We start from the raw sequence: 62,060 nt of genomic DNA, 5'->3' as shown, positions 1-62,060 counted from the left end.
TAGGCATATGTCTTAACGTAAACAGTTGAGAAAGAAAAGGCATGTTTCGTTCTTGAAAGCAAACTAATAATAAATCTAATGCTGTCAAAGAAAAATACAAGTGCTCACTGCTCCTGACTAAATAACCTTTGTAACATCAAAAATGATTAATCTATATTTAATTTATACAGTGAAGACTATGCAGTTATTTTACATTTGATTATTACATTTATGTAGCGTACCTAAAAATTTCGTTTAGGCCGAGCTGAAAAACCTGAAAAGCACTGTTTATTGAATTTGTGTCTTTGTTCTATTGTATTTATTTTCTGCTGTTGCTTGTAATTTGGTTATCTGTAGAAAAGATTTTTAGCACTGAGCCCATAGCAGCCAGAATTGTTTTTCCAATTGTTTATTTTCTTTATTATTTAAAAAAAAAAAAAGTGTAGGACTATTTTTTTTGTTGTGAATGTCCCAATTGAGGTACAGGATGTGAAAATTTCAGATAAATGTTCATGTTATATATTTTGGTTGCATTTGTGAGTTAATAAAAATGTAGATGGTTGTTTAAAATAGGTATACAGTATATTATCATAATATTGATATATCGATCGATATACTCCTATATCGAATCGTATCGTAGAATTTTTTGAGGTATCGGCAAATATCGTATCGCTGGGTATGAGAATTGATACCGTATCGTATCGTGACAAACCATCTGATTTACACCCCTAGTCATTTGCAGTCCTTAATGGTAGTGGGCGGCACTAAAGTGTTCCTTTGGCGCTATTCGTTTGTCAAAATTCCCTGAACGGTGGAAATTTCTTTGCAGGGTGATATAGTATTTCAGCAACCAGCAATTGGTGCTTTCTTTCCTTGATGTATCAGAAGTGAAATGATGTCAAAGATGATGCTTATGACTGACCTCACCTTCAGCTGGTTTGGCACAGAACTTGGTTTGTTAGGAAACCCTGCATGTGACTTTCTCTCCCCCATCACCCTTATATGCTGTATTTATTTTCCATTGGAAAAGTCTGAGTCCTGCTGTCACGGTTAACATAACCTTGGTTCTACAAATGACAAGCAGATTAAACTCTAATATTTGTTTGAAACCTCATTAACCATGGCAATGCAGACATCAGTTCAAATTAACCCCACTTAATTTGATTGCACATTTAAAGCATCATTATTTTAGTACCATTGACATACTATTATAGGTTTTGAATGTTTTATATATATGTTTTGTATTTATTATTATTTTGTTGTTTTTTATTCTATTATAATGTCTGTATAGTTTTATACGCTTTAGTTCAGTATTTTGTTTTTGTTTTAGCTAGCTAAAATAAGTTTATTTTTTATACTGTATTTAATTTCTGTTAACCTTTATTTTATTTCAAGTAACTACTTTAATAAGGCTTTTATGGGGGCTTTTTAGACTGGAAAAAAGGGGAAACCATTGCAAACATCAAAATGTCTTCTTTTTTGCTTCACAGATGAAAGATAAATTCCTGTGAACTGTTCTTTAATATTTGAAATATACAGTATTGGCTGGGAATTTTACGCTGTTCCCTCAGGAAGAACTTGCTTCAGAGAGTCAAGCTTGAACTGACTGACTGACCTCTGTTTGTCCATTGTTAAGCAGTTGCGTGGCTGATCTCACTGTAGGAGCAATATAGATGTGTCTGTGTTGAGTCAGCAGCAGCATGCCAGAGCACAGCATGCACAGTCTTAGAGGTCCACGAATGTTTTAATGTAGAGATATGTTTTCAGTTACTCACAGCCAAGCTTTCGTGCAGTTACATAATTTGCTAAGTCACACTTTTAGACACCAGGCTGATTTATGATATTGAGCTGTGGCATTCTCTCATAGGTTACCAGGACTGGTCTTTCCTGTCTGATTATTTCCAAAATCGTTCTCTTTACTTTTTAGAAGAAAGCTTGAGCCAGATTCGTTGTTTGCTTTTAATGTAGCCTTTTTTATCTTTAAATATGCTAGTTCAGCTATGTAATTCTATATAAAATCTGAATTGTCGATGCCATTTCTTAAAGTAGTTCACCTTAAAAAGACTATACTGTCATCATTTACTCTCCGTCATGTTGTTCCGAACTTTCTTTCTTTCTGTAAAATGCAAAAGATCATAAACAAAATAACAGGCTATTTTTTTCTCCATTGCACATACAGACCCCATGATGTGATCAATATTAGAGCTTTGAGTCATCTGTATGCTAGTATACCCCTAAAAATGCACTTTTAAAATACGCATCATCACCCTCTACATCTTGTCTCCTAACAGGTGGAGTTTCATTATGCAGCAGTACTGAGGATGCTGATTGTCTTAGCTTTGCTCATGATGGCTGCGACCGGTGAAGCTGAGGTCTGCACAGGCTCTGACAACTGCTCCAACTCCAATGGCTCCAAGGACTTTTGCTATTCGGCCCGGATCCGCAGCACCGTGCTCCAGGGCCTGCCCTTCGGAGGAGTGCCCACCGTACTCGCCCTTGACTTCATGTGCTTCTTGGTGTGCATCACAAGCTTACAATTTTCAGTTGTTGTTCATTTGCCATGAGTTTGTCATTCAAAGTCAACATGCAATCAGTCTTTATCATCTTTACTTTCTTAATACCTGTTCCTGGTCTAGTGCATGATTCAGGCTTCTTGTTGAATGTTAACCCATTGTAAAATAGTTAAGTCAAGTCATTGTTTAGGTTACTCTTGTAGGTAATGGACTTTTTAATAGGACATCCAACACCATAAGGAAAACACAGTTTATTCTGGTATGGAACACCCACTTTTCACAATCCAAAAGTCCTTTTTTTAATTTTTTTTTTAATGCATCACATTACAGAAATAAAATGGGTTGTGAAAGCTGTTTCCATGTTGACTTTAAAATGAAAACAGACACTGAATGAGCGGCGCCTTCACAAAGAGGCTTCACAATGTCGCTTTCCAAAACCTTCATCTGGTTGAATGAGCTGCCAACCTCCACCCAACTGCAAAAACTATCACAACTGTCAAGAAGCAATTAAAGGCACACCTTTTCTGCCGGCACTTAACCACTCTACAACCCTAAACCAATGCACTTGCAAAAAAAAAAAATCATTTTCTTTCACTTCTCTACATTGCTCCACTGCTCTAGTTTGTTTCCCAATCTAGCAATCTTATAAATGTGGCATACTGAGAATATTGCTGGTTCTGTGACAAATTGCTTATGCTAATCTATTTGAAGTCACTTTGAATAAAAGCATCTCCTAAATGTATAATGTAAGTGTTAATAAACAAGTGGCTGAGGATGCGTAAAACTGTATCAAATTCAGTGGACGTCAGCAGAGCTTTCTGTGAAATTCTATAGGCTTTATGATCCACAATGCACATATTTCTGATTATTTTGGGTCTCAGAAAAAAACTAATCTGTGAAGTTCTTGTTTTCCAGCAGTTCTACATTTTAGCACTGTAGGAATGTGTTTCATAATTGTGCTTAATTTGCATGTGCTATTTGTCACATATCTGTGGTGTTGTGAACAGGGATTTGCATTTAAATGCATGTGTGGAATGAGATGTGAAATTGAATGTGTAATGTGTATGTTCTGTGTCTTCAGGTGCTGCTATGTGTGTTCTCTGTCTTGAGGAAGGTGGCGTTTGATTATGGCCGTCTTGCATTGGTCTCGGATGCTGACAGGTAAAAAATTAATAGCAGCTTTCTTTAATATACAATTTTAAACAAAAATTAATTTACCATTTCACACGTAGGCCTGTTCTGTCGTTATTCTCATTACTGCAATGTGCAATCATTCTAATTTGCATTACCATAATATTGAAAAATTTATTTAAAAAAAAAAAAAAATCAACAACTGCACCATTCCGGCGGTATTCCCAACGTTTCATACTGCGGCCTCAGCTGGCTGCATTATCACAGCATGCTCTTGGCCCCAATATAACCCCAAACAAACACTCATCTTTCCTGCACTGAGTAACATTTTGTGAAACCGTCAGGCTGTATATTTACAGCTGGACACTCAATCCATCAGTCACGATTTGGACAAGACCTCTGATTTGGCAAAATAAAAGAGAAAATGCATCCTGCAGCAGTGTGTTTCTTGCATTGAACGCTGCAAGCCAGCAGCATGACCTCAGCAGCTGCATAATGGGTTTAGCTAATGGATTGGTTGTACAGATCTGAAGCTTCTACCTTTCCAAAAGCTCAGCCAGTCTTATTTGATTCGTAATATGACCCTGCCTTTCAATCAGACTCACATCCTTCGATCTGGAAACTGGTTTGACCGGCATGTAAGTGCACAAGAGATTATGTTTAAGGGAGATCTGATTATATTCCGGGCATCTCAATCATAATTTTTTGTCCTGTCAGATCCAACAGTCACTACACAGATGTCAAAAGCTGTTTTTACTACGCAGATGTCAAAAGCTGCTCTCCATGTTTCAGGCTAGTTTAAAAAAAAAAAAAAAGCCATGATTTAGCTTGAGTCAGATCCACTCACTATATTTTAAGACCAAGTCTTGGGTGGCATCTAGCCATTTTTTAAGCATTATTTAAGGAGGTGTCAATCAGTTCAAATTAACCCCACTTAATTTGATTGCACATTTAAAGCATCATTATTTTAGTACCATTGACATACTATTATAGGTTTTGAATGTTTTATATATATGTTTTGTATTTATTATTATTTTGTTGTTTTTTATTCTATTATAATGTCTGTATAGTTTTATACGCTTTAGTTCAGTATTTTGTTTTTGTTTTAGCTAGCTAAAATAAGTTTATTTTTTATACTGTATTTAATTTCTGTTAACCTTTATTTTATTTCAAGTAACTACTTTAATAAGGCTTTTATGGGGGCTTTTTAGACTGGAAAAAAGGGGAAACCATTGCAAACATCAAAATGTCTTCTTTTTTGCTTCACAGATGAAAGATAAATTCCTGTGAACTGTTCTTTAATATTTGAAATATACAGTATTGGCTGGGAATTTTACGCTGTTCCCTCAGGAAGAACTTGCTTCAGAGAGTCAAGCTTGAACTGACTGACTGACCTCTGTTTGTCCATTGTTAAGCAGTTGCGTGGCTGATCTCACTGTAGGAGCAATATAGATGTGTCTGTGTTGAGTCAGCAGCAGCATGCCAGAGCACAGCATGCACAGTCTTAGAGGTCCACGAATGTTTTAATGTAGAGATATGTTTTCAGTTACTCACAGCCAAGCTTTCGTGCAGTTACATAATTTGCTAAGTCACACTTTTAGACACCAGGCTGATTTATGATATTGAGCTGTGGCATTCTCTCATAGGTTACCAGGACTGGTCTTTCCTGTCTGATTATTTCCAAAATCGTTCTCTTTACTTTTTAGAAGAAAGCTTGAGCCAGATTCGTTGTTTGCTTTTAATGTAGCCTTTTTTATCTTTAAATATGCTAGTTCAGCTATGTAATTCTATATAAAATCTGAATTGTCGATGCCATTTCTTAAAGTAGTTCACCTTAAAAAGACTATACTGTCATCATTTACTCTCCGTCATGTTGTTCCGAACTTTCTTTCTTTCTGTAAAATGCAAAAGATCATAAACAAAATAACAGACTCATGCAATGAAAGTGGGCTATTTTTTTCCCCATTGCACATACAGACCCCATGATGTGATCAATATTAGAGCTTTGAGTCATCTGTATGCTAGTATACCCCTAAAAATGCACTTTTAAAATACGCATCATCACCCTCTACATCTTGTCTCCTAACAGGTGGAGTTTCATTATGCAGCAGTACTGAGGATGCTGATTGTCTTAGCTTTGCTCATGATGGCTGCGACCGGTGAAGCTGAGGTCTGCACAGGCTCTGACAACTGCTCCAACTCCAATGGCTCCAAGGACTTTTGCTATTCGGCCCGGATCCGCAGCACCGTGCTCCAGGGCCTGCCCTTCGGAGGAGTGCCCACCGTACTCGCCCTTGACTTCATGTGCTTCTTGGTGTGCATCACAAGCTTACAATTTTCAGTTGTTGTTCATTTGCCATGAGTTTGTCATTCAAAGTCAACATGCAATCAGTCTTTATCATCTTTACTTTCTTAATACCTGTTCCTGGTCTAGTGCATGATTCAGGCTTCTTGTTGAATGTTAACCCATTGTAAAATAGTTAAGTCAAGTCATTGTTTAGGTTACTCTTGTAGGTAATGGACTTTTTAATAGGACATCCAACACCATAAGGAAAACACAGTTTATTCTGGTATGGAACACCCACTTTTCACAATCCAAAAGTCCTTTTTTTAATTTTTTTTTTAATGCATCACATTACAGAAATAAAATGGGTTGTGAAAGCTGTTTCCATGTTGACTTTAAAATGAAAACAGACACTGAATGAGCGGCGCCTTCACAAAGAGGCTTCACAATGTCGCTTTCCAAAACCTTCATCTGGTTGAATGAGCTGCCAACCTCCACCCAACTGCAAAAACTATCACAACTGTCAAGAAGCAATTAAAGGCACACCTTTTCTGCCGGCACTTAACCACTCTACAACCCTAAACCAATGCACTTGCAAAAAAAAAAAATCATTTTCTTTCACTTCTCTACATTGCTCCACTGCTCTAGTTTGTTTCCCAATCTAGCAATCTTATAAATGTGGCATACTGAGAATATTGCTGGTTCTGTGACAAATTGCTTATGCTAATCTATTTGAAGTCACTTTGAATAAAAGCATCTCCTAAATGTATAATGTAAGTGTTAATAAACAAGTGGCTGAGGATGCGTAAAACTGTATCAAATTCAGTGGACGTCAGCAGAGCTTTCTGTGAAATTCTATAGGCTTTATGATCCACAATGCACATATTTCTGATTATTTTGGGTCTCAGAAAAAAACTAATCTGTGAAGTTCTTGTTTTCCAGCAGTTCTACATTTTAGCACTGTAGGAATGTGTTTCATAATTGTGCTTAATTTGCATGTGCTATTTGTCACATATCTGTGGTGTTGTGAACAGGGATTTGCATTTAAATGCATGTGTGGAATGAGATGTGAAATTGAATGTGTAATGTGTATGTTCTGTGTCTTCAGGTGCTGCTATGTGTGTTCTCTGTCTTGAGGAAGGTGGCGTTTGATTATGGCCGTCTTGCATTGGTCTCGGATGCTGACAGGTAAAAAATTAATAGCAGCTTTCTTTAATATACAATTTTAAACAAAAATTAATTTACCATTTCACACGTAGGCCTGTTCTGTCGTTATTCTCATTACTGCAATGTGCAATCATTCTAATTTGCATTACCATAATATTGAAAAATTTATTTAAAAAAAAAAAAAAATCAACAACTGCACCATTCCGGCGGTATTCCCAACGTTTCATACTGCGGCCTCAGCTGGCTGCATTATCACAGCATGCTCTTGGCCCCAATATAACCCCAAACAAACACTCATCTTTCCTGCACTGAGTAACATTTTGTGAAACCGTCAGGCTGTATATTTACAGCTGGACACTCAATCCATCAGTCACGATTTGGACAAGACCTCTGATTTGGCAAAATAAAAGAGAAAATGCATCCTGCAGCAGTGTGTTTCTTGCATTGAACGCTGCAAGCCAGCAGCATGACCTCAGCAGCTGCATAATGGGTTTAGCTAATGGATTGGTTGTACAGATCTGAAGCTTCTACCTTTCCAAAAGCTCAGCCAGTCTTATTTGATTCGTAATATGACCCTGCCTTTCAATCAGACTCACATCCTTCGATCTGGAAACTGGTTTGACCGGCATGTAAGTGCACAAGAGATTATGTTTAAGGGAGATCTGATTATATTCCGGGCATCTCAATCATAATTTTTTGTCCTGTCAGATCCAACAGTCACTACACAGATGTCAAAAGCTGTTTTTACTACGCAGATGTCAAAAGCTGCTCTCCATGTTTCAGGCTAGTTTTTAAAAAAAAAAAAAGCCATGATTTAGCTTGAGTCAGATCCACTCACTATATTTTAAGACCAAGTCTTGGGTGGCATCTAGCCATTTTTTAAGCATTATTTAAGGAGGTCTCAACCCTTAAATAAATGTGATGAGTTTTATGTGTACCCATCCAACATTCATTGATCTGTTTTGAACATTTAGTTCCATAAACACTTCCCTGAATTACAACACGTACATTATGACTGCCCAGTTCTCTATTCAAATGTCATAAAAGTTTAAAAGTGAAACCCTGAAAAATCCAATCATGAAGCCAAGTGCCTGTTACAACTTGGCAGTGCATTACTTTTTTAATGAATAATTCAACAGTTAATTACTGCACTTCTACCATTGTTATCACAAGTTTGTCCCAAGTCATTTTACATGTTTTCATCCCTAAAACGTGTAGAACCGTTTCCTTATGTCATAGATTAATCTTGCTTACAAACAGGTCAAGCTGACATTACTAGTTTGAAAGTGTGAAGTTTGTGGTGAAGTAATGTGGAACTGTAAAGCTGTCAACAAACCTGAAGATACGTGCCATTAACTATAGAAAAATGCAGTCCAATCAGAAAGTTTTTATTTTATTTGATAAAACAAGACAACTGTGTCACATGATATCTAACACCAAGAATGCAAAATTCATCAAAGGTTTGATTTGATTACATGTAATAACTTGCTTAAGCCAAGGAAAATGAAGAATTACTAGTGTCATTGCATCTCAGCTGAGTAATATTATGCTCTTCCTCCAAATGAATGATCTCATATTTTGACAGATTTCTGTCAAGCATGAACTTTAGTAATTTCTTTTTCCTCAGCCGTAGGCGGAATCAGCACTATCAACGTCTGGACGAGCAGGAATAGTATGTGTTGTTTTTAAACTTCAGCTCCTCTCTTTCAAGGACGACTTGTGTCTGCTTTTTGAATTTACCCTTTGGCATTTCTTCTGCTGTGTGCCCTATCGGGAGAATTTGGGGTGAATTTGTTCACTATGTACTGTTTCTAACTCTTTTTACTTTTTTCTATTGTCCTTTTTTTTTATTACTTCCTTCCCAGAGTCCATTGGTTGAGGGTTTCTCAAGATACTCATCACATTTACCTGAACTAATCAATATAATTGTGTTTCTTATGGATTGGTGTCTTTTTAAAGGTGAATTTGTGTAATTTCTGCACCAAACAAAATTGTACAAATGTTTCCAAACAGATTTCCTAAAGTCTCCTAGCACATTTTCTCATCCCCGTCTTCCATTGTGATGATAAACAGATAGTCCTGTCCCAAACTCACAGTACAAGTTGACCGCTCAAACAAACAAGAGCAATGTTTTGTAAACTACACATGGTTTTCTTATATTTTCTTTGCATGTTAAACTGGAATTGGGTTATTGTAACATTGCAAAAACTACACACTTCACCATTAAATAATATGTTTTCGTTCCTTAAAGCGTGCACTTTCTGGCTAGGGTCCTAGCACCCTATATGTCCCACAGGGAAGAGGCTTACAGGGAGAGGTAAAACATCCTGTGGTGGCATAGAAAACCCCTGTGTAACTGGAAGACCTAGTTTTGATGGATACCTTTGATTTGTCCAGTTGTTTGATTGTTTTTGTCAATTGGCAAATGGATAGGCTTGATACTTATTCCAAGTGCCCTGTAGAAGTGGTCCTGTAGACTCCAATTGTTTGTGAATATCGTAGCCAGAGAATGACACATTCTGGCCCCAAAAATCTATTTTAATATTTAAGGCATACTTGCATATGCATGTATGTCAAACTAAATGGCATTTGTCAATTTTTTATTTTTTTTTAAACAGCACACCCACACTTTTAAGCTAAATGCAGTTGATATTTTGTTACCTAATGTACTGAAGTTCATATGAAGTGTGGCTTTTGGAGGCCACTGTATCATCAAGTAGAGTTATTGTAGTTTTATCTCTGCCCAGTTCTTGATGAGTCTTTCTCTGTTTAACACACTGGTTTCTAATCAACTCTAAATGTATGCTCCTCTCTCTGCATGTTCTTCTCCTTTCTAGGTTTACTGCAGTCTCTTTGTGAACCGTTTGTGTGTATTGCCTCTCAAATGCTAATGCTAACTCTGTGTTTGAGTTGTTTGCACAGTCACTTATTGCTGCATGCCTGACATGTGGTTAGCCCTGATATGGCCTGATGTAGCTGGAGTAATTTGAGCTTGGAGGGCCTAGCAGTGCCCATCACTTATTACTAAGCTGGCATCAAATTGACCCTGTGAAGATGCTAAGATAAAGTTATTGTTAAGTATTAAAAGATTAGTTCATCCAGAATTAAACTTTTGTCATTTACTCAGCCTTGTGTTGTTTCTTCTGTAGAACACACAAGATATATATCATGATTTTTTTTTTCTTTCTTCCATGCATGGTAGTAAATGTGGACTGAGACTTACAAAAAAAAACTGGTGTGTTATTTGCTGGAAGTATTTGTTCTCAAATCTTACTCATTTGTATTAATTCATTTAAAAAAAAAAAACACCACTGGTGCATAACACCAGGTGTCTCTCCTTACTGACGTGACAAGACAAGTATTTTTATTTGTGAAGATTTTAACAAAAGAGATCTGTAGCCGAGGGGATACATTTTTTTTTTAGTGAATGATCGTATTGCTTTTTGGGATGAACTAGTCCTTTAACATGATCATACAGATCAATCTACAATCCTTATTCTAATTACTGCTGAATGAAGCGGCATGCCATTAAGTGACTGTACACTTCTGAGTTCACTTGAGGGCATGTGTTTGATAATGTGTGTGTTTGTGTTCAGTGTGGCCTCCGCCATGCAGACGCCTGCTGACTCCCGATACGAGCGTCTCACCTCTGTGTCCAGCTCAGTCGACTTTGAGCAAAGGGACAATGTAAGTAGCTTGCAAGGTCATTAATGTGGATGCCTATGACTATGTTCAGAATGGAATACACTGTATACAGTCTACTTTGTTAAAATATGTATGTAAAACAGCATTCAGTACGCTGCAATGGGCATCAAACTTTAGTTTGCTACATAGAAACTTCTAAATACATCTGAGTTGTACATTCAGAGAATAATCAACATATAGGATTAAACTCTAGATTTAGATATTCTATGCGCATTACTAAATAGTAAAATGATACTGTGTAAATGCCCATTCACACCAAGAACTATAACTACAGTATAAAGATAACTATATTAGTGTCCACACCAACACACAATAACATTCTGTTTATCATAAGTGCATGCTGCAGTTATGTCATCTGCCACTTTGAATCTTCAAGCAATTTAAAGCCGAGTGGATTCTGGTTCACTGTAAATATTTTTATCGTTCATCAGTTACTGTAGAAAAATTAGTTCTGAAAGTGATTCTAACAATATCCAGTATCCTAATCAGGGATATTATTTATAAAACCAAAGCATAAAATAAGTTATTTATTTCAGTTAACGGCTCATTTATTTCAGCTAGTTGCCAAGGCATAATTTCTCATTTTTTAGTTTTACTTAAAGTACTAAAATAACTAAAACTAAAATAAAAATGTATAAAACCTATATAGACATTAAAAAAATAAATAAAATGACAATAACACACTTACAAAATTCAAAATATTAATAAAAACTATATTATATCAATGATACTAAAATAACACTGGCTTATTATAATAGTTATATAATGGTGTGGACTTTCCTATTCTCATAGAATTAGAATGGTTATTAAAACTTTATAGTTATAGATATTGTTACAATTATCGTCCTTGTGTACATACCTTAAGGCTATATCTGCAATGCTCTTTATGTGAAAGTAAAAGCAGCACACAAGTCGAGAGGTGCAAGCCCTGGCATGAGTCATTTGAAAGGGAGATCATTCTCTAAATAGAAGATGAACTTGAGCGCATTACATCATCTGGGTTTCTGTCCATATAGAAAATCTGCATATTGTTCACAGTATACATACGTACTACAAAAGTATTAAAGGTGCTATAAAAGTTTGCCATTCTGAACATACCCTTTGTCTTCCTTTCTCATGTATTCACTCTTTCACGCTCATGTTCACACAGTCTGAAAAGCGCACGCTTTTGTCATCTACTATAGCTCTGTCCCCCTTAATGCACACACACCTGTGCATTTCATAATAGCACACACGCCTTTTGACAGCCGTTTGTTTGCCTCTCCCTTCCCTGCTGTGATCTGGAATAACTGCACTTATGTAAACTGGTGTCACGTGCACCCACGCTGCCTCTAACAACTCCTTAAACTGCATTAGAGACTGTTAATGTCTCTGAAGGTGATGATACACAGGGCAACTTCTTGAGCAATATTGCCGTCAGCGGGCAACCAGGTGAGACACAGTGCCCACAACCGATCTAAAGTATCCAGATAGAAATGTGTTGCCCATTCTCAATGGGAAAGTGCCCAAGCAACATTGCCCCATATATCATCACCTTCAATGTTGAGGTGACTGACAGACAACAGTTAGAGTGCATTGAATATGATGTTCTTTTCTTTGTCTCCGTTATAGGGCTTCTGTGCCTGGCTAACCGCCATCTTCAGGATAAAGTGAGTCCTTTCTGCATTTACTTTATGAACATACTGTAACTACTGAAATGAAGACTTCCTAATTATTATCTGATCACAAAACCCCAGTATATTAACTCATAACCACATTTACATGTCAGCAGTTCCCAGGGTCCATTACAAATTAGAAGTAGAGGGCCGTAAGATAGATACTACCATTCCTAAACACCAGAAGAAAACTATTTCAGTTATATAAGAAGATTAAAGCTAAAAGTTTAGTATTATATTATATTATACTATATTCACTGTTATGCACTGTAATCAGATTATCATCAAATATTTCATTTATAGTGTTTATATTGTGAATTGAATATTGTGCTTGTTTAATGGAATATTAATAGATTATTTTATTATTATTTATTAATATTTTTAGTTTTGTTTGCAAAACTGAACAGACTAGAATAGAACATTTAAAAATTGTTCTGATATTTCTTTCTTTTTTTGAAGTGATGATAATAATAGTAAATGTAAATCCGAAGCAAATACATTATAGTTGGGTTTAAAGGTATATTGCTTGTTTTAAGGCAGTGGTTCCCAAACTTTTTGCAGCGTGCACCCCTTTCTAGTGTTTGACACATGTCAAGCACCCCCACCACCGTACTCCAGTTAAACACCACATTTTTTACTGCAATACAAGTATTCACTGTATACAGGGCTTGACATTAACTATTTTGCTCACCAGCCACTGTGGCTAGTGGTTTTCCAAAATTACTAGCCATTCAGAATTTTCACTGAATTTATTTCCAGGTTTTTTTTTGGCCTATAAAAAGGGAATTTCCTGATTAAATAAGGCATAAACTTATTAAATGCACGTGTCATCTTTCATATAAAATTCTTACATTTTATTAATAATTTCACTTAATATAATAAGACTCTATAGGGCTGTTACCAATCAAATTACATCAGTATTAACAAAACCAAATTTTCCACTGCTGGAGAAACAGAAGCAGCTGAAGTGGCATTTAGATGCATTTACACAGACAATTTAATGAAGCTGAAATGTAGCATGAATGCATTAACTGCAAAATTACAACAGCATAAATAATGCGGTGAGCTTGGTGTTTTACATCGTGTGTTGCTCAGAGCTGCGCGACAGTTCTGCTGCTAAGTTTGTTTGGAACTATTTTCGTTAAACAAATCGAGCAAAAACAGTCACATTGACATTATTGTACTAAAATGTATGCCCTAAGTCACTTAATATTAACTACTCGTTTGAAGTCTTGTTTAAAATCAAATGTTGAATTTACAATCGTACTGATTTTCGGGGAAAACTGCACTCTCTTAGTCATGTCATGTTAATTAATTAGGCTAGGCTTTATGTAACAAATATAAAAACTACATTTTTTACCACAGTATGTTTCTTCTGTGTGCAGTTGTTCATTTGTTTTGATTTCTCCATGAGATTGTCTCACGTGAGTCTCAACTGCCGCGACCTTGTTACTATTGATTATCCATTATGAATTGCCGTTTACACCAAGTGTAATAAAATCAGAATCATTCTCGCCAAAATTTTGGTGCTTCCCTAATTCGATGTTTTAATTAGATTAGATTAGTTGTCCGGTCGGGCAAGTAAAATTCTCTTTCATTTGCCACATCAAAAAATGCACACAGATCATCAAAAGCATTCTCTCGCGCACCCCTGCTGGTCGGTCTGCGCACCCCAGTTTGGGAACCGCTGGTCTAAACGGTTGACTATATTGTGTTTTCTGGTCCACCTCACTGGTTGTGTGTGTGTATCTTACCAGGCTTCTTAACAAGCCTAACCAGCAAGATTTCCATGGTCCAAAATCGTCATAAGTAAGACAACATCTTCGTTTGACTCCTTGATGCATTCAGCATTACTAACCTGACTTTAGTCATGATCTACTTGAGCGACCCTGTGAGTGGCTGTAGGAGTGCTGACTCACTCTCTGTGGCTCTGGTGGGATGAGCTACAGGATGCTGAGTCTTGATTGAGCGTGTGCGTGCCAGAGCTTGGCATCTGTGAGCATGTTAGTTTTACCTGGAGCGGGGCCCCTCTGTCAAAACACAGAATTAAATGAAGCACATGACCACAAGCCTCAGTTTATCCTCAGGATAGCATACCACAGACAGCAGGGGAGAAGAGAAGGAATGAGAAAATGAGCATAGAGAGAGACAGATACCATCCTTAAATATATACAGATATGTAATTCATTTACTAAGGAGGTCAACAATGTAATACCTAGAGGAAGTATTCCGTTTGCAATCACAATCATTTCATCGACAGTTGACCCCTGGAAGTGCGTGATTTGAAATCTGCTCCATGTTTCAGGCTGGTTTAAAAAAAAAAAAAAAGCCATGATTTAGCTTGAGTCAGATCCACTCACTATATTTTAAGACCAAGTCTTGGGTGGCATCTAGCCATTTTTTAAGCATTATTTAAGGAGGTGTCAACCCTTAAATAAATGTGATGAGTTTTATGTGTACCCATCCAACATTCATTGATCTGTTTTGAACATTTAGTTCCATAAACACTTCCCTGAATTACAACACGTACATTATGACTGCCCAGTTCTCTATTCAAATGTCATAAAAGTTTAAAAGTGAAACCCTGAAAAATCCAATCATGAAGCCAAGTGCCTGTTACAACTTGGCAGTGCATTACTTTTTTAATGAATAATTCAACAGTTAATTACTGCACTTCTACCATTGTTATCACAAGTTTGTCCCAAGTCATTTTACATGTTTTCATCCCTAAAACGTGTAGAACCGAAAGCCATGATTTAGCTTGAGTCAGATCCACTCACTATATTTTAAGACCAAGTCTTGGGTGGCATCTAGCCATTTTTTAAGCATTATTTAAGGAGGTGTCAACCCTTAAATAAATGTGATGAGTTTTATGTGTACCCATCCAACATTCATTGATCTGTTTTGAACATTTAGTTCCATAAACACTTCCCTGAATTACAACACGTACATTATGACTGCCCAGTTCTCTATTCAAATGTCATAAAAGTTTAAAAGTGAAACCCTGAAAAATCCAATCATGAAGCCAAGTGCCTGTTACAACTTGGCAGTGCATTACTTTTTTAATGAATAATTCAACAGTTAATTACTGCACTTCTACCATTGTTATCACATGTACATGAGTTTGTCCCAAGTCATTTTACATGTTTTCATCCCTAAAACGTGTAGAACCATTTCCTTATGTCATAGATTAATCTTGCTTACAAACAGGTCAAGCTGACATTACTAGTTTGAAAGTGTGAAGTTTGTGGTGAAGTAATGTGGAACTGTAAAGCTGTCAACAAACCTGAAGATACGTGCCATTAACTATAGAAAAATGCAGTCCAATCAGAAAGTTTTTATTTTATTTGATAAAACAAGACAACTGTGTCACATGATATCTAACACCAAGAATGCAAAATTCATCAAAGGTTTGATTTGATTACATGTAATAACTTGCTTAAGCCAAGGAAAATGAAGAATTACTAGTGTCATTGCATCTCAGCTGAGTAATATTATGCTCTTCCTCCAAATGAATGATCTCATATTTTGACAGATTTCTGTCAAGCATGAACTTTAGTAATTTCTTTTTCCTCAGCCGTAGGCGGAATCAGCACTATCAACGTCTGGACGAGCAGGAATAGTATGTGTTGTTTTTAAACTTCAGCTCCTCTCTTTCAAGGACGACTTGTGTCTGCTTTTTGAATTTACCCTTTGGCATTTCTTCTGCTGTGTGCCCTATCGGGAGAATTTGGGGTGAATTTGTTCACTATGTACTGTTTCTAACTCTTTTTACTTTTTTCTATTGTCCTTTTTTTTTATTACTTCCTTCCCAGAGTCCATTGGTTGAGGGTTTCTCAAGATACTCATCACATTTACCTGAACTAATCAATATAATTGTGTTTCTTATGGATTGGTGTCTTTTTAAAGGTGAATTTGTGTAATTTCTGCACCAAACAAAATTGTACAAATGTTTCCAAACAGATTTCCTAAAGTCTCCTAGCACATTTTCTCATCCCCGTCTTCCATTGTGATGATAAACAGATAGTCCTGTCCCAAACTCACAGTACAAGTTGACCGCTCAAACAAACAAGAGCAATGTTTTGTAAACTACACATGGTTTTCTTATATTTTCTTTGCATGTTAAACTGGAATTGGGTGACAAGACAAGTATTTTTATTTGTGAAGATTTTAACAAAAGAGATCTGTAGCCGAGGGGATACATTTTTTTTTTTAGTGAATGATCGTATTGCTTTTTGGGATGAACTAGTCCTTTAACATGATCATACAGATCAATCTACAATCCTTATTCTAATTACTGCTGAATGAAGCGGCATGCCATTAAGTGACTGTACACTTCTGAGTTCACTTGAGGGCATGTGTTTGATAATGTGTGTGTTTGTGTTCAGTGTGGCCTCCGCCATGCAGACGCCTGCTGACTCCCGATACGAGCGTCTCACCTCTGTGTCCAGCTCAGTCGACTTTGAGCAAAGGGACAATGTAAGTAGCTTGCAAGGTCATTAATGTGGATGCCTATGACTATGTTCAGAATGGAATACACTGTATACAGTCTACTTTGTTAAAATATGTATGTAAAACAGCATTCAGTACGCTGCAATGGGCATCAAACTTTAGTTTGCTACATAGAAACTTCTAAATACATCTGAGTTGTACATTCAGAGAATAATCAACATATAGGATTAAACTCTAGATTTAGATATTCTATGCGCATTACTAAATAGTAAAATGATACTGTGTAAATGCCCATTCACACCAAGAACTATAACTACAGTATAAAGATAACTATATTAGTGTCCACACCAACACACAATAACATTCTGTTTATCATAAGTGCATGCTGCAGTTATGTCATCTGCCACTTTGAATCTTCAAGCAATTTAAAGCCGAGTGGATTCTGGTTCACTGTAAATATTTTTATCGTTCATCAGTTACTGTAGAAAAATTAGTTCTGAAAGTGATTCTAACAATATCCAGTATCCTAATCAGGGATATTATTTATAAAACCAAAGCATAAAATAAGTTATTTATTTCAGTTAACGGCTCATTTATTTCAGCTAGTTGCCAAGGCATAATTTCTCATTTTTTAGTTTTACTTAAAGTACTAAAATAACTAAAACTAAAATAAAAATGTATAAAACCTATATAAATTTTAAAAAAATAAATAAAATGACAATAACACACTTACAAAATTCAAAATATTAATAAAAACTATATTATATCAATGATACTAAAATAACACTGGCTTATTATAATAGTTATATAATGGTGTGGACTTTCCTATTCTCATAGAATTAGAATGGTTATTAAAACTTTATAGTTATAGATATTGTTACAATTATCGTCCTTGTGTACATACCTTAAGGCTATATCTGCAATGCTCTTTATGTGAAAGTAAAAGCAGCACACAAGTCGAGAGGTGCAAGCCCTGGCATGAGTCATTTGAAAGGGAGATCATTCTCTAAATAGAAGATGAACTTGAGCGCATTACATCATCTGGGTTTCTGTCCATATAGAAAATCTGCATATTGTTCACAGTATACATACGTACTACAAAAGTATTAAAGGTGCTATAAAAGTTTGCCATTCTGAACATACCCTTTGTCTTCCTTTCTCATGTATTCACTCTTTCACGCTCATGTTCACACAGTCTGAAAAGCGCACGCTTTTGTCATCTACTATAGCTCTGTCCCCCTTAATGCACACACACCTGTGCATTTCATAATAGCACACACGCCTTTTGACAGCCGTTTGTTTGCCTCTCCCTTCCCTGCTGTGATCTGGAATAACTGCACTTATGTAAACTGGTGTCACGTGCACCCACGCTGCCTCTAACAACTCCTTAAACTGCATTAGAGACTGTTAATGTCTCTGAAGGTGATGATACACAGGGCAACTTCTTGAGCAATATTGCCGTCAGCGGGCAACCAGGTGAGACACAGTGCCCACAACCGATCTAAAGTATCCAGATAGAAATGTGTTGCCCATTCTCAATGTTTTAAGCCCTCCAGAACACTGGCCCATTTTAAAGTTTTACCTCAGCTGTAAGTGCCTTACAGTAACCACAATTTGTATCGAACCAGGAACATTCATTTATTTTCAGATTTTAACCTAAACCCATATTCATCATCATTACTCAAATATTTATCTTTCCCGCTATGGACCTTAATCAGAGTAAACATCCCACTGCAACCCACTTTACTTGCATAATCTAGCATTTTTTTGAGTGAAACTGGATATTTAACATGGGAAAAGAAAAATGAAGAGTGGAACTTGGGAATTGATTGGGTTAAAAAAAATTGAAAAAGTGGTTGCAAAAAAAAGGTTGATGATGGTGAAGTTCCAGATGAAAGATTGCAAAATATATATATATTATAATGTGCACAGATGAATCGTCAAACAGTGTAAAACTGCTTGGTTATTTCAATATTTTTAACAATGTAAACAGACTGTACGTCTGTCTCTTCACAGACTCATACTTGGTGTCAAATGAAATATGTCTCTCCTGACTAAGGTCCATAGTTTAGTGCTGTGTAATATTGCTCTGTTAATGGGGATTAACAGAGCATCAATCAATATTATAGTTGAAAGGATAATAAATAAACTCTGATGTCTCCAAATTGTCTCCATTCACAGGTGAAACGCACTTTATTCATTAATGGGATCGCAAAATATGCAGAAGAGAGTCAAATAAAGCAGCATTTCGAGTAAGTTCTTACTGAAAATACGCATTTTATGTCAGTGTTAATTAGGATATGCCTTCCCATCAGCTGTAAGGGTGAAGTGTGTATTTATGCACCTGTATGACTCGCTTTCCTTTGTAGAACATTTCAAGAAAATATTTTGATAAATGTCTAATCCAAGTCAGTGGGGTCCAGTGTTGTCTGCTGAATTGTTCGTTGGATCTCATTTTGTGTTCTGCAAAAGTAAGTCATTCAGTTTTGGAATGACATGAGGGAGAGTAAATAATAACATTTTTGGGTGGACTATCCCTTTAAGATTCCCCAATCCACAGTGAATTCAAGCTTAGTCCTGAGACGTGGCCCACGTAAGACAATGACAAACTTTTTTGTTTTAATTGGTCTGAAGTGGTCATGTGGCTACAAGATGCTCAGCGTGTCCATCCACTCAGTTTAACTAATCTCACTTACTGCTAAAGAATGTGCGGGGACAATACATGTCTTCAACTACTTCTGAGTCAAGGATTTCTAGTATAAGGCTGTGGGGCCAAAGTGACAATTGAGAAAGAGAAATGAGGATGTGTAGATAGAGGACGTGAGGAAGAAAAGAGCAAACACAAATGAGAGCAGAATATCAGACTCGCAGACGTCTCAAAGCATATTGCAGTCTGTCCTACTGCAGCCAACTGGGAAAAGAGTCATCAGTCCTTTAGACTCCCACAGATCTATTACTTTAGGATGGATGGAAATTTGGACTTAATAGTGTACACATTATACTCCACTAATGTCTTCAGTGTTGTCTGTACATCATCTCACAGAGACTGCTGTGTCATTATTTAAAAAGCCTACCAATTTGTTGTATGCTAGTCTACTATTTTGATACCATTGATTTTAGATTTACTCACCCTTATGCAACGCATAAAAAGAAACAGTGGCTGGTCATTTTACATGTCGGTCAGTTTCTTCCGGTCTAAGTGAGCCATTCTTGGCCAGCGTAAAGTACAGTGTGCGCCAGACAATACTGAAGCCTGGCTCCTGCAAGTTTTGTCTCTCTTACACTTTTCATTTTTCATCTCTGTGTTCATATCCAGGAAAGCATATGAAAACTGTGTGGTTCTGGATGCTCGCATTTGTTACGACGTTGCCAAGCTTATGTCCCTGGAGTCTGAAAGGTACAAATTTTACAAGCTTAGTTTAGACAAGTTTCAGTCACCATTTTAAGTACTGTACACAAGGAACTTTCTATGAATAAGGTACAGATTTGTGTCCGATTCCTTTTTTTAAATAGTATTTTATATAGTTACATTTTCATGTTTTTACTGTACATTGCTACATTATGCCAATCACCCAAACCTAGATTTTAAGCTTCATTAAAAAAAAAATAGTAATAAAATGACTCATTTACTATTTATTTTGACCTCTTGAGGTCAAACTAAACAGTATTTTCTGTCTGAACAACATTCTGCTTTCAATGACCCTTTGATGAAAAAGAACAAAAATGGACTTAAATTGACCTTAAATTGTACCACCTTTATGGAAATTGCAACTAAAATGTATTGGAAGTAAACTTCACAGTCAGGCTCAATTCAATGTTCTTGACTTTGTCTTATTCAGGAAAAAGGCAGAACGCAGCAAAAAGTTCTACACAGACCTGATGGCCAAGGAGCACATCCCCACTATGATTAACCCCAAACCCTGCGGCCACCTCTGCTGCTGCATCATCGCGGGCTGCGAGCAGGTCAGGTCAAATGCAGTATAACCTCTCAAGTTTCAACCCAAAGTGTTTTGAATAGTAGTGGGTTTCTAGATCCCTCATTAGTAAATGACTGATCATGCATTTCACTTCACATTCAAATATAAATCAGAAATGCATGAACTGTCATCATGAATACACAACTTTTTCCCATCAGACACACAGTCAGTGTGTCACATCCTCTGTCTCGTGTTCTGCCTGTAGCTCCGCTTCATTATATTTACAGTCAGGATGATGTACGCTCTGCTGCTGTGAGACATGTTCAACATCAGCACGGGCTTATTCAGCAGCTCCCAAGCTCCTTATTAGATAAACAGATTTCCCATTTGTCACTAGTGATTTTTCTGTAGCACTTCATGTCCCCCTGCTGGCCGATGACTGGAATGCTGTAGTCAGTATGGCTGCTGGAAAAACAAGCTCTTAACTGGCAGGCTTACAAAGCATTAAATAGAGGGTTCGTTGATTAATTGTTGACTTGAAGCATTGAGAAGTAACAGAATTCAAAGGGACAGTCACCTGATGTTAACACTGTAAAGCCTGACATATGAAATAATAGACAAAGAAATCTCAAATAAAATAAAAAAAAAGTTTGCATATGTGTTTTTGTTGAGTTGATCTTATTTGATACATCAGGCAGAAAAAAATAGTTTTATTCAGAGGCCCAAACTGAGCAAAAATATGCAATTTGGTGCAGATGCTGATATTTATATGGCCAAAAAGTCAAATCAAATTAAGATTATATATAAATGAAGATTATATATATATAAATGAATGTCTTTAAAATCAAGTGCATTTTAACTCTTGTAATGCTAATCCATTCCTGCAGGAAGAGGCTGTGAACTACTACACTAAGCTGGAGGCCAAACTGAAGGAAGAATACAAAAAAGAACGAGAAAAAGTCAACACTAAACCTCTGGGAATGGCTTTTGTTACCTTCCAGAATGAAGCCATGACATCCCTGTAAGTCTAATAGACGTTTTGGTCTTTGTGTGTGAATAAAACGCTAACCAAAGAGTATCATTGTGGTACTAGCTGTTCTTAGAGGTAAAATTGCACATGAATATTGTGATCATTCAGTATCATGGTATTACCTTCTGATATGATCATATTACCATCACAATACTTTACCAGAAGGAAAAATCATATTAATATCTGATTTTTTACCCTTCCCAGCATCCTGAAAGATTTTAACGCATGTCAGTGTCACGGCTGTCACTGTCGACGAGAGCCAAAGTCCTCCCCCTTCAGCAGCCTTCTCAACACATACAACTGGACAGTCACATATGCTCCAGATCCACAGAATGTTTACTGGTAACATCCTCATCCTAAATCTCATGAATTCATTATGAGCGTAGTCTCACAGAGCTAGACTTTGGACATAAAGCGGGATCCACTTTGCGGTTTCATTCTGGCCAAGAAATACCCACTTAGACAGGAAAGACTGACCACAGTTAGTTGTTTTTACATGCATGTAAATCTGAAATCGATGATTCCAGAATAATAATTCATTCTGAGCTGGATCTATAATGCATATTATTGCTAAATGATATTGCAATTTCATATGCAATATGCATTAGATTGTGCAGGTTTGTGGGCTATTTTTGGAGACAGTGATCAAGTTGCATATTGTTTCAAAGTAGATTTACAGAACATCATGATGTTAATGTTTATAATAGCTTAATATCTTCATGCCTTATAGTTGCATTTAGCAGATTAGAGCGGTGCAATAGTATAGTTTACATTTTGCAATGATACAATCAACCTATATTGCTTGATTGCTATACTATGTTGCAATATAGTATATATCGGCCAACACAAGTATACTGTGTGTATGTGGATACATTTGTACATAATGGCATATTCAACTTTATATATAGAGCTGGACGATAATATAGTATAATAAAACAAAAAATCAGCAGGTGAGATTTGATATACATACAAGTATATATTCCTTTACGTGAGTGTACTATATGTATGCGAATAAAGTTGGATATATAATATATGTTCAACTTTACATATAGAGCTATATGATAATACAGTTTACATTTTTGCAACAATATAAACAATCATGCAGGTGAGATTTGCTATATAGTATAGATTGCTCTATGTGAGTATACTGTATGTTTGCAGGTAATGGTGGATGTACTATACTGTATATAAGAATCAAGTGGTTGAGATTTGCTATATAGTACATACCACATAACGTGAGTGTGCTGTATGTATCCAGTAGGGCTGGGCGATATAGCTAAAAAATGTATATCTTGGTATGTTTCCAAATTTTGACAGTCATTGATATATATCAATATTCTTCCATTTGCTCCATGAAAAAAACATGATCTTTGGAGAACAGCTATTGAAAAACATCTGATGTGTAACATTATATTAGTTCTATGCATTACATTAGGTCTTAATATATAGACCGTCTGTGTCATTAATGTTAATCAAACAATAAAAGAAAAGAAGGAATCACTCGCTGCTCTTGATTGAACTACTTGATTTGTAATGAATACATTACATTTCACATTACATATAGACTATGCAGTGATTTTTACATTTGATTTTGATTACTTGTTTTTCTTACCTGAATGATTTTGCTTAGATGTAAAATGAAGAAAGTAGTGTTAATTTAATTTGTTTCTTATATTTGTACTACTGTTTAAAGTAACAAAAATATATTATGATTAATATAGTTGTTATTATTATTATTAAGAAAAAAATTGGAGGAAAAGATGCATCAAGAATCGTTTTATAGTCGAATCATTACCCTCTAAATCATAATCGAATCGAATCATGAGGCAAGTGAAGATTCACACATCTTCTGTGATTGGTCAAAACACCCCACATGGTGCATTGTGGGATCATCGAAAAAAAGTTGAACATATATTTTGTCCATATCATTTTGAAGGTTTTTTTTTAATAGAGAATGGGAAAATTACAATAACTCATTATTGAACATTTGCTCATTGTGACTCATTTTGCCAGCACGGGTCACATATAGTAGTTGTATGATTCATTACATAAATCGTGACTCGTACCTTGTTTTTCACAGGGAGCATTTGTCCACTGGTGGCCTCAACTGGTGGCTCCGCTGCTTTATCATCAACTGCTTTCTCTTCATCTTGCTCTTCTTCCTCACCACCCCTGCCATCATCATCTCCACCATGGACAAGTTCAACGTCACCAAACCCGTGGAGTACCTGAACGTAAGGAGTCTGTTAAACTGGGTGTTAATAAGCATCAAATGCAGTGTGATTATTGGGTCATGATTCTGTCTCTCATCACCTCCCTTCCTTCCCCCGTGTCTATTCCTCCAGAACCCTATCATCACTCAGTTCTTCCCCACCCTGCTGTTGTGGTGCTTCTCGGCCCTTCTCCCCACCATCGTCTACTACTCCGCCTTCTTTGAGGCCCACTGGACACGGTACAATGCCAAATTCTGTATATCCATGAATTTTTTAATGACCTAGAGTTAGAGTTTCTAAGCTAAACCATTTTCTGGTTGACACAAGTAGACACAAACCTGGTGGTCCCAAGCTCAAAATATACATGACTTTTCTCTTTAGATCTGGAGAGAACAGAACCACCATGCACAAATGCTACACGTTCCTCATCTTTATGGTTCTGCTGCTGCCATCTCTAGGACTGAGCAGGTATTTTATAACACTCGGTTTACATAGAAAAGTTAGAAATACAGCTGTTATGCTAGACAAAATACAGTTATCCCATCCTAGCTTTTAAAATGCCTTCAAATAGCATTGACTGAAAATATTATTAAATTTGAGACATATTATATTCAGGTATTTCGTATTAGGTATCAACATTCATCAGCAATATTTCACAAAACTGTTACTTAGTTCTAATTTTACATTTTGCATCCTAACTATTTATATGATGTTTTATTAAGTAATATGTTCCTGAATAAACAACCTTTCAACAAAATGCTGAAAATTACCAACCATTAAGTTTTTGATATAATACGCAAATTTGTGCGATTTGTGTATTTTAACTTGAAATAATAGTAATTTGTATCATTGAAAAATCTTTTTCAATACAAATATTGCATTTTTGTGTATTTTCACATCAAAAAGATTCTTTCTGATTATAGGAAATGGAAAACATCTCAACTTTTTATCCTGGTTGTGTTTGCCGTGTTGCCTCATTTCTCATTTGTATTAAACATTTCACACAATCTTTTCCAAAATGCAGTTTGGATGTTTTCTTCCGCTGGCTCTTTGACAAGAAATTCCTCGACGAGGCAAAAGTCAGATTCGAGTAAGTCCATGAGAGGATTTGCAGCTCTAAAATCCTGTGTTACAGGGGTTGTTGTTTCGAAAACATTTGGTTTATGCATATTAAAGATTTATGGCTTGATTTCTTTTTTGTCTCTATTAGGTGTGTCTTCCTTCCAGATAATGGAGCTTTCTTTGTGAACTATGTCATTGCGTCTGCCTTCATTGGTAACGCCATGGACCTGTTACGCATTCCTTATTTCCTTATGTACATGATCCGGCTGTGTCTGGCACGTTCAGCTGCTGAGAGGCGCAACGTGAAGAAGGTCTGTAGAGTTTCAAGTACAACGGTCATTATACTCACCCTTACGCTATTATGCTCAATAACTCATATCCTTATGCATGGTTCCATTTTGTTACAGCATCAAGCTTATGAGTTCCAGTTTGGAGCTGCTTACGCCTGGATGATGAACGTCTTTACTGTGGTCATGACCTATAGCATCACCTGTCCAATTATTGTACCATTTGGTGAGAGACATTTCTCGCTGAAGAACTATAAAGAATTCTGGCATCATGGCGGCACGTTTAACACTATTTTAATTTTGCCTGCAGGACTGATGTACATGCTACTGAAGCACCTGGTGGACAGGTATAACATGTATTATGCCTACCTGCCCTCCAAACTGGATAAGAAAATCCACTCTGGAGCTGTCAACCAGGTGGTGGCAGCACCCATCCTCTGCCTTTTCTGGCTGCTCTTCTTCTCTACTGTCCGTACAGGTAAGACAATGCCAGATAGTGGGTCTGTTCTAAACCCTAGCAAGCTGCCTACCTACGCAGCATTTTTAGGCATCATGGGAATACTGTGTGGATGCAATGATAGTTCCAAACAATAGGCAGCAAGGTTGCTCACTTGCACTTGGAGAGTATTGTGGGCCAGTGGAAAACCAGGTTGAGAATCAGTGCTCTAGATGTAACTGTAGAAAGATTATTGTCATAACTCTAAAATGATTTTTCTTCCTCTTCTCTGTTCTAATGTGATTTTTGTTCTCTTCTCTCTTGATTTCCTTGTTACATTTTAAAGGTTTTGTTGCTCCGACATCAATGTTTACCTTTGTGGTTCTGATCATCACCATCATCATTTGCCTCTCCCATGTCGTCTTTGGTCATTTCAGATACCTCAGTGCGCACAATTACAAGGTCAGAAATAGCTCTGTCTGTTTGATTATTTGTTTTTTATAAATAAATCCAAGCACAGAACTTTCTCTAATCTGCAGTGTGATTTTCCTGAATTCTCTACAGATCGACATGGACGGTGTGGACAATGGACGACCACCAGATTCATCTCATCCTGTCAAGTCTGTGGTAAGTTTTAATAATCACATCAGTGTCTCGCGCATCATGAGCATGAAAGCTTTATTACACCCCTAATTTTTAGCATTAACAGTATTTATTTAGTAGTTATTCATCTGGCATCAACAAAATTCGATATTGTCACATCTGATTTTTTCCCACTTTACATCTTCTCTCTTTGTATTCTATATCAGCAGACGTATGTCGCCCAAGTGCTACAGGACCCAAACACAGACGAGACGGGAAGTGGCGAGGACGAGGGGCAGGGGTCATCGCAGGATGAGGAGGGGGGGAACGAGGGTGATTTCCAATCAGGAGAGGACAGCCTTATTGAAAACGAGGTGCACCAGTGACCCAGGCAGGGTCACGCCATGTGCTGAACATGGCAGGACTTTAACATGATCAAACGGAGATCCACTACACCTCACTTCACTTACTGAGCGCGTGAATCCATCACAGCTGACAGCTAAAACACTCATTTATCATTGAGGCTTGGAGACAGGATGGCCAATTGTCAAGAATTTGGAATGGCTTGTGATTGTACTCCACCTATTTGAAACGGCGTTTCACAATACTTCTTTACATTGGTTACCCTGTTTGTACGGCATAGTGTTGTCAAAAGTACCGACCGCGATACCAGTCAATACTGAAATTTTAAAAACGACCATTTCCCGCTAACATTTGAGCGCTATTGAGCAGATTCTTAAACACCGCTAATTTGCCATTGTGTTCAAGTGCTCAACAGATAAGACTGTGATTGGCTACAATGGTCATCGCTTCACGCTCTTCACCGAGCTCTTACACAGATACACACGGGAGCGTTTGAAAGCTGCGTCTATCAGAAGATCCCTAATATATCTGCACATAGACGGATCCTCTGATAGACGCAGCTTTCAAACGCTCCCGTGTGCTTCTGTGTGAGCGCTTGGTGAAGAGCGTGAAGCGATAACCATTGTAGCCAATCACAATCATATCTGTTGAGCACTTGAACACAATGGCCAATCAGCGGTGTTTAAGAATCCGCTCAGCAGCGCTCAAATACGTTTTTAAAATTTCAGCACCGACTGGTATCACAGTCGGTACTTTTGACAACACTAGTATGGCGTTTGGTAGATACCGAGTTTCTTGCCGTTACAAGCGCATGTCTAGTAAATAAGACCAAAAACAGTAATGATTACTCCTAATTTGCAATTAAAAATTTTAACTGAGCTATGTTATGATTAATTAAAACAGATATAGTGCTATCTCAGGTGGGCAGGAAAATTGTATATTAGGGTGGATTTCACATATACGCTTACAGTCTCCAAAGCTTTTACATAAAGTAAATATTAAAAGATTTCTTCTTAGGAAAAGAGTTACGTAGAATAATGTTCAGTTAACAGTTTGGTGACAGTTAAAAGCAAAAATAGATATATATGGTAACTATGATTTAATCAATCAGAATCAAGTATTTCAGACAGCCATGTGATCATTTACAGTCATTTGTTTTTAGAGCCCTAGCAACACCATTTCATGTTTACCATCTGTAGTACATAAAAACAGATAGGCCCAAAACATTTCAGTGATGGTGAATCACTATCACAATTTATCAAATTTAGTGAGAAATCATATGTATTAGAAATGCTTGTGTAATAAACACCAATCAGCATGAATGATTCGGTTTTGATTTAGAAACCAAATATTGTTATTTTCTTTGTCCCAGCTGAAATGGCACTACAGCACGATATATTTGAAGATGAGCAAATGAATGCAACTTTCATTCTTCTCTACCAAAGCCAATGTATTCAACATTGAATACCATTACTAGTTCCTCTTGTATTAGTAATTGTTGGAAAAACAAAAGGATCGAAAAACTCACTCCAGCCTGCTGAATTAACCAACTGTGAGGAAAACAGCCACCGAACACTAATTGTCTCACCATATACTTGGACTGGAAAAGCCACTTTTAGACTCAAAGGCACATCACCATCCCTGGAACTATTCTCCTGTCTACCCTTACGTCTTCTGTGCATTCAGTGTTTAAATGTGGTATGACGCGACTTTCTGAATCAGGCATCAAATGGACCAACATTAAATTGTGTCGCTCTACTGTGGAATGTTCTGTCAATAACTGATACTGTAGCAAAAAATTACTTAAACGCACAGCAAATTCCCTATGTGGGCTTAAAGGCAGAATTTGTGAATGTGAATATATTTGTTCTTTTTGTTATGCATGGGTATGAAATAATGGTTTCATCAGGTTTTGGTGATTGTTTTTTTTGTTTTCTTTTTTATTACCACTAACAAGTGATGTACACATTACCATTTTTGATCATTTAACATATTTTACTACTCATACTGTAAAGAGTGCATGGAAAACATAACCAGAAATCCCTGAACATCCTGAAAGTTGGGTTTATGATGATAGCAAGATCGCATTGAGTCATATATCAATATGTGTCTTGATTATGGTCGCCTTTATTGCTATAGTGGTGTGTTCCTTGCAATTTGACAAGAGAATGAGAAATAACAGACTCTGTTCCGTGTTTCTTCTTACCTGTTGGCCATTTACAAGCTTTTCGCTGACACTCTTCCAGTTGCGAGCTAATTTGACTGGGTTTATGCATCATTTAGTGGTTGAAGTCTGGAAAAAAAATACACAAAAACTAGTACATTGACCACTATTTCTTAGCCACCTTTTTTTTTTTTACTACACTCTTTATATCTGTTTTGTCACCATGCTCAGTCATTTTTGCTACTGTGTCCATTATATACATAATGCATTTTTGTGTTTTTTGTGCAAGTCAGAACTGGAAACAAAATATTTTTTAATTTTTCTTTCAAAAACGAGCAGACAAAGGCTGTGCCTGAGTACTTGCTTTAAAAAAAAAAAAATTTTTCTTTGTCCAACCTCTATATGGTTGATCTTTCCTGCTAGTGGACATAAATAGTTCTCATTGTGTCATTTATTGTTTACAGGAATAGCAATGCAGTGTTTAAACTGTCACTTTTTGCAACAAATGTTAACTTGAAACTTGTTTGCAAACTTGTGAATTAAACATTAGGAAGCTAATTAGTGATTTTTAGTTAATTTATGTAAATCACACTAATCTACCAATCTATCACTGAGGAGCTTGTAACTTTTAAATGCAAATAACACTAGGCTATGCACTTCATGTGGAATATGTAACATTATCATGGTGTATGTAACCATATCAAGCCATTTTTGTCAGTGATCTTGTTTGGACAACACTGAGTAACTGCAGTGCTTTGTACGTCTGATGCTCTTGCTGCTTAGATACTGTAGGTGATGACTGCATCCTGGATCTATTTAAGGAAAAACACTATTTCAAGCATGATGCGGCAATAATTTATTTATGCATCTTTATAGGCTTTTCCCATTTGTTACAGATGTTGTCCACAATATTTATTTCACAGTGGAATATGTAACATTATCATGGTGTATGTAACCATATCAAGCCATTTTTGTCAGTGATCTTGTTTGGACAACACTGAGTAACTGCAGTGCTTTGTACGTCTGATGCTCTTGCTGCTTAGATACTGTAGGTGATGACTGCATCCTGGATCTATTTAAGGAAAAACACTATTTCAAGCATGATGCGGCAATAATTTATTTATGCATCTTTATAGGCTTTTCCCATTTGTTACAGATGTTGTCCACAATATTTATTTCATTTGTCTATTACTTTTCCATCTTTTGAATTAACCGGCCATTGGCCTGGAGTGAAGTGGATAAATCCGTGTAATATTTTTGTAAATAGAAGCATTGCGCTGCTCTTGGAACACTAAACTGTATTTGCATTTGTACAGCTTAGCCAGCAAAACCATGTACAGTCGACCATGAATTTTGCTTTTGTCCATTCAGATTTCCCTTAGGATCGTACTTTGCTTGCGATTGCTGTTTTTAATAGTTTTGTATCTCAACCTCCGCTCAAATTATCTTTTGTAGTGTCATCCTCAAACTCTTCCATGTCTTTGAACAATAAAATAGACTGACAAAACCATATAAAGTGTCATGAAATGTCATTTACAAAGAAATACACTAACTGCGTTTCACTTAAAGGGATAGTTCACCCAAGAATGAACATTTGATGTTTATCTGCTTACCCCAGGGCATCCAAGATGTAGGTGACTTTGTTTCTTCAGTATAACACGTATGATGATTTTTAACTCCAGCCGTTGCAGTCTGTCAGTCATATAATGCATGGCAATGGTAACAAAATCTATGAGAGTAAAAAAAACATGCAGACAAATCCAAATTAAACCCTGCGGCTCGTGATGACACACTGATGTCCTAAGACACCTCTAATACACTTTAAAGCATGTCAACATATTCTGTTACACCAAATACACAAAATAATGATCTTTAAAAAAGCATCATATGACCCCTTTAAAACTCACTGCTGGTAGCCTCATATTGAAGAGATAACGATTGATTATGTTTGCCAATACATGTTTCTTCTCCTCCTCATGTAGACTGGTATTGCTCCGCTATGGACGAGAATCAAAATATCTCTGAATCAAATTCAACACTTCATCTAGCCGGAAAGAAAGGTCTGCGTCCTCACTTCTTCATAGGAATCTCTCTCGTCTTGGGCTTTACGCTCATGTTTGTGGTGGACCAGATTGCCAACTACTGCTCTATGCACGGTACCTCAATGCTGCTTCTTATCAGAAACACATTTCAATACTTATCCACTCACTTCTTCCACACAGAGGCTTGTGTTGAGAATAGAAATGTATAAGGGTGACCATACGCCCTCTTTTTCAAGACAAGTCCTGGCTAGGATTTCTGAATTCCCTAAAATGTCCAGGTTTTGCCTTTGTTTTCCTATTCTTCATATGTTATATGTATGTGTATTTGCATTGCTTTGATTGTTCTCTGTAGATCCCACCTTCTCGCACAACACAATTGGTCGATCGTGTACAATGCCAGCACACTATTGGTCAAACTGTTTTTTAGTCATTACCTGCAGCAAGTATAAAAACAATAGGAAAACAAAACCTGGACATTTTAGGCAATTTAGAAATCCCGGTCAGGATATGTCTGGGGAAAAAATGACGTATGATCACCCTAAATGTATGCTAATCTTAAAATAAACTAGATTCAATGTTTTGCTTTAAGCTTAGCTTTGTAATAATGTATACTGAATGACTCTGCAATCGTTCTGTATTAATTATTACATTCAATAATTTCATTTGGATTTGTTGCTTAATATTGTTTTTAATAGTTTCTGAAATGGTATACAATAGTATGCATGCAATATTGTTTACTTCAGCAAGTTGCGTCCAGGTACCATGTCAGGAATAAAAAATTATTTAGCATTTTTCACACAACTTCTTTTTAAAAATGTCCTAACTTTTAGTGTGGCTCTCTAAAAGTTTTTATTTAAAAAAAAAAAAAAAAGATTAGGATCTATTGCATGTACGTATGTATCTTGTATTTAAATTTTCAGTATCCTACTGTAATGTGATAAATCTCATTCTTAGTGTATTATTGAAATTGTAAAGCACAATTGTAAGCATGCATTATGAATTGAATTTATTCCACTCGGCCGCAGACAGACACGTTGGAGTCTGTGGAAAAACAACCGGTGTGAAACGCTGTCAGATGCTCTCTTGAGAACGTTTCTGTTTGTCTTGTTTCCCAGAACCCCGAGCGCGCGTGTACAGTGGCAACAGTGTTACTGCCACCCTGGGTCTGCTTATTCACGCCGCAGGTAACAAAGGCTTCACTTCCACTATTATGTTCCATATTGCCCAGACTCAACAGATCACATTACAGTGAATCATGCCCGTAGTGCTTGTCCTTCTGAGTATGGTTATTCAAGTCAATGAACAATGGGTTCTCGATTCTGCTTAATAAGCCTCCATTGTGTTTTTATCACAGCATCTGTCCTTTAATACCAAAAAAGGGACACTAAAAACAGACTAACCTCATTGTGTGGTTTGGTTTTCATGGCTAGTGTTACATTTCTGTTTTCAAATATTGGATTACAAGGAGTGCCAACAAAAACATTTAAAGGGGTCATATGATGTTGCTAAAAAAGAACATTATTTTGTGTATTTGGTGTAATGAAATGTGTTTATGTGGTTTAAGGTTAAAAAAACGCATTATTTTCCACATACTGTACATTATTGTTTCTCCTCTATGCCCCGCCTTTCTGAAACGCGTCGATTTTTACAAAGCTCATCGGTCTGAAAAGCGAGGTGTGCTCTGATTGGCCAGCTATCCAGTGCGTTGTGATTGGCCGAATACCTCAAGCGTGTGATGGAAATGTTACGCCCCTTAACATACTGTGATGGCGTGTCCCGGCCAGAGCGACGAGACAAAAACATTAAAAGAACGATGCATTTGTTGCATCCAGTGGCGACATGATTATATGGATTATAATGACTTATACTGTCTTTTTACGCGTTGCGTCGCGTAAACATAAAACCAATTCTGCATTTGTGATCGGAGAAATGACAAACAACAAGCGCTACTATACACTGCTCAAAACTCGCGTTTGAATCGTCAGTGGCAAATCCTTAAAATGAAAACGTACTTGCAGTCTGTGAGTCAGAACAGCCGGCATTGTAGTTACTCTACCAGGATCAGGACACAGTCCTCCATAAAATGCGCTGCACAACCACTGATTTCTAGTCGTTTCCTCTTTTGGAAGACCAAACTAAGTAGTTTCACACGGCGGGCCTGAGTGAGCGGCAGCGGGCTTGAGAATGGCGCGGCCGGAGGATTTGACGAAGGAGAGTCCGGTGGGCTTGCGGCAACCACATGTGACGACCCCGGGCTGGACTCCGCTTCGTCCACGGTGAAAGCCGATCCGGCGATCCACAGCGAAGTTGATGTATTCCCTCAGCAACCAGCACAGATCAGCTCCAGGCATGACGAAGCGGATATCGTCCTCTTTTGGAAGACCAAACAAAGTAGTTTGGCTTTCACAACGAAACACACAGCGTCTTCACGACATGGTGGCGGCAACAACAATACTACAGTGAGACTAAAAGTTACACCTTCTTTCTTTGCATGAACATTTGGGCGGCGTTAAGCAAATCTTCCCACATCGTGACGTAGACATGTGGGGGCGTGTTAGAACGAGCCGTTTTAGGTAGGCGTGGCTGACTCTTAACTTTTATAAAGAATATCTCTTTGGATTTGAGACTTTAGTCTTTGCAACTTTACAGATCTTCTTTATGCACCAATAGCTTGTAACACTCCAAAGAGAAAGGAAAAATTGAAATCGCATCATATGACCCCTTTAAAAGCTATGTTTAAAGTGCAGTTTACTCCAAAATTGTAATTATGTTGTTATTAATAGGGTTACCATACATCCTCTTTTTCCCAGACATGTCCTGGCTGGGATTTCTAAATTGCCTGAAATGTTCGGGTTTTGGTTTTGTTTTCCTGCTGTTTTCATACTTAAAGTTAATGACTGGAAAATAGTTTGACCAATAATCAACCAATCGTGCTGTGGAAGAAGGTGGGAACTACAGATAACTGTCAAAGCAATGCAAAATATGCATACATATAAAATATGAGGACTGTAGAGAGGCTGTAAATAGGAAAATAAAATCAAAACCTGGACATTTTAGGCAATTTAGAAAAAGGATGTAAGGTCACTCTAATTATTAATTACGTCATTAATTTTGTTCTGTACAGCACTCAAAATAAATAATGATCAGTTCAGTTTGGTTGCTGTGATTTGTCAGCTGAAATTTGTGAGGAACTTATTTGCATGACGTTCACATTGTCTGTCTCTTTCCAGCTGATGGCGTTGCTCTGGGTGCAGCTGCGGCCTCATCACAGGTGTCCGTGCAGGTTGTTGTGTTTTTTGCAGTCATTTTGCATAAGGTGAGTTTGCTTATTTATCTGTAATAGCAGTGCGGAGTCATTCTGTATTAAGTAGATGAAACCGTAAAGCAATTGACCATTCGCAAAGACCCGCCCCCCTTAGTTACTGTTGCTATGTCTGACAAGCCATGGTGCTCTCACGCCACACATCATGTTCTCACGCAGTGAAAAACACATGGCGAAGCAAAGACGACACTGATAACACGCCGACAGATGAGACAGAGCAGATTACTTTTGGTATGAAACAAAGTCTCAGCTTTCAAATGTACATTTTTAAGAAATTCGAACAATAAATGCTGTTTTGTGGTGCCTCAGTTCAAACATGAACCTCCCTCTTTACTTGTTATAGCATGAAATAAACATGAATGAACATCCTAAGGTATCTTGTTTCAACCGCGGAAATGCATCATTTTTCAAGTTCAAGTCCACCGATGTTAATCTACTCTCCTGTCTGGTTTTGTTGGACAAAATGGCAGATTCGGTGTTATGATTCGCCTGTCAATCAAACGCTCTGCGTTGGGTCAATTCAAAGGTCATGGCTTTGATTCTCATGGAATGCATTAACTGATCAAATCTATCCTGTAAATGCAATGAAAGTCACTTTTCAAGAAAAGCGAGTACTGCTTAACATGTCCCCAAAAAACTCAATCTAAAACTAGAGAATAGAAAAAAATTTAATATGTGAGCCAATAAAAAAACACGTCCTCTGTCATGCTTTTGTTACCAAACCATTACAGTGAGTGTCCAGTTGCCTTGCTTTATTCAACACAAACTCACTTTTTTCCTCTGTCTCTCTTTAGGCTCCAGCAGCGTTTGGTCTTGTGTCTTTCCTCATGCACGCAGGTCTGGAGAGGAAGACTATTCAGAAGCATTTACTGGCATTTTCTGCTGCTGCGCCGCTGATGGCTATCAGCACTTACTTCATCCTGAGTGCAGTATGAAACCTCAGTTTCTCTTTATTTGTCCTGTGAAACTTTAGTTCCAGTAGAATAGCAAGCCAAGCATCAAAATATGCACACAATGCAGTGTTATTGTAGTATATTTTATATTATATTAAAAGCAAATTGAAAATGTGAATACATTTTTCAGTTTAAATTTTAATAATTTTGTTATGCCCTTTTGTCTCTTTTATTAGTTTGAATTTTTTTTATATAAAAATTAGTATTTACAAATTTTTGTAAATGCATATGTAAGTACACATGCATTTATCTTTTATTTTATTTCAGATTTATTTGAATGCAACATGAAAATGCAACATGCTTTTTAATTTTAGTTCTTTTTTTTGTTTTGTTTTGTTTTGTTTTTGATGACACAATGACATCAGATCCTTTTGAGATCTGGGGCCTGTTGCATAAACATACCCATTATGTCAGTCAGTATGAAAGTCAGTCTTTCTTTTCAGTATCAACTTAGACCTTGAAAAAAAAAGCAGTTTATGCAACTGGCCCTTGTTCTCACAAAGTTTGCCATGGGACCAACATGTTCTTTTTGGATTTTGGAGATTGTTTTTTTACTATATATTTTTTTTTTTTTAATGATCTAAAATAAGTAATGAATAGTTTATTTTTTTAATCTTTGCAGTCTAATGGCTCTTCTCAGAACCGCCTGAGCGCTACAGGCATTGGCATGCTGTTCTCTGCTGGGACTTTCTTATATGTGGCCACGGTTCATGTTCTGCCTGAAATCAACAGCAGAGGTCATCAGCGCTCCACTCACCTCCACCCTCACGCAGGACCTGGAGCCTACCAGCAGCAGAGCGGTCTGAGCATCACAGAGAGCCTGACTCTCATCCTGGGGACTGGACTTCCTGTTCTGTTGGCCCTCGGACTGCCAGACGATTAATCTGTAAAAACCATCCAACAGCCAAACTTGACAGTGACGTGTAATATTTCATTTTCAAATGTTTATATTTATATTATGACTTCAGAATGCTCTTTGAGAGTTTTATGTTTTGTCATGATTAGTGTTATGAAACTCCCCACATTTTCTGTTTAACGATTAGACAGCTTTAACTCATTCATTTTTTTATTAGCCGAGAAACAACTACAAGCCAGTGGTGTTTTTATGTGCATTGTCAAAGACAAAAAAGATTATATTTGATACTTATATCTAGAATCAAAATTTATTTTGCCTTAAAAATTAAGTAATTTGTATCACCTCCATAAAGTTGCAAAACTTAAGTGCAATACAGTGATCTTTTTCCAAGTAAATGTAAAATATTGTTTATTTTTTGAAGTTTTCTATTACACCGAGAATGCCTTGTATTGATATAAGCCAATGTTTATTTTGAGAACTAAATGCCCTGCAATCTGACACATGCAGACTGATCTCTCTGGTACGTGACAATCTATTAAAAGCTGCTATTTTGAGTGCATTTTTGTGTTTTGCAAATCACTTGTTGACGAAAATCACTTGACCTTAAAGGGTTAGTTCACCCAAAAATGAAAATCATGTCGTTTCAAACCCGTAAGACCTTCGTTCATCTCCGGAACACAAATTAAGATATTTATGGTGAAATCCGAGAGCTTTCTGACCCTGCATAGACAGCAACACAACTGACATGGTAGTGAGGACATCGTTAAAATAGTCCATGTGACATCAGTGGTTCAACCCTAATTTTATGAAGCTACGAGAATACTTTTTGTGCGCAATGAAAACAATAATAACGACTCTATTCAACAATTTCAGTAATAACACTGTTATCAGTAATAACACTGGCACAATGACCTTGTCGACCTTAAGATGATGTATCAGCTGTAGATAAACAGCTATCGATACACCGTCCGATGTGCAACCAATTGTTATTATCAGAATATATTTATCTTACACATGCAATTTGAGTTTAGTAAGTCATGCTTTATTCCAAAATGTTTTTAGTAACTTAACCCTCGAATGCCCTGGCAGAATTTGCAGTTTCTATCCAAATAGGTCTGCAACACAAAATCCATATAAAAATGAGTGATAAATACTGTAAAATATTCCAAAACCTTAATGGTTAATAAAACCACATTATTTGTTCAAATAAAAGTCAATAAATAATGCATATTCAATAAATACTTGACCTTTGGTGCAGCTTATTAATTGTCTTTGAGTAGATAAATACATTTATCAGCACCGTAAACATCTCATTTGAATGAAAAATACATCAACCTGGTACTCCGTAGTCTAATACTTCTGATGGAAGTATTGGCTATGAAGTAGTTTTATACTCCTGACTTTTGTTTGGCTCCATTAATACTATTATAATGATTCTTTTTTTAGCTCTACCCTATTCATAGTTTCAGGTGGCCCAGTTGAGCGGTCAGCTCTGCTTCTCGTGCCATCTGGTGGAAGGTGCGACGGGACGTCTGCTCCCTCACCCTCTCCCGCATGTAGCAGGAGGCGTGAGCCACCTTCCGGCTCCTCTCCTGGGCCTCGGCCCTCTCTTTCTGCAGCTTCTCCCAGTTTTTTTTTTTAATGATCTAAAATAAGTAATGAATAGTTTATTTTTTTAATCTTTGCAGTCTAATGGCTCTTCTCAGAACCGCCTGAGCGCTACAGGCATTGGCATGCTGTTCTCTGCTGGGACTTTCTTATATGTGGCCACGGTTCATGTTCTGCCTGAAATCAACAGCAGAGGTCATCAGCGCTCCACTCACCTCCACCCTCACGCAGGACCTGGAGCCTACCAGCAGCAGAGCGGTCTGAGCATCACAGAGAGCCTGACTCTCATCCTGGGGACTGGACTTCCTGTTCTGTTGGCCCTCGGACTGCCAGACGATTAATCTGTAAAAACCATCCAACAGCCAAACTTGACAGTGACGTGTAATATTTCATTTTCAAATGTTTATATTTATATTATGACTTCAGAATGCTCTTTGAGAGTTTTATGTTTTGTCATGATTAGTGTTATGAAACTCCCCACATTTTCTGTTTAACGATTAGACAGCTTTAACTCATTCATTTTTTTATTAGCCGAGAAACAACTACAAGCCAGTGGTGTTTTTATGTGCATTGTCAAAGACAAAAAAGATTATATTTGATACTTATATCTAGAATCAAAATTTATTTTGCCTTAAAAATTAAGTAATTTGTATCACCTCCATAAAGTTGCAAAACTTAAGTGCAATACAGTGATCTTTTTCCAAGTAAATGTAAAATATTGTTTATTTTTTGAAGTTTTCTATTACACCGAGAATGCCTTGTATTGATATAAGCCAATGTTTATTTTGAGAACTAAATGCCCTGCAATCTGACACATGCAGACTGATCTCTCTGGTACGTGACAATCTATTAAAAGCTGCTATTTTGAGTGCATTTTTGTGTTTTGCAAATCACTTGTTGACGAAAATCACTTGACCTTAAAGGGTTAGTTCACCCAAAAATGAAAATCATGTCGTTTCAAACCCGTAAGACCTTCGTTCATCTCCGGAACACAAATTAAGATATTTATGGTGAAATCCGAGAGCTTTCTGACCCTGCATAGACAGCAACACAACTGACATGGTAGTGAGGACATCGTTAAAATAGTCCATGTGACATCAGTGGTTCAACCCTAATTTTATGAAGCTACGAGAATACTTTTTGTGCGCAATGAAAACAATAATAACGACTCTATTCAACAATTTCAGTAATAACACTGTTATCAGTAATAACACTGGCACAATGACCTTGTCGACCTTAAGATGATGTATCAGCTGTAGATAAACAGCTATCGATACACCGTCCGATGTGCAACCAATTGTTATTATCAGAATATATTTATCTTACACATGCAATTTGAGTTTAGTAAGTCATGCTTTATTCCAAAATGTTTTTAGTAACTTAACCCTCGAATGCCCTGGCAGAATTTGCAGTTTCTATCCAAATAGGTCTGCAACACAAAATCCATATAAAAATGAGTGATAAATACTGTAAAATATTCCAAAACCTTAATGGTTAATAAAACCACATTATTTGTTCAAATAAAAGTCAATAAATAATGCATATTCAATAAATACTTGACCTTTGGTGCAGCTTATTAATTGTCTTTGAGTAGATAAATACATTTATCAGCACCGTAAACATCTCATTTGAATGAAAAATACATCAACCTGGTACTCCGTAGTCTAATACTTCTGATGGAAGTATTGGCTATGAAGTAGTTTTATACTCCTGACTTTTGTTTGGCTCCATTAATACTATTATAATGATTCTTTTTTTAGCTCTACCCTATTCATAGTTTCAGGTGGCCCAGTTGAGCGGTCAGCTCTGCTTCTCGTGCCATCTGGTGGAAGGTGCGACGGGACGTCTGCTCCCTCACCCTCTCCCGCATGTAGCAGGAGGCGTGAGCCACCTTCCGGCTCCTCTCCTGGGCCTCGGCCCTCTCTTTCTGCAGCTTCTCCCAGCGCTGTTCCTTCTGCGTCACGACCTTGCATCTCTCCTCCCGTTGCGCTTTCTCCTCCTCCAGGACTCGGTCTTGTAGTCTGCGATGGCCGAGTTTCTTCTCCTGGTTTTCTCGCCTGACGAGTTGAGCTCTGCGACGCCGCTGCTCCTGCACCTGCAGCACTGCACGCTCCATCCGCAGCTGGCAACGCTGCACCAACGTTTGCTTCTGCTCCAACCGATCCCTGTTCTCCCTCCTCGCCTGCTGCTGCGCAATCCGCATCTTCTGCTCCTCCTTCGCGGCACGTGATCGCATTTCCTGCACCCGCGCCTCTAGAAGCAGCGCGTGGTTCTCCTTGGAGCGTTGCAGCTTCTGCTCCAGTCCTTTTCGCTTGAGCTCCTTCTCTGCACGCTCCTGCTCCTCGACCTCCTTTTTTAGGAGGAGGTGCTTGAGTTGCTCCCTCTGGTTCTCTTGCTTGAGTCTCCTCCTTTCTCTCTTCTCCTGCATTCGCTTGCTCCTCATTGCGTGTTGTTCTTTTTCATGCACCGCCTTCAGCTCCTTCTCTCGCTGCGCCTCCTCAATGTGCTCCTTCTCCTGCAGGAGCCTCTCTTGGTAGCGTTTGCGCTCTTTTGCATCCCTGCTCGCCACATCAAGCTTGAACCTTCGCCGAGCTTGTTGCTCCTCGGCGTGCCTCCTCCAGCGCTCCTCCTGCCAAAGCGTCTCCCGCTCACGCTGCTCCGCAAACATGGCCTCCTCTTCCTCTCTCCGCCTCCTCTGCTCCTCCAAGTCCTCCTGCCAGCGGCGAATATGTCGCAGAAGTTCTTTTCGTCGCTTTTGCTCCATGTGAGCTCGCCGTGCCTCCTCGCGCCTCTGCTCCTCCTCGTGATGTTGCTCCTCAAACATGCTCTGGCGTAAGCGAAACTGCTCCTCTTCGTGCCTGGCCAGCATCAATGCAACAATCTTTCGGTCTTTTTCTGGGACGGCGATGCGTAGTTTGCGACTGATCTCCTGCGAGAGGCTCTTCAGCCGACGCTCCGTCGCAGGAGAACGTCTGAGGTCGGCCAGACTGAAACTGTAGGGGAACTTCTGACCGCATGTGGTCGGAAACCCATCTGAAATGGAAATCGCAGACTTTGAATGAACACGGTCGTCTGTGAACCGTGTCTTAGTTGGACACTTGGCTTTGGAATCGGTGCGTTGACTCTCAGCTCTTTGCTCCAGGACGGTTTCCAGGGCTGTGAATGCTTTTACAGACGACTTTCTATTCCAGCCCTCTTGTATGATCCGCTCTCTCTCCTCTCGACACAAGCGCAGTCGTTCTCTTCTTCCTTTCTCGTACTCCTCATATAACGCAGTCACCTCCTCCAGAGAGGACTCCTGGTTCTCATCAATGAAGTCTGTGAGGGATCTGAGCAACAGATCAACGGGTTTCACTCCCAATCTTGCACAGCATTCAAGTGAACGTGGACTTGTCAGAACATATCTGCTGTCTTCAGCTTCAGGAGAGCTGAAATTATTTAAATCCAAATGCAGGAGAGGTGAAATAGATCTAATATGCTCCATTAATAACTGTGTTCAGTCTACTCTGTGCATTTCATCGAGAATACAGCAGGTTTACCTATCCATAGCTGTTATAAAACAGCTTACAGCGAAATAAAACATCTCTTTATACAATTGAATTCAGATTTTTACTTATATTATGAATGTTTTAGAATACTTCTTCGCGCCTTAATCTGCTCCTCAAATCCTCGGAGGCTTCTCTGGTCACCATAGCAGCGCAGCACCGACACAGGAACTGCTTTCAATTCTTCTAAACTCATGGATCCTCAACTTGGAAACAGCGCCATCTAGCGATCAGGCGGCGACATTTATTTTTCAAAATAAAAGTGTTGTGGTGAAACATGTTCATATTTAATGTAATGATCTACACGTGCTTCCTCTACTACAGGGGTGTCAAACTCAATCCCTGCCAACCCTGCTCCAACACACACACCATGTAGTTTTCAAATAAGCCTGACGGACTTGATTTTTTGGATCAGGTGTGTTTAATTAGGGTTGAATTTAAACTCTGCAGGGCTCCGGTGTTGTGCCGAATTCTGCACCCCTGCCAGATTATGCACCCCCTCTTTGAAGTCGCTATGTGATTGGCTAATCCCAACCCCACCCCTAATCCTAACCCCTCCCCCACACCTACTCTTAAACCTACCAATACTAGGGGGTGCATAATCTGGCAGGGTGCAAATTTCGGCACTACAGCGGCCTTCCAGGGGTCAGTTGCTCAGAAAGTTTCATCTGGATCAGAATGATCTGGTTTTGGAAATCCCATGTTTTGCTGTCCAGGATCAGGTAACCCATTTTACTGTTGTGCTGGATCACCCTGATCCAGATACACATGTATTTAGATGTCCAAATCTGGATTACTAGTGCTACGGAGCCCCTAAAAGGGCATGGTGATAGAAAAAAATTAACTAATTTAGATGGGAAAAAATGTTTTGCATTGCGTTTACATTGTAGTAACTACTTCTGACTGATCCGATTGTGCCAATGTAGTTTACAATCAGTGATAAAAGAAATTATTAAAAAAAACTTTAAATTAAATATATTTTTTGTTTAATGTTGACCGCTGTTTGAGGATTTTGGGATATATTACATGTTACAAATGTATTTTTTGGACCCGTTTTAAAGTTGTATTACTTTAGTTCCTGGAATCCACCTTTCTGCTATGATCAGAATAATCCATTTTTTTTAATAAAAAGTATCCCAATCTTACTAAAACGTTTTAAGCAACACAAATGGAGGATTTAATCCAGATCAAAACCAAGATTGGATTTTGTGATCTAATCCAGAATCCTTTTTTTTTCTTTTTCTTTTGAACAACCCATTTTCAAGATTTGATCCAATCCGATGGCCAAAATCTGATCCGATTACTTTTGAACAACTGGCCCCAGTTGAGTTTGACACCCCTGCTCCACTAGGACACCTGTGTGAACTTGAGGAGTAATAACTTCAAATATGACTAATAAAACTAAATATCGCCAAATCGCTTGATTAAACATCATTGAATAAATGTGAGCCATCGAATTAGTGAAAAGATCCCGCAGCATTTGTTTGCTTGACATTTGCTTTGATGCAATGCAATGACGTTTAAATACTCTTTTTATATATAAAGTTGACATTAAACAGTTTTATAGTGAATAAAGCAGAAAAACATTCATCTTTGCATAATATTGTGTAAGCAAAATCAAAATAGTTTATAAAATGTTAATCAGTGTTAACGCAGTCTTCATTTTATTTCTCCTGTTTCTTGGCAATGACCCCACTTAACAATAACCATAGAAAGTATGGTATTTTTATAATGAAAATCAGCCTTTTTGAATATGTAACAATTGGTGGATGTAGTTGCGTCAAATATTAATGAACATTTTCTTGGGATTGCCACTGGAATGATGGCACTAATCAAGCAAACCGCTTTCACTGGAACCCTCCATTACGAGAGCGCTGTGCAGTTGAGTCTCTGGTGCAGCTCACGTACTGAACACACATCATCATCTAATTACAACCAGAAATGTGTTTATTTGCATTCCATTCACAGACCCACCTACCCACCCACCGCACATTTCAGCATTGCCAATTTTTTGGAAAACATCTCATTCAAAAGGCACCAAAGCAAGTTGTGTATTTACATGGTGTTCGATTGTGTCATACATGCTGCACTAATAACATTTAATTAAAAAAGCCGTTAAAAAAATAAGCGTATAAATAATGTCAAACGTAACACTTTTAGAACTTCACTCTTGAGAAATGAGAAACCTCAGCCAATGCTGACAAAATGTACTAAGGCTAAATATTTGAAAACATGTTCAAATCAAATGCATTGCATAATAAACAGCAGACATCTGAACGGATCTTAAGATTCAAAATGCCACTATAAACTTAAATTGGGGCCCTTTAATGATGTGATACAGTACGATTAATCTAGGACCACTGCAAAAATCAGTTTCTAAATCAGTATTGTTGTCTTATTTTCAGTACAAATATCTAAATATTCTTAAATGAAGAGACATTTCCTTAAAAATGGCTTAAGATTAGGCCTGAGCGATAAAACGGTATCGATATTTATCAACGGTACAACCTTCTTCGATAGCGATAGAAAAATGTTCGATATAGCGCACGATATAGGCACGTGCTATGAGTGACGCAGACAGCACACACAAACACATGCTGAATTGAGTGCTGTGCCTGCCTCTGATGAGGAGATTGTGAATAAAAAAATGAATATTAGTCGAATTTAAAATAAACATTTGCATTTGAATGTTAAGTGTGCATCAGGGAGCGTCATCAGTGATGCGGTGATGTAAGTGACGTTGTTGCATTTTAATGTTTTGTTCGTCTAGCCCACGAGACGCGCCGCTGCTGCGTTATGCATTCAAAATATTAGAGAAATATAGAAGTTCAATGCAGAGAAGATCTTGATTAGTTGAAAAAAACGAAACCAAGCCATTCACACATTTTTTCACAGCGCATTTTTTAACGAACAAATATGACTGCTGCACTCGCGTGACAGAGATGTAGCCATGCAAAGTTAAAACGGTTTAAACTTTTAGAAAACACGTCACGAATTTGTGGAGGTTTATTTATTTTAAATGCAATCTGTGTGAATGGCGCTTCGGCTCTTTGGATTAAGCAATGCATCTAGTGCTGTCAAACGATTAATTGCATCCAAAATAAGTTTTTGTTTACATAATATTGCTGTATATATTTATTATGTATATATAAAAACACACACATTCAATATATATTTACATGTCTATATTTATATTCATATAATTTATATTATAAATAAATATATTTAGTATATAAACATAACCTATTTTTCTAATATATACTGTATGTGTGTGTATTTATATATACATAATAAATATATACAGCACACATACATATATTATGTAAACAAAAACTTATTTTGGATTCGATTAATCGATTGACAGCACTAATAAATACATGATGCAGTTTTGTTCATAATTGTTTATGCAATTTACGAAATTATATTAGATTTTTACGAGTTAATTTAGACGTAATGCACGTTTTTTATAGAGTTACTTCCTTGTGTTGACCATTTAAATGCGCTGCATTATTTTGCTCATTGCGCCCTCCTGTGGCCTCGGGAAACAAGACAAAAGTTTCCTTAAAGGGGTCCTATTATGCACTTATGCACTAATGTTGCTGTTTGAGCATAAAAAAGATCTGCAAAGTTACAAAGTTCAAAGTCCACTTCAAAAGGAGATATTTTATTCAACAGAAATCAATTTTCAAAAACTACAACGAACGACTCGTTTGGACTACAACGCATATTTTACGGGATTTGTGATATCACAAATATTGACGAATGGGACGAGACCTGGTTGAGCTGCACTAGAGAAGGCAACGAGTGTTATCACTATGTCGGAGACACACTAGCTTTCCCAAGGCAGACGAACTTAGAGTGGTTACAATCATCCGGGTTTAATTGGCACTCAAATTGATTTAATATTGATGCAATATTTACACTGAAGCTTGCAGGCGGCTATGGTAAGGGGCATGACATTTCCCGACCAGGCGCTGAGTGCTGCCAATCACAACACACACTCCCCCAGCTAACCAATCACAACACACACTGGCCCAGCTAACCAATCACAGCACATTTCGTATTTCAGAAGGCGGGCCTTCATTTGATACAGGAACTATTCGAGCCGTTCGTGCCAGACTGGGGAGAGAGGTGTTATTATAGAAAATAATGTTTTTCGAACAACCTAGTATGAGAGCCTGTTCTAGTACACCCCCAAAACAAAAAGATCAAGACTTTGTAAAAGAGCATAATAGGACCCCTTTAAAACCTATTTAAATCTGCATACAAAACATTAGAAATTAGATATTCGTTTAATTTTTATTTTGTGTTGCTGTTAACAAATGCAGAAGAATTAATGCAGCAGACATATAACACATTGCGTCTCATTTACTAAATGTGCACACTAGGGATGGCATTTTTCAATAAAATTGGATTTCACCAGAAAAAAAAAAAGATTAAATTATTTGTAATCATTTACACTGCCACCATTTAAGAGCAAGTCCATAATTATTGCACAAGCTTACATTATATTCCGGTTTTTTAACAAACATTTATAAGCAATGGGGCCTCATACATGCAAAACGAGCAGAATGATTTTTTGTGTGTAAATCGTTTGTTAAGCCATTCTGACGCTAATTTTTTCATTCATGAAGAATGTGTTCGTATTTTCAAAATGTTAGCTGGTACAAAAACAAATTACAAATACACCTGCTCCCAACTAGATGTAAGTGGTTTCTCATATAGCTAGGTAGGGCTGGGCATTACAGCTAAAAAAATGTATCAACGATAGTATCGATAATCACTGACATTTTGTGGAGGTTTATTCCTTTTCACTGCGTCTCATATGTGTTCAAATGCAGTCTGTGTGATGGGCGCTTCGGCTCTTTGGATTAAGCAATGTATAAATACATGATGCTGTTTTGTTCATAATTGTTTATGCAATTTACGAAATTATATTCGATTTTTATGAGTTAATTTAGACGTAATGCATGTTTTTTATAGACAGTTATTTCCTTGCGTTGACAATTTAAATGCGCTGCATTATTTTGCTCCTGTGGCCTCGGGAGACAAGACAAAAGTTTCCTTAAAACGTATTTAATCTGCATATAAAGCATTAGAAATTAGATATTCGTTTAATTTTTATTTTGTGTTTGATTGTTAAAACAAAAAAATGTTAGTTGTTTGTCTCAAATTGGGTTTGATTTAAAAATGCAGTGGTTAAATGTAAAAAAAAAATTCTATTGCTCTTTGTTTTAAAAAAAGGTTATAAAAAATGTCAATAATTATCGATACCGAACAATATGAAACATTATATCGTTGATAATTTTTTTAGCTATATCGCCCAGCCCTACTTAAGATGTTATGTCTTGTTTTATGAAAACTATCAAAATTACTAGTAAAAATGTCTGTCAATGATGCAAGACAAATAAACTTAATTCAAAAGGCAAAACCAGATTATATTTATCCAATTGATAGATTTTATTTTAACTTACTTAATTTGGATAGATTTTTCATAAAACAAGACTTCATATTGTATCAAAAAAGTCATTTTGAATTTTGTGACATTTGTAATGGGGAAAAAAAGACAAAAATACTAAGTAAGAAAAACATTTTTGCAGTGAACTACTGCCCTAATAGCTGCATGTCTCTGCCGTCACTAAACAAATCTAAAACAGGACAATTAAAACCGTTAATACTTACACAAACATTAAAACAGAAAGGGCTTAACCTGAACTATACATTATTGCTAAATACTGAATTGGCACAATTCACAACAAGTATACAAAAAATATGATGACCGGTTTGGCTCGTGTTTTGCATGATGATGATGCTCATAACATCATAATGTTGATGAAGATGTTCCCTCTTAGAATCCCTGCGTGAATACTGTCTATTCCAGTTCCACTTCTTTAAGAAAACACACAAGAGGGGCAAACAGGCAAAGGGATACATGTGCAGTATGAATACATTCTCTCTGGCTCTGTGTATATCTAGGGTTAAAGTTCATCTTCATCATACTGAGAACTAGGCCATGCTTCTAGATCATGGCCCGGAAACTGAAGGATAACGCGGCTCCCACAGCCAAGCCAAGAGAGAGGAAAAAAGCCATGATGGCCCCTGCGGTTTCCGCTTCATGTTGGGACACTTTCCTGTGGGACGAACACAAAACATTAGAGGACATGAAGAACTTCGACTAACTGTTAGATGAACACCATCATACTGTGTACAGAAAAGATGAAACTATTATTGCTACTAGGGCTGGGTAAAAAATATAGATTTCTCGATTTTAATCAATTCTCATTTTTATGAAACCATATTGATTCTTAAATCCCAAGAATCGATTAGTCTATCCTGTTTTCAGTTAATGAACGTAACATTGTAGATTATGATTGAATAACATTATTAAATCATCATAAGTTTTGTGATTTGTTAGTTTTGATTTGAAACAAAGTTTGAGATTTCAAAGTCTGTCTATTTTATTACAATATTCAAACAATAAATACCGTTTTGGCGCTGTTTAATGTGGAGTAACAGATCACTGTAGCGCCTCAGTTGAAGAGAAGCGGCAGCACAATTTTCATTTCAACAAAATAAATTCATTATCATTTTTACCCTTATTCAATATTTAATTTATGCTTGGCAGCCACCATTTAAATGTTTATATTATAATATATCAATATAACAGTAATGTAGTATCAAATGACTCTCATGTATATTTGACAGCATTAGTTGAGAGAATTTTTTTCCTTGAGAAATTTTGTCATGTATTGTACCTGATATATATCCAAAATAATCGATATCTAATCTAATTGAATTGGAATCGAAAACTTGTGAGTCAAAATTGAATCGTGAAAACCCTCAAATCCAGCCCTAATTGCTTGAGGAACTACTAGCATTTCTTTGCTTAACAAGCAGCACAAATCCTTCATGTTGATGTAGCACACTGGGACGATTTTATTTTTCTAGCAGCCTGACATAAGTAAGTCTATTTCGCATGCATGTTGATGATATTTTGTACGTACTTTGGTCCGAAGCACATACAGAGACTGGCCAGGTATCCGTTGCTGAAGGAGAAGAGGATCATGAAAATGATGTACCAGGCATCGTGAGCGAACACCACGGGCAGGTAGTGTCTGGGCTGAACGTTACAGAGCATGAAGAGAGGAACGAACACCAAGCGTGCGATGACCAGGACGGGCAGCCAGATGCTGTCTTTACCGGGCTGAACAGAGAACAGAGAGCACATGTCAGACTTCAGCTGAACATAAATCTATCTGCAGACATTCATCATCATCATCTTCAGAACAAACCAAATCTAAGAAAATGTATTACATTTTATTTGTCAAGACACACTGTTCAGTTAAAGGGGTGGTTGATTGCGATTTAGCTTTTTTAACGTTAGTTAGTGTGTAACGTTGCTGTTTGAACATAAACAATATCTGCAAAGTTATGAAGCTGAAAGTTCAATGCAAACGGAGATATCATCTTTTAAAATTCTGGCAGTTTAATGCCTACAAAAACGGCTGGTAGGGACTACAACGAGTTACTTCCCGGGTTTGTGACATCACAAACCCAGATAAACCCCGCCCTCGGGAAAAGGCAGCAAAGGGGGCGGGGCCATGCTGCGCTGCTTTAGAGAAGAGGACGAGAAAACTAGAGGTGCACGTAAAAATCTATTCATATATGAATTGCGATTCTGTCTTCTAACGATTCTAATGGATTCACAAGTTTCAAAATCAATGTTCTAAAGCAGCGGGTCTTAATACTGTTCCTCGCGTCCCCCTGCTCTGCATCTCTCTCTCTCTCTCTCTTTCAGCTCAGCTCCAACAATGAACTGTTCCATTTACACACTTATTTTCACATAGCTATGAGAAGCGTTATACATGGCAGTTGCCGTACTGTATTAAAGCTTTAATCAGGATAAAACCGTAGATTCAAAGCTAACATAAGCAGCATTTACAAATAACAGCGTATCTAAAAGTATGAGACAACAACAAACAAAAAACATAGGCCTACCATTAAAAGCCGTGCTTGCACAGGTTCTGCACGATACTCTTCAAAAATATCCTCTGCTTCTCAATCGAGCTCAAACTGATAAGCGATATTAACGACGCCTTTGTTTACAATACAACCGGAGCACATGCCGCTGAGGAGAGGGGCGGGACGTTTAGACACGCACTAGAGACGGTTTAGCCAATCACAACATACTGGGCTAGCTAACCAATCAGAGCCCATCGCCTATTTCTGAGGGTGGGGCTTCATAAAAGAAGGAAATGATCAGCGCATTTATCAGAGAAGGGACAGAGCGGTGTGGAATAAAGGTAAATTATGTGAAAAATAATGCTTTTTTTTTTTTTAAACAAAGCATGTTAGACTGCACCCCATAAACACAATCAAGCCTAGAAAAAAAACAGTGAACCACCCCTTTAATGTAAATACTGTATTAGTTCAAGTTGAAGTTCTAAAATTACTGAAATTCTAACTGAAATAAAAATAAACTATTGCTAAAGAGAAGTATTTAAAATTGTAATTTAAAATGACAAATTTTGTCAAAAATTGTCAAAAGATGTGCATAACCATTTTGCTTTTTCAAATTTGAAAAACTGTTATTAATGCCAGGAACATTGAGAGAGCTGATCTGCTCCACTGAGGTTTAACTTAATCAGTTTTCTCTGTAAGTGAGTTTGACAAGAAGCTGAAAGTTTTCTATGTTGACTTACATTTTAAAGTAGTGTGAGGAACTGAGGAACACATGCTCAGAACAGATCAACTCTTAATTTAGACCATACAAACAGGATTATCAAAAACTAACATTTCACGCGCAAAAAACCTTCACATTGACCTTCCTAAGCACCAAACACATGAACACACAGTCTGAGAGTTGATTTAGCATCGACGTCAACGACATTAACAACCTTAACAATATTTATCTAATGACAATTAATAAACAAATACACTGAAGCCTTGATATGTACTATATTTGTATTATGATAAATAAAATCCTCTATATCAACTATAAATAAAAAAATAAAATATCCATGATATCTACTATATCTGACATTAAGACACTGTTCAGTCACTCCGAGACTGGGATTTTTTTTAGGGAATAGTGTCCCAAAGTCAAAATATTTAGGAGCAGTCAAAATTAAAAATCAAATAATTAATACAAGTTTAACACAAAAATGAGAGAAACTTAGAGTTAAAGCTTTTAAGACAGAACTCAGAAAAGGCACTAGTGACTAGATATAAATCTAACGTCTAAATAAGCCTAATTTCCACCGAGTGGTACAGTAAAGTACAGTACAGCACAGTACGTTTCGGGACGGTACACCGTGATCCGGCTTGTGTTTCTACCACCAACAGTACTCTTACTTGACATACGTGGTGTATGCCGGAAAGTAGCGATCAACGTCAATTGTCGCTCGAAGAAGAAAGCGCAACATTGTCTGTGCGTAAGTGTGTGAAAATTCTAAAATACACCGTTTAAAATAAAATATTCTTACTTATTCTAATTCTAAAATACCCTGTTATATTTCATTCCACTTTCATTCCACTCCCCTTGTAGCACACGCAAGTGACGATTATCTGTAAAAAAAAAAATCAACGTTCTTCAGTGAGTCTAGCTCCACCCTTTAGGTACTGGACTACTGTGCTAGATGCCCCATCGGTAGGGTCCCAAAAAAGTGGTACGGTATGGTTTGCTATTTTGGTACCATTCACTACTTCTGACAATGGAAACGGAAAATAATTGCGTACCATACTGTACTGAATCGTACCGCCCGGTGGAAACGAGCCATAAATATTTAATGTACAGTCAATATTAATGTAAAATAAGATAAAAATACTATAAAAATAAAAATGAAATAAATTGGGGCAATAAACTGAGTGTTAAACTCAGTTTAAATGCATTTTAGACAGAAATGTGTGTGTCCCAAAGTCTAAATATTTAGGGGCATAAAAAAATTATTTAAAAAACAATACAAATAACAATAAAAAAATTATAAAAATAGAAATTATATAAACTATATATTTATATATATAATTATACAAACTATATATTTTAGATGCAGTAGTGTTCCGAAGTCAAAATATTTATGGGATAAAGATAAGATCTTCTGCGGCACAAATAAATTACCTTAAAATCTTGATTAGATATGTCTGTATGTTGTCTGAATATTCGCCATATTAGAACTTCTGCCTGTTTTCTCTGTCAACTTGTGTGATATGAAATCAAATGAAAAGCAGTGTGAAACCTTACTTGTACACAAGGTTGGATGCACTGGGAACAGTGGTTTGTATTCCAGTGGTCTCATATATTTGTTTGTGAGTGTTCGGTCAGCATTAGATTTTTAGAGAAACATTTCTGATAAATATGAAACGCTGGCCATTACCTGGTTTCAGCAAATCCATCTTGTTTTCCTCATCAGCGCTGGATCGGGAGCCACTGCTCTCAGAGTAATACTGGAAAAACTCCTGCAGAACAAATACTTTTAGTTTTTAACATGTAAACAATGAAACATAATTCTCAGCATTGATTAGTGGAAATGAAACGCAGATGTGAGTCTCAGAATCAGGGCTTTACATCATACCATTTTAGGCAGAGCGAGGTAAGAAACAATGGCCAGGAGAATAACCACACAGGCAGTGATGAAGTAGCCGAAGGCACTGTCCTGTAACGCTGAGCCCGCTGGAAAAGACAAGAGTCAGGTCAATACCTGGAAACACCTGGAATAGACTCAGCAATTCAAAAGTACTCATGGACATCCCTGTAGAACTGTTTTATTAGCACATAAATAAACACACAATTATCACTTACATTAACTAGTGTAGCATTTTAGGTCTGACATTTAACATCTGTTTCAACCTACTTTGAATTTGTCAAACGCAATTTTAGTATTTGCATACTATAACAGAATTTATTTTCATTTTAGTTTTAGTCATTTTTATTAGTTTTAGTTTTTTCATATTTTGCTTTTTCAAATTTTGCTATTCTGCTTTTATTTTATTTCAATTTCAGTTGAAGGTCTTCGACTTTCAATTTTATTCCATTTTTATTTCAGCTTTAAACATCTATTTGATTCTACTTTGAATCCTTTTGACCAGTGTTATTTTAGTATTATTTATATCCTATTATAGTATTTATTAAGATTTAAAAATGTCAGTTTTTTATTTTTATATTAGTTTTAGTACATTTGTTAAGCGTGTTCGTCCTTTTAAGCTTTATTTTTATTTCAATTTTAGTTTTAGTCCTTCAACTTCAACTTCTTTTATTTCAGTTAGTTGCCAAGGGAAGATTTCTAATTTTTGTTAAAGTTATTTTTTTTTTCAGTTTAAGTTTATCTATTAATATTTCATTTTAATTCAACTTTAAACATCTATTTGAATCTGTTTTGTAGAGTGTTATGTTTGTATTATTTATATTCTATTATAGTATTTATTAATATTTTCAATTTTTTGTAAAATTTGTTGTGCATTTGTATTATTTTTAGCTTTTTTAATACTTCTAACTTAGCTTTATTTTCCATTTTCGAATTTTCATTTAAAAAAATGTTGTTCGCGTTTTTCATCCAATATTTAAATTTGATTTGATTTTAGCTTTATTTCAATAAACAAACTTGTTTTAATAGTTTTAGTTAAAAATAACAAAGCTGGTTCAGAATTTTCCAAATTCTGGTTCCTACGACTTGGAAAAGAAGAAAATAAAGAGAGTGACAAAGGATGAACACATACAGGCGAGAGCACAGATCATGGAGAAGGCCGCAAACGTCCCTGCCAGGCCTTGTCCGCTCATGATGGGCGTGGTGTAGGATGCTGGGAGCATTCCAGCCAAACCAAACAGACTCCCTTGCAGAATTGCCCCGAACGCTGCAGAAAGAGACAGCGAAGAAGAAAAACGATGGTTAAGATTAGACATAAATCCACATAAAAATGTGTGGAGGTTGTGATAACACAGAACATCATGAAATATTTCTGAGAGTTCAGTCCTGTACGATCTCCTCTTTCAAGTAGGACCTTCCCCAGCTTGATTGTCAAAGCATACTGTGCATTAATATCAGCATCAAAGGATATGTGTGAACCCAAGCCATCTTTTACTCATTATGAACCCCAAACAGAAACCAAACCTTGTTGTGACCCGACCCAGAGGAGAGGAAGACTACAGATACCACGACACTGAGGTCAAAGAGGCCTGGAATAAGACACACTGCAGATGATGATGATGATGCTAGTGATACTCACAGTTGATGCAGATGATTTTGATCATAGTGAACGCAAAGAACGGCAGGGGCTCCATCTCCACCTTCACCAGCACGGCTGTGATGAGAAACACCACGAAGATGACAGATAGACTGCCTGAGATCCTCAACTTCTGAGGAATCCTGGGAAAAAAACAACACAAGATCAGCTCACTGGCTAATAGGGAGATTCATGCTAAATTACACAATATCTCTGCATTGTTTATTACAACTTATTTTCCGCATTTTAGAATAACGGTAAAGTCAACAAAACTGTGAAATAACACAATGGAACATGGGAGTGAGTCATGAGGGATGTGCTTCCTTCACTATTTGGTCCAACTCATCAATTAAACTTTAGTTTTATAAAGACATTAGACAGTTGATTGTAGTTTCCTACAAAACTTTATTTTCAACATTTATGGTGAAGCCTTTAGATGAAAGGGTTTTTAAGATCATCATAAACAGTTTTATATATGAGGCAGTATTGTTTAGAGGCAGTATTTATGTGGGTTGCAAACAGATTTAATTGCAATTAATCTCATGTCTGTTTGCCATAAACACAATTTTGAATTTGCTGTGATATAAACTACATTAAATTAATTTTATATTTAATTTAAAATTTAATTTATTCACATTTCATGCGTGTATAAATATTTAATATTTTTCTAATAAATATATATAAAAATATACATGCATAATTATATACAATATATGTATAATTATATACAATACAATAATTAAATATATCCAACTGTCATATATTTGTGTGTGCGTGTATATATATATATATATATACTGTATATATTTATTAACTAAGCACACTTATGATTGACAGTTTACAAATATATATACACATAAAAAATACAAATATATATAATTATATACAATTAAATTGAACAAAATATGTAAATAATTAGTTTAAATACATTTATAATATATAAATAAATTATTTTAATCATATAATTTTTACACTTACATTTTTTATAAAACATAAAAATGAAAATAATTGCTTCTGGTCTTTCTTTGTCATTGACTGATAACTGTGACTAAGATTTAGCTTTAGTAACCAGGTTTTATTTTATCCATCCCATTTCCAAAGAGTCTTAATATCAGACAGAACAGAATTTCAATGAGCTTCAATGTCCAGTTGGGTAAGCTTAGTCACAAGCCATATTTAATCGTTTAAATGAATGTGTTAACTTGGTGTCAGCTCTAATCTATGTATGTTTCTAAATCCCTCTCACATGAAACACAGAGCTCGTCTCACCTCTGGTGGATGAAGGAGTTGAGGCAGGTGAAAATGAGCAGCGGTACCATGGCGCACAGCGTCATCACATTGTTGAACTTTGACTCTAGGACGTTACGATTGTCACCCTCTATCACCACCGTCCCATTGGCTGTCTGATTGTGTTCTCCATTGGTCTGTGGGTCCTTCAGACGTTGTGTGAAGTACTGCAGAACAATGAGAAGACGTTTAATATTTGTATTTTTTTTTTAACATATTATCATAACATTATTTATGCTGTTGTAATTTTGCAGTGTAAATGCATTCATGCTACATTTCAACTTCATTAAACTGTCTGTGTAAATGCATCTAAATGCCACTTCAGCTGCTTCTGTTTCTTCTGCAGTGGAAAGATCGGTTTTGTTAAAGGGGTCATATGATGCTATTTCAATTTTTCCTTTCTCTTTGGAGTGTTACAAGCTCTTGGTGCATAAAGAAGATCTGTAAATTTACAAAGACTAAAGTTTAACAATTCTTTATTAAAGTTGAGTCAGCCACACCAAAGCTGATGCTCGCGATTATGGTAAGGGGCGTTACATTTCCGAAGCATGCTTGTGGTGTTCGGCCAATCACAATGCACTGGGTCAGCTGGCCAATCAGAGCAGACTGCTTGTCGGAAGGAGGGACTTTGTAGAAAACGAAGCGTTTGAGAGAGGCGGGGCATAGAGGACCTACAATAATGTACAGTATTTGAAAAATGATGTGTTTTTTGAACATTAAAGCATGTCAACATATTCTGTTACACCAAATACACAAAATAATGATCTTTAAAATAGCATCATATGACCCCTTTAATACTGATGTAATTTGATTGGTAACTGCCCTATAGTGCCTTATTATATTAGGTGAAATTACTGATAAAATGTAAGAATTTGATATGAAAGATGACACATGCGTTTAATAAGGTTAGGGGGAAATGCCCTTTAAATAGGCATGACCTGGAAATCAATTTAAATACATTTTAGTATGCAGTAACTTTAGTCATATAAACCGTAATTTCCCAACAACAAAATTGTGGCCAGTGGAAATGCTGAGTGGCTAGTAATTTTGGAAAACCACTAGCCAAAGTGACTGGTGAGCAAAAAAATGAATGGCAAGCCCTGTATAAAGTGAATATTTGTATTATTGCAGTTAAAAATGTGGTGTTTAACTGGAGTAAGGTGGTGCGGGTGCTTAACACATTGATATACAGCAATAATTGATATACAGCAATATTTACCTACATAAATGCTTTTCACAAAAACATTTGAAAGTTTTTTAAACCTACAGTAGGAAACTTAATCTCCAAATAAAAGATGCATTAAAAGCAATATTCATTGTTGGATCATTTTATATTGCCAAAATCCAAAACCAAAACAAATGTCCCTTTGGGGACAATGAAGAACTCCAAATCCAATATAGCTCACAAAATCATGGATTCATCTAACAATGTCCCATTAAAGTTTCAGTGGTTTCAACTAGACGATTGTTACCATGGTAGCAGTCATGAAGAAATTCCATGGTAGCAGAGTTCCCAGGCCCAGAATGAAGAATATGATCCATACAGCATTATACCTGGAAGACATGTCATGTTATTCACATGCAGTTTCATTATTGAGTATTTGTTTCATGTGAGAAAGTCACGCACACACATTTACCTGTCTTGCGGAGCGTTTGCAGCTGTCATTGCGTTTGTCTGACGGATCGGTCACTGATTTGTTTCAGAATCTGGCATCAAATCTGAAATCACAATCACATGAAACAACCTTCATTCAGTGATGCTGAACCACAACGCCACAGAAGATGATCTATTGTTTTATCATTTCAAACCCAATAAACTCATTTTAGTTAAATATTCAATTTGAAAAGTCTGTTTGTGTGGTGTTTCTGTAAAAAAAAATCTAAGCATATGATTTAATGATATTTTTAAGAATGACAATACTTTTTGAGGTCACTGTAGATCTCAACAGGTCTACAGTCTTCAGTATTTACGGTGTAAACATCCACTATTATTGTGTTTCGTTCAAAAATATGATTCTGTTAATAGATATTCTGGCAGCCCCAAAACAAACAAACTGTAATATCTAAATGAATGTTTATATTTTCACTTCAGTGTTGTTTTTACATGTGCTTGCAATTAGCCTAAATCTCTAAAACAATATTTTGAACATATCACATTTTCTGCTTTATTAAGCCTTGGGTATTAGAGTTCATAAAACAACAAAAAATTTATTTCCTGAGCTCAAGCGACTGCTTGTCTAGATTTCAGAAAAATCTCCAACCCGTAAGGAATGAATCACAAAATCCTCCGCACTCAAGAAAGAGCAAAATATTGCAAATCTTTTGAGAATATAAATAAAGAGAGAATGAGAAACCAATGAACTCCAGGACGGACAGCCTCAGTGTTTCTCCTCGCTGGATGTTCCATTAATATTGATACCTCTGAATTAAATATTTCAGTGTATTTGTATGGTGCTTTTTGTCTTGTACATGGATTCTGCTGCTCTTAAATGATGTGTTTCAGATGAACTGTTTGCAAACTAAGATGATAATCAGAGACTATGACGTTGGTTTCTACCATCTCCATGGACCATAATGAAGCTTTCTGTATGTACTAATCTGCTTAATTTATGCTGTTTATAGTGCATAAATGACCACAAGCTTGAAGACATACTGATGCACTATCCTCTTCCAAAAAGCATACTTTCAGCAGTCCCATAAACACATTTTCTGAACTGTCTGTACACAGAGCCCACTGAAGTACTCTTCATTCATACAGCTGTCACAATATACTTAGTGAAGAGATTTATTGGCTGACAGGAGGTAAAAACATAGGACGCCATATTATCAATCATTTTTTATTGTATGTTAAAACCTTCTTCACAGAGAGAAGATTCATTTAAAATAAATTTCAAAGTTGTATTTCATAGTGTTGTACCATTTCATAAAAACAATGACAAATATTGAAAAATAGGTTTTCTCCACAGCTACTGGAATTGTGTACAATGATCAGTATTTTTCAAAGAAGCTAAGAAACGTGCTCTCTTTTCTTTGCTATTCTCTTCTGGAAATTGCAAGTAATTATTTTGCTGCATTAGAAAATCTGATTTCAGTAATCAGGTTATGGTAAACAGTTTGAAATGCTATGGTAAGGTAATCAGTATTTTCCAAATGAAACTAAACATGAGTTTTCTTTTTCCTGCTATTCTCTTCTGGATATGCACAGCGTAACTTCACTATATTTTAGAAATTCTGCATAGTAATTTAAGTAATCAGGTTATGGCAAACAGGATAATGCACTTACAGTATGCACTGATAAAAAAAAACTCTCCAAATTCTGGTTCATATGAGAATCTTTTAGTGCATATTAATGTGCTCAATGAGAAAAGATTGATGTCTTCCACCATGCTGATTTCTCTATTTCAAATAGTATTACAGCTACACTTTTCCATGTGCATTTTTCCAATGCATCATCATGACTGAACCAGCTTGTTGCACAGGGCTTTAAATCAACCAATTGACACAATTCATCTGATTTGCCCAAATTGTGTTACAACCATCGGAAATCTCAGTCACGTTGAGAGAATCTGATTGGAGTCTGATTGACCTAACTCTTGTGACCACATGTCCAAACTACTATCTAAAACATAGTAATCTCTTACCAATACAGGCACTTTATGCTTTCATAAGACAACAATATTAATTATACCACCACTTAAACCAGGTCAAGGTGCCCTCTATAAAGCAACATGCATTCAGCAGCAGAAACTGAAAATTTTACTTCAAAGTTAAATGGGAGATCATTAATTTAGTGGAAGCAATACATGCAGCTGATAATGACTAAAAAGCTAATGAAGCATTTCCAATTTGACTTCTTTGCCAAAGGGTTGGCAGGCATGAGAGATTCTGTGGAACTCCAGGAATGGACAGATATATCAACAAAACTTGATGCGGTAACACTAGTCTCAGAACTACACCCATATTATAGCAGTTTTTAGGAGTCATTTCATAGAAGCACAACTAGAGTGTCTGCACAAAATTTGATGAAGTGCACTAAACAAAAAATGCCAATAAGTGTTTTGCAAGTTTGCATATGTTAATTAAAAAGTACTGTGTATATTACCAAAATTTTGCAGTATGTTAGATTTTTTAAAATGTTTTAGAAAAGTCTCTTACGCTCACCCTGAATTTATAAATATAGTGAAAACAGCAATATTGTGTAATATTATTACAATTTAAAATAACGGTTTATTATTTTAACATTTTAAAATGCAATTAATTCCCACAATGACGAAGACAAATTTTCTGCATCATTACTCCAGTCTTCAGTGTCACGTGATCCTTCAGAAATCATTACAATATGCTGATTGTAATAATTAGACATAGAAATTTTTTGCAACATTATAAATGTCTTTATTGACACTTTTGGTCAATTTGATGCATCCTTGCTGAATAAAAGTTTTTTTTTTTTTAAGTTGAATGGTAGTACAGCATATATTATATAAATATTTTAAAGGAGTATATGCATTTATAAATATATATTTTATAAATATTTATAAATTATATAAATGTCTTTATAGTTAGTCATAATTTTTTTTAATTGTTTAATGATGTTCATTCTATTTAAACTCACAGTAATGTTTAGACATCTATCTTTATTCATTAAAAGACTTATATGTTAGCGAACAACCAGTCCCGTTACTAGTGATGGGAAGTTCGGATCATTTTACTGACTCTGACTTTTGAGTCTCGTTCAGCAAAATGAACAAATCTTTTTTCGAGTCATTTCGTTCATTTAATTCATTTTAACTAAATATAATTAAAAGGTTACGTTTTACTTCCCTAACATGTCTACTACTTACACAAATGTTGATCACACTACAAACTGCTATAAGAAACAGAAAAGATGAATTCATTGTTTTCTTCAGTCTATGATTAGCTCACCTCAGCTCTTATCTGACAAGTCTTCGGGTTTGAGTCATTCGTTCATCACGTGACAGCCCCATACACTTTAACCAATGCAGTCTGAGCCGGAAAGAGAATTGATTAGTTCATCTCTCGAGTCTTTCGAATCGTTCGTTCTTTTGTCACGTGACGTGACAGCATTGGATAGAGAAATTAGTTAATTTACAAGCTTCCTTAAAAAACAGGTGCATAGTTATTATTATTATTATTATCATCATTTTTATAATTATTATTTACTCTTATAGTTACGTGATGCGTTTCTGGTCTCAAATGGTAGCTTTTTACTTCTTATAGTTTATAAATGTGTGAATTTGATGGTTCTTTTCCATAACACTGAATGTTGTAACAAAGGTAATAAACAGTTGGTTATTATTATTAAGGCTCTTTTCCGGCTCAGACTGCATAGGTTAAGCTTATGGGGCTATCACGTGATAAACGAACGACTAACAATACAAAACTGCTATAAGAAACAGAAAAGATTAATTCATTGTTTACCTTCAGTCTATGATTAGCTCACCTCACATCTTATCTGACAAGTCGGGTTTGAGTCGTTCGTTCATCACGTGACAGCCCCATAAACTTAAACTATGCACCCGTTTGTAAGCTTGTAAATTAACTAATTTCTCTATCCAATGCTGTCACGTCACGTGACAAAAGAACGAACAAATCGAAAGACTCGAGAGATGAACTAATCAATTCTCTTTCCGGCTCAGACTGCATTGGTTAAAGTGTATGGGGCTGTCACATGATGAACGAATGACTCGAAAAACCCAGAAGACTCAAAACAGGTGAACTACTTGACTAATTCCAGTGTAGAACCTATAGGATTCTGCGCAACTGAACGAATCACTCCCCGAGATGACTTTTCGAGTCACATTAAAGATTCGTTCAAAATGAACGAATCGTTCAAGAACGACCCAACACTACCCATTACATTTTTCCATACTCTTGCCAACAACATCTCTAATTTAGTGTTCAATCACTCCCAGATCAGCTCATGTGCCAAATCTGAAAGAGGTCATCCAAAAACCTCCCATTTCTACACAAGCCAATGCACACACTGTCACAGCCGCACTCCACAAATTACGCCATACAGCAGCCTACAATCACTCAGTCACCCGGTCTGGTACACCTCCCATGTCCTGAAAAAACTAGAGGTCGACCGATTGATCGGCCGATTTTTGGCATTTTTTAATTAATCGGCATCAGCCGATTGTGCTGCAAATTAGGCCGATTTATAGGCAGGCGCATCTGCGGGCAGCTAAGCGTGGTTGCGGAACGCCGGAGAATCTCTCTCTGGCTGCGTGAGAGATGGAGCAGCTCACACTCTGCATCCGCTTCTTGTTCACACACAGCTTCAGCTAATGATGGCAGGGCAAAACAGACCATTTCAAAAGCATAATTATGTTTTACCTTACTAGTTTTAATGCCGGAAAGTTATCATATTCATAAGTGCAACAAGTCATTTGCATGTTAAAGTAGAAACACATGCAGTTCAGATGAAACATCTGGGCTGATTATAACATGCACGTTAACTTTCCTTGTGAAATGTGTGTGTAGGTCCGACAATAGCCTCCACCATGTCATCGCTCGTGGCCAGTGCACTCTTAAGCAGTTATGAGCAGCAGGCTGTGTAATATGTGTGAACTCTTATTTTTGTTATCACTTGGCAATTTGACTTATAGCAATGTCCAGTGTTTCCCATACATTGAGTTATTACTTCGTTGAATAAACTGATCACTGGACGTTTCAAAATTAAAATGCAGCGCTGGTGTTTTTATATGAATGTATCTTTGAAAAGAGCCGACTGTCTTCAGAAATGCTTCTGTGTCATTTTCATTTTGTCTTTCCTGTAATGCCTGATAAAGTAGCGTTTGTGAGCGCAGTGCTTATTAGATTACAGCCGTTACCAGGGAAACCGCTATATCTCCCGCTCCAACAGCGCCTCCTGCTGGCGGAGAATGAATTTGCATTTGCAAGTCTGTGGGAAACACTGGTGTCCGTCAGCAAACATAAACAAAAAGCATGCTTCAGAACTGTTTTGAGAAGGTGCTTAAGTTTTGAGCCATGTATTATTACTCAGAATTAGGCTACTACTGTCAAGGTCGGGGATGAAGGGATGAGGCGAGGACTCAATTGCAGGAGGAATTAGGGCTTTTATTAATAACAAAATAAAACAAAACAAACAGAAACTACCCCGTAGGGGAAACCTACTGTCAAGGCAGGATCAGGACAGGACACGACAGGATACATTCGGTGATGAATGATGACGAACTGGCACGGGACTTCAAACACAAGGAGAATAAATAGGGAGCAAATGAGGAGGGTAACGAGGGAACACATGTGG

The 62,060-nt window shown here is 36.8% G+C and overlaps 5 protein-coding genes across 5 annotated transcripts in view; 3 read left to right on the top strand and 2 right to left on the bottom strand.

The window, feature by feature from the left end:
* Positions 1-2,327: 2,327 nt before the first annotated feature.
* Positions 2,328-12,570, top strand: LOC107585452 (uncharacterized). The gene is made up of 8 exons (XM_016272470.1): positions 2,328-2,495; positions 3,574-3,653; positions 4,180-4,261; positions 5,713-5,937; positions 7,016-7,095; positions 9,326-9,391; positions 10,671-10,761; positions 12,391-12,570. The coding sequence occupies exons 1-8, from the start codon at positions 2,328-2,330 to the stop codon at positions 12,430-12,432; spliced, it is 834 nt and encodes a 277-aa protein (XP_016127956.1). The 3' UTR covers positions 12,433-12,570.
* Positions 12,571-19,008: 6,438 nt separating this feature from the next.
* Positions 19,009-29,081, top strand: LOC107585414 (CSC1-like protein 2). The gene is made up of 15 exons (XM_016272431.1): positions 19,009-19,138; positions 20,203-20,283; positions 20,726-20,849; positions 21,691-21,824; positions 22,038-22,175; positions 23,914-24,067; positions 24,179-24,285; positions 24,428-24,514; positions 25,071-25,136; positions 25,257-25,419; positions 25,516-25,621; positions 25,706-25,873; positions 26,178-26,293; positions 26,396-26,458; positions 26,641-29,081. Exons 1-15 carry the CDS (start codon positions 19,041-19,043, stop codon positions 26,797-26,799), a joined length of 1,764 nt encoding a protein of 587 aa, XP_016127917.1. The 5' UTR covers positions 19,009-19,040; the 3' UTR covers positions 26,800-29,081.
* Positions 29,082-30,908: 1,827 nt separating this feature from the next.
* On the top strand, positions 30,909-36,672 carry LOC107585471 (zinc transporter ZIP9-like). Its single transcript, XM_016272494.1, has 5 exons — positions 30,909-31,096; positions 32,098-32,166; positions 34,213-34,298; positions 35,099-35,233; positions 35,880-36,672. Exons 1-5 carry the CDS (start codon positions 30,940-30,942, stop codon positions 36,138-36,140), a joined length of 708 nt encoding a protein of 235 aa, XP_016127980.1. The 5' UTR covers positions 30,909-30,939; the 3' UTR covers positions 36,141-36,672.
* A 2,740-nt stretch (positions 36,673-39,412) lies between these two features.
* On the bottom strand, positions 39,413-41,296 carry LOC107585470 (coiled-coil domain-containing protein 177-like). Its single transcript, XM_016272493.1, has one exon. The coding sequence runs from the start codon at positions 41,203-41,205 to the stop codon at positions 39,493-39,495; it is 1,713 nt and encodes a 570-aa protein (XP_016127979.1). The 5' UTR covers positions 41,206-41,296; the 3' UTR covers positions 39,413-39,492.
* Positions 41,297-46,806: 5,510 nt separating this feature from the next.
* LOC107585451 (equilibrative nucleoside transporter 1-like) overlaps positions 46,807-62,060 on the bottom strand; it is a 19,796-nt gene continuing 4,542 nt past the window's right edge. The window contains exons 2-11 of the mRNA XM_016272469.1: positions 56,407-56,488; positions 56,242-56,323; positions 54,752-54,936; positions 53,486-53,625; positions 52,979-53,113; positions 51,838-51,935; positions 51,640-51,721; positions 50,772-50,833; positions 48,271-48,518; positions 46,807-47,397 (exon numbers count right to left, since the gene is read on the bottom strand). Of these exons, the coding sequence (XP_016127955.1) occupies positions 47,286-47,397; positions 48,271-48,518; positions 50,772-50,833; positions 51,640-51,721; positions 51,838-51,935; positions 52,979-53,113; positions 53,486-53,625; positions 54,752-54,936; positions 56,242-56,323; positions 56,407-56,435 (1,173 nt within the window). The 5' untranslated portion in view covers positions 56,436-56,488 and the 3' untranslated portion in view covers positions 46,807-47,285. The remainder of the gene's footprint in view (positions 47,398-48,270; positions 48,519-50,771; positions 50,834-51,639; positions 51,722-51,837; positions 51,936-52,978; positions 53,114-53,485; positions 53,626-54,751; positions 54,937-56,241; positions 56,324-56,406; positions 56,489-62,060) is intronic.

This window comes from Sinocyclocheilus grahami, unplaced genomic scaffold (assembly GCF_001515645.1).
Source record: "Sinocyclocheilus grahami isolate Dianchi unplaced genomic scaffold, SAMN03320097.WGS_v1.1 scaffold70.1, whole genome shotgun sequence".
NCBI lineage: Eukaryota > Metazoa > Chordata > Actinopteri > Cypriniformes > Cyprinidae > Sinocyclocheilus > Sinocyclocheilus grahami.
Note: the sequence above shows the minus strand (reverse complement) of the source record. Positions and strands in the feature narration are given on the sequence as shown.

Bases quoted from the DNA above. Each gene is read 5' to 3' on its own strand.
- LOC107585452 (XM_016272470.1), top strand. From the start codon at position 2,328: ATGGCTGCGACCGGTGAAGCTGAGGTCTGCACAGGCTCTGACAACTGC. The intron at 5,938-7,015 runs GTGTGCATCACA...CTGTGTCTTCAG, and splicing joins TTGACTTCATGTGCTTCTTG to GTGCTGCTATGTGTGTTCTC. The intron at 10,762-12,390 runs GTAAGTAGCTTG...TCTCCGTTATAG, and splicing joins ACTTTGAGCAAAGGGACAAT to GGCTTCTGTGCCTGGCTAAC.
- LOC107585414 (XM_016272431.1), top strand. From the start codon at position 19,041: ATGTCTCCAAATTGTCTCCATTCACAGGTGAAACGCACTTTATTCATT. The intron at 25,137-25,256 runs GTAAGTCCATGA...TGTCTCTATTAG, and splicing joins GAGGCAAAAGTCAGATTCGA to GTGTGTCTTCCTTCCAGATA. The intron at 26,294-26,395 runs GTCAGAAATAGC...AATTCTCTACAG, and splicing joins TCAGTGCGCACAATTACAAG to ATCGACATGGACGGTGTGGA.
- LOC107585471 (XM_016272494.1), top strand. From the start codon at position 30,940: ATGGACGAGAATCAAAATATCTCTGAATCAAATTCAACACTTCATCTA. The intron at 34,299-35,098 runs GTGAGTTTGCTT...GTCTCTCTTTAG, and splicing joins TTGCAGTCATTTTGCATAAG to GCTCCAGCAGCGTTTGGTCT. The intron at 35,234-35,879 runs GTATGAAACCTC...TAATCTTTGCAG, and splicing joins CTTACTTCATCCTGAGTGCA to TCTAATGGCTCTTCTCAGAA.
- LOC107585470 (XM_016272493.1), bottom strand. From the start codon at position 41,205: ATGGAGCATATTAGATCTATTTCACCTCTCCTGCATTTGGATTTAAAT.